The following is a 60,948-nucleotide window of genomic DNA, read 5'->3' on the forward strand; positions in this document are numbered from 1 at the left end:
AATTTCAATAAACAAATAGGTCTAACTGCCTGGTCACCCTTTGGAATGAATATTACTCTTGAGATCTTCCACACTCCCGGAAAAATCGACAAACTAAAACATTTATTATAAAGTAGAACGAAAAATTTCTCAAAATTTTTAAATAAACATTTAAATTGTTGTATACAGTCAATTCATTGTTGTATACAATTGTTGTATACAGTATTCAATTGTTGTATACAGTCAACATAACAGCATGTATACAGTCAATTCCAGGAGCACTTTTATTTCTCAATTTTCCCACAACATAACGAATCTCATCTATAGAAAATAAAACATCATCAGCACCACAGTTTGGAGATGTTAAAAGTTCATCTTCAACAATACCATCCTCAGGATTTCAACAATCAAAGTTTTCCATAAAATAATCCCTAATAACATCAGAAAATTCATCAGTACTCTGCTCATCTTTCCTTATAATCATTTGGGAAGGTCTAGATTTACGTGTTGCCGTTCGAAAGTAGCAATCATAGTAGTCTTTATTATCCAAAAAATGCTTCATCTTATATTCATATTTTGTCTTTTTAATCTTTTTTCGATAGAGAGCCATTTCCTTTTTATATAATATTTTTCTTTCTCTTCGAGTGTCTTCATCAATTTGTCTAACTTGATAATGTTTTCTTAAAGCCCTTATTCTTCGTTTACATCTCTGTAAATCAGCGTTCCACCAATATGTCATCTCTACTTTCCTTTTACGTAAAATTAGATGTTTCTTAACATTCTTTACTATTAAGTTTTCAAATTCCTCAACAAATTCATCAAGGATAACAGGATCATAAATTCCATCCAATCTTTTTCTCATCTGATCTATATTTGGTTTTAGTTTTCTGCAAAATTTATTCAGTCTATAAATATTCTTTGTGAACACAATATTTTTGTAATATATTGGCTGGACATCACAGATTTCAAAAAAGACATACCGGTGATCGCTTAAACTTTCCTTTTTATAAATCTTCAGTTCGGTATTAAATGTCGATAATGAGGAAGAACCTAGGATTAAATCTGTCCAACCCTCCCCAACAGCAGATACAAAAATTGGTAAAAAGTCAATTTGATTAAATAAAATCATATCATTCTGTATTATAAAATCCATAGTTAAAGATCCCCGATTATCAACTATTCTTGCCCCCCAGTTAAAATTTTTGGAATTAAAATCACCAATAATAATAAAATACTTATACATTTCCAAAACCTGTTCCAACCTTGTTAAATGTAAATGTAAATTTTCTGCAGGGGAGAAATAAACGGACACAATTCCTAAAACAAATTGATCCATCCTTAAAGAAATGGCTATGATTTCATTCATTTTACAATCGACAATAAATTCACTTTCATCATTTGTGACAATAATGGCTGATCTGCCTTTCTCATCATATACCGCTCTCCACCCTTTATTTAAATATGGCATCTTATCATTTATAAAATAAGGCTCTTGCACTGTAATCAAATCAAAATTTTTATCTAAAATATTTTCAACCGCGGCCAACTGGCAAGCTGCCACCGCACAGTGATTCAGATTAATATTTAATAGTTTCATATCCAAGGGAATAATAAAAAATAAAACAATTACAAATATAAAATTACATGCGATAAAAACAGATAAAGCAGTTAAATAATGACAAGCACAGAAAAAACAGCCCAATCGCAGTTACAATTAATTAAAATCCAAAACAATACTATTCCAATATACGCGAATGTTCAGAAATAAATTTAATCTCACGCTTATAAAGTTCACAATCCTTTGCCAAAACATGATGATTCACATCAAAACGAGTACCATATTTCAAATTCGAATCCTTACAGTTAGCACATATTTCCTTTTCTTTAATACAATTTCTAACTACATGAGATTCTGAACACTTGATACAAGTAACATCATTTTTACAATGTTTAGTGGTGTGTCCAAATTTGAAGCAACGTAAACATCTCTTTGGCCTAAGATAAAGTTTTGCTACATAGGCCTTACATCCAACACGAACTCTGTTATCCTCTAAAATTGAGGATTGACACTGGGGATCCACACGAAAAACTCTATGAGTAACTTCACTTGATTCTTTACATTTTATCCTAAATAATGGACGCACACAGTCGCCAGAACAACCACACTCACTCCTCATTTTATCAGCAATTTCATCATCTTCTACATAGTTGCACACATTATATACAATAAGTTTTGGTTGTATAAATCTTTTTTTTCTGTGTATACAACTTATCTTTTAAATTTTCTTTAGAATCAATAACATTTTGAACCATATCAACTTGTTTACTCTCTTTAAATCTCATAACTAAATCACCTTTTTTTTAACAAAAGAACTCATAATCTGTGCATCCATATCATCAGGTTTTACATTCACAATTAATTCATCATAGACATCAATTACAGGCATCGCTGGTCTAACAACTAATTCATTTTCTTTCCAATTCTTATTATCCATAAATCTATTCTTTTTATTTTCTTGTTTATGTCGATTTTCCAGAAAAATACTTTTAATCTCATCGATGCCCCGTTTAATGACCAATAAAACATCCGTTTTCGAATGTATAAAATTATCTTCAGTACTTCTTAAATTCTGTGCAACAAGTAATTCAACAACTTTGTCGATTCCCCTTGCCAATCCTTCAGTAATCTCACGTGAGACCCTTCTAACTTTTAATTTATCAACAAATTCATAGAGGGCCCTAACAGCAGAAAGGACGCTTCCCAATTTCTCATCATCATTTAATTTTTCATTATCACAATCCATCTTTTCTTTCGTTATATCAGAACCATCTAATATTTCACTATCAACACCTGTAAATTCTTTCTCAACATCATTTTTCAGTCGACTCGTTATAACAAAACAAATAAATATCAAGATTACAATACTGTGACAGGGCTGTATATAAAATATTCAGAATTAAAACATATTTACAAATCTAAAATACAAAGTAAATATATTTAAAAACAATATAAATCACAAAAATGGTCTGTATCACACAAAATTCAAGTTTGCAATCTTTCAAAATTCACAAAACAGCAGAAAAAACATTAAATTTTAAAATATAAATGTTCTGCGCAAAATAAATAAATCGACCAACGGGCAAAAATAGTCTAGAATAGGTATCAAACTTAAAATAAATTTGTTATGCAAAATAAGGAGAACCCTACAAATTTTATTTTTGAAATTTTAGGAAAATATCTCGGTGTACGAATACTTTTGTGGCGTTAGGTGTTTTGTCTATGTCTTCTTACATTTTCAATTTTACAATCAAAATAAGTTAGCATTAAAAATAAAAAAGTCTCGTTTTATTCAAAATCACACGGAGAGGATATTAAAAACATTGGACTTTATGTTCGAATTCTACTCTGGGTTACAGCGCTATTTCTGTGAATTTTTAAAGTTTGCGAACACTTTTGTGAGACACTGTATGTGTTATTGTAATTCTAGGCAAATTCCATAAGATTTTCCTACCACAGGGTTAATAGGAAATCGGGACTAGTAACACAAAAAGTACTAATACCACATTTGCTCGTTACGATTTACAGATCTTGCAGAATGTGGATAATGCAAAACTCAATCTTCTTAGCCCGTTTTAAAAATCTAAGGGGTTAAGGTAATTAAAACGTAACTTCCTCTCAGCTGCAAAAATTTAAACCCTATCACACTTCAATGACAAGACTGAGATACATTTGATAAATATATTTACTGAAAAATTTACAACTCAAACATTGTTACTTAGTTTTTTTTTACATTTTAAAATGCGCCTCTCATACCCTCTCTTTGCGCCATTTTTCTCGGAAATAAACATAAAAAGAACATAATCACGAGAATTCGAGTAACTTTCGCGCTCCCTGCGAGAATTCATCATATGATGCATTTAAAAAAATTTTTAAAAAAATTTCCACAATAAGCAAAATAATTTTTATCACTTGCGCTCTAAACCTAAATTTTTTCTAGTGAATATATATATTCCTTATTTACTTTTTCATTTAGTTGCATACATACTATTTTGTTCGCACATTAATTTGAGAATGGATGATGCCATTAGAACGTAGGGATTAAACACCTGAAATTTATTTACGCTTCATAGAGAATTTTTCAAATAATGACTTATGGAAAATCATGGAATGTAATTTCTACAGCTACTTAGAATATAACATAAATCACACAAATAAAAATAATGTTAAACAGACTGCAGAGTATTTCCTGAGGGAGCAGAGATAAAATATAATTTTCATGAACGATAGATTAATCAATTCTTTCGGAATTTTTCCCTAGTAACTTTGACAATAAAAATACAATTACAGCAATTATTTATTCATTATTCTTAATTCAGAATAGATTTGAATTGCGACATTAAGATGTTCCCCCTTTTATTACCGAATTTAAGGCTTAAATCAATTACTTCTTTCTTTTCGTCTATTGTTATTTGATAATGTATATACGAGTATTAAATTTTATTGTTCTTTAAATTTTTAAGAATTATTTTCCTTTTTGTTAAACACTTCGGCATCGTACTAAGTTCTTCCAAAATTTTAAATTCTTTTGTTTATAAAAGATGACAGTATTTTGAAGGTAAATATCATAAAAATTTCTTCAAGGTAAGCTTAAAAAAACTCTGTTTATCAACATTTACGATATGCTGAAAAAGGAAATGTTATTTTTAAAATGATAACGAGATCTTGTGCAACCTATTAGTTAGTGTTTAACCTTATAAATGCCTATGCCGAACAATGGATATACACATTTTACTCAAATGGATCTTATAGAAATATTTCTGATTTGCATGCTCTTGCTTGGGGTAATTATTTTTATACTTCTTTTAGCGATTCACATTTGGTTCTCCAAATCCAAAACTTCCAAGAGCTATGCTAATATTCCCGCATATGGAACAGCAAAACCTCTCTTGCTTTTATGGCAATGTTTCCAACAATTAAGAAGAAAACCGATTCCCTTACTCGCATGTAAGTAACATTTTAATATTATTATCTTTAATCCAAGATATTAAGTTATTTATTAATAATAAATTTTTGATAAAAATTATAAATGTATGGTTCAGAATGTGTTAAAGACTTATAGTAATCTTCCGCTTCGGATATTATTAAAAGAAATAGCGTTTAAAATTATTGCATATAATTATATGCATACTTTAAGACGATTATTTATACAGAAAGTAGGAATAATATTTAATTATGGAAGGTAATTTTAAGGAAACGTTCCCATTTTTCACTGAAAAGTTAATGTTACAATGAAACATAATCCATAATTTAAAATACCGCAAAATGGAGATCAAGTATAGGATTGGATTATTTAATTATGACAAAGCACACGAGGGCTATCTGCCTATAGGGACGGATGCCTTCGTGGAGGACTTTCTAAGGGAAACTGGCTCATATACACGTTACACATGGGGAAAACCACGAAAACGCCCTGAAGCCAGCCCGTTCGCGGGATTCGAACCTCGTACCGAACTACCAGTGTTCAGCGTCTTTACCGCTCGGCCGCTGGTGGGCGGAGATCAAGTATACTTGAAGCAAAACATAATCATATACCAGTTAACTGAAAAGCATAAAATAAAATAATTTTAATAACATTGCTTCTGAGCAAAATTATTAATCATCTTAAAAGAGAAGTATAGGTTTCAATTTTCCATTTGTAGAAATGTAGGAAAATGTTATGGAACATAATTCAAATTTTAAACGATTGATTTGACTGATTATTTGATTACGGAAAAGCACTTTATGGCTATCTGTCGAAGGAAAGAGCTGTCTTCGTATAGGACTTTCTAAGACAAATTAGCTCCTATCCACTTTACACATATGAAAAAACACGGAACGCTTGTGTAGCCAGCTCGTTCTTCGGGACAAATTTTACATGGAGAATAAAATGACGTTTTTTGGTCTTCTTTTTATCTTTTAAATTAACACAATTTTAACGATTTTTTCATAATCAATATTATGAGGCTAAGAGATAGCTTTCTAGTTAAGACTTTATTTGTTGAAAGTACAAATAAAAATTAAAATTTTGTTTAATGTTACCACAGTTTGTAGCATAAGAAAAATAGTAGTTCGATATATTATCATAACTAATTTCTAGACATGGAAGGAACATGAATAATTTTTACACATGGAACATAACTAATTTCTAGACATGGAGCATAACTAATTTTTACACATGGAACATAACTAATTTCTAGACATGGAACATAATTAATTTTTACACATGGAACATAACTAATTTCTAGACATGGAACATAACTAATTTTTACACATGGAACATAACTAATTTCTAGACATGGATTATCATTTCTAGACATGGATATTCATTTCTCAATACCATACCATGGGGTTCTAATGAAATATTCACAGATATGTAGTTATCTAACTTCCTGCAATACTCTGAAAAACTTGCATTCCAATAAGCGACTGTAACGAAACAGTTATTGCTTATAACCATCGACTACTATTAATTTAAAAAAACTCCTGTTATAATCACTATTTTCCAGTTTGCAACTATCTTTTAGTTATCCGCGTTGCAAACTTGAAGAAAGAGCAACATTTCTTCACAAGCAGGTAGAAATTTTAATAAACGATATCTCGAATACTTTTAATTTCTTATGGATCTCTATTTGATTAAGTATTTCAGCCGTACAAAATCGTTTAATCTGTCATTCAAATCCTGTCTCAGGCACATTTTATCATATTTTATTCTACAAAAACTTAATGCTGTCTAGAGTAAAGCCGAATTAAAAGGAGCAGGACTATAACGCGTCACTATCTAGCCTTCCTCGGCGGGTGCATACCTTTCCTTAGTCGCCCTTCAAGTGGGAGTTAATCAAGACAAGGATCCATAATTCGAATCCTATCGAGAGCTCAGTTAATTTTGCATGTTTCGTACACCAAAAAATGTGTCAGTTGGTTCATTCTTAACAGTATTAAATTCATTCCTTAATTTGGACAAATCGTTTCGGAGACAACTAGCTATGCATTCTGCTTCAGACTCTACTCTTTTTCATAAACGTATTCTTGAAATCCATCTTCTAGTTCAAATATAAGAAATATGAAAAGTTAATTGAACAGATTTAATTGAATATGGCAAAGTATCTCGAGAACTATGTACGTACGGGTGGGCCAGAAAAATATGGAAAGAAAATATATAAAGGCAAAAGTTTACATTAGAACATTTCTTTTTGAAATTCATAAAATAAAAATTATCCCTCCAAAACTGAGAAAGATTAGGATAGGTTAGTTTATTTAAATGTGACAAAGCCACGAGGTCTATCAGCCTAAGAGGACGGATGCCTGTCTAAGAGAAACTATTCTGTATTCACTTTTCACATGGAGAATACCACGAAAATTAACCCTGCCCCATGCTTGTTCGCTTCGGATAGAAGCCAGTCTGGATCTATCTACCATAGTCATGTATTTTAACCTATTGGATCCTTTACAAACTTCACGCCTAGGTCTCTGGACAATTGCGCCGCAGATTAAGTGAGGCTGGACTTTCTAAGTAAGCAGCCATATCAGTCGGACACTAGTTGGACTCACAACGCATGAAAGCGGAAAATTTAGATTTTTTCATTCTCAGTAAACAATTTTTTAACTCTCTAATTTAATCCATAGTGCTTCATTAAAACTAGAACGATTAAAAAAATAAGATGAATTTCTTTTCTACTTTCTTGTACGAAGTAAAGGAGGTATTGTAATCACGAAAACTTCCGGGTACCATACCATATTTCAACAAAAATATTCACTTTGTCCGTTATCGAATGCAATTTAACGATGTTCTTGCGTCGCATCTGTACGTAAAGACAGAATAAAGGACTGTTTTCCCCCAAACGAATTATAAAACTGATTTAAAATGGGTTTAGAAGAGATTATTTTGTGGCATCTGACGTAGGTACGTACGTACATACATATACACGTACGAGAGATGAGCGAGATACATACATATATACCTACGTACGTCGTAACTCAAAAACGAATAGCCTCAAAACGTTGCAATTTTGTATGTGAGACTGCCATAACATGCAGATGTGCACCTCCCTTTTTGGTTGCAAGTGGCCGCACCAAAAGTATATAAATATATGTATATATACCCACTCTGTTACTCGGCTCAGTGAGCTCATTTTCTCTATTCTCATATGTTTGTAAATTGTGCATTTTTTGCTTTAAAAATGATTGAATTATGTTGTTCTTATCTTCCGGTTAAGGTTTTTACACCTTTCGTTAACCTTCGTGTTATAGTTGTAGAGCTGTCAACAATTTAAAAGTTATTTACGTGCGGCTAAGCCTAATGTTTTTACCATAGCAGCCATATTTGTTTACATTTCAAACTTAGCAGAATAGTGTTTTTGTTGCCAATCTACAGAAACTAAGTTTCGCAAAACAAAGTTACGTCTTTTTTTATTTGTGCGAATTAAATTATGCTTAATCCATCCTGGAACGGAACGCAAATTCTGACTACAATATAAAGCACCGACTAGTTAAAGCTTACTCGACTAGGTTTTTAAAACTCTAGAAAGCAGCCTATCCCGTATTTGTTTTACCATTTTTTCAAAGGGAGGGTGAATAGTCCGTAAACTCAGAAAATTTCAAATCTTTCTAGCAGATATAACTTCAGATATTAGAAGTTTAAAGCTCTTTAAAAGAATATAATATTACGAATAACAGTAAAATAAAGAAAATGAATTTTCAAAATGAAATAATAAGAAAAATATATACAAACATCTGAAATGATGCACAAAAATAAATAAATAAATAAATAAATAAATGATGTGTTAGATTTCTTTGCAAATAATTTTAAGTGCTAGCAAAAGCTACTGTTTTTATATGGAGGAAAGAAGACCTTTCTCTATGCGCACTGCCAAGTAATTAAAAGCGCTGAATACTGGTTATTCGATTTTGGGTTCGAACCCAGGCGAACAGGCTGGATGTATGGCTGTTTCTTTTTTGCCCCATGTGTAACGTGCATACGAGCCGGTTTTCCTCGGAAAGTCATCCGCGAAGTTATCCCTCCTCTACGCAGATAACGCTAGTTTCTTTGTCATATTCAAATAACAAAATCTAATTTAATTCTTCATCCATGGCTAGATTGGTGTGGACAGATAGAAGCACGAAAAATAGTCACGTAACGGCATCGTAACTTGGAAATTAAAGAAGCGGTTGGCTAATCTTTGAAATATGGTAACAGGTAGTTTGGCGACATTTAGGTAAGGCGATTTAAGGTTACTAGATAGGACTTTAGCAATAATCTGAGAAGTACACAGTTCGAATCACAGATTATTTTGTCTCAGAGAAATGGGAGATCATGAGACATGTCATGTGGCATTTTCCGGAAAATTCCGATCGTGATTTTAGCTAATAAGCACTTAGAAACAATTTCGCTGGTAAAGTTCAGAATCGCCCACTTATTTGTTTGGCGCTTTTTACAAGAGTAAGAAGAATTGGATTTTCGTCAATTTTCTTTGACTTTTTAAGTGAAAATAGGTCGATGTGTACATGGATAAAGCCAAGAGTGTGCGCAATGCCATTTTTGTGCAATTCTGGGATGTTCTTTCAAGTGAAAATAGGTCGACGTGTACATGGATACCGCGTATGTGCAATTCTTAAAAACGCGCGAAGCAGTGGGCGATTCTGCACTTTCTCCCAATTTCGCATCTAATCTTCGTCATGATTAAGCACTTTTGTTCTATAAAAGTTCTAGCATAAGCGTAATTCGGCTAGCAGATTGTTGGGAAAAAAAAGCCTTTATTTCGTGAAAACAAAATGGCGTCCAAAAAAAAAAAAAAAAAAAAAAAAAAAAAACTAGCAGTTTGCTGTAGCAGGGTTGGTCGCCAAATTTTCGCGAAAAAGTCGCCAAGTTACCATAATCCGAAGATTCACCAAGCGGTTTTTCTTTACTTTCTGTTTAGTAATGCAGGATACTTAGTTTAAATGTAGAAAATGACCCAATTGATATTTTTTTATTATTGTGAATTTAAAAGAGTGCGAAGTGTTTGTTTTATAGTCGGTAAATATTCTGCAATCGATACATTTTTAGATGTTGAAATTTTTAAAAAAATGTGCAATTTTTTAAAAATTCGTCAAAACATCAGATACTATGTTAAAAATGTGATGACAATTTTATTTAAATTGCATTTTACAGCTCTAACGGCATTAAATTGGCATTTTTTTATTATTTTATAGATTTTATGCAGTTATGCTGTGCTCAAGCTTACATGTTTCAGTCTGAAGGCATATTCAAATTATGGTTGGGTTTGACGCCCTACGTAGTCATTTTTAAAGCTGAACATATCAAGGTAAAAATAATAATCAAATTATTATGTATCTCCTCAATTTTTAGAAGAAAATTTTGTAAATAGTATTATTTCATAAAATTTTGGTCAGTTGAAATTGATTATTTATTTATTTTGTTTCACATTCTTTTATCTGCATGAAATTTGAAAGAAAGATAGTCTTTATTCTCTATACAAACGTGCTTCATAACAAAAAAATTAAAAATTTCTGAAAGCTTTCAGATTTTATATTATGCGCAAAGTGACATTTTTTTTCATTTACGTACACATACACGTTTTGAGAGTATCTGGGCTTATGTCCCTTTGGGATAAAATATTTAAATACAGCACATGTTTAGAATTTCCTATAGACGGTCTCGAGAGCTGGAGATATTTTTCCCCCGTACAGTGTTGTCATTAATCGCTTTAAAATCGTAAAGTTTTTTAATCAATAATTCGTCAAAGTTTTACAAAATATGAAATTAATTAATAAAACAAATTCCAAATTCGGGCCTCCAGGTGCCCGTATTAGGGTGGAGGACTACGTTATTCAAAAGTTGATGGTTCTATTTACCGCTGTTTTTCACAATGCGAGAAACATACCCACATTCATGCAAATTCTTCATTATTTCATTTCTTTAAAAATAATACAGAGCGACAACATTTGGTGCCAACAATTTGAAAAGTGATATAGCTCTTTTAGTGATTAGTTTCAAGAGCTTAATATTGTAGAGACATTAGCATTTTTTTGGAATCATACAAGATGAAAAATTAGCAACCGCCTTCGCCGGGAATTGAACCACGGACCTCTGGAATAGCGGCCCAGCGTGCAGAACCACTACACCACGAAGGACGCTAGGAAAGTGGCAGAAATACCTTATAATATTATGCACCCAGTAACTACCTTTTCAACAATACTTTTTTCTTGCGAAGTAAATGTAACCGAAATAGAGTAATGGGTTAGAAAATATAACTGAATGGTATTGTAGAGTTTATTCAATCAAGAACGGAAGAACTAAGGTAGAAATTTGGCATTTTAAAAATGGCATCTTCCGTTGACATTACATGTGGATGGACAATTGTAAACTTTATCATAAATATTTTAGGTAAAATGTGTAGTGCTGAAACATGGAAAATTAACAAATATTAAGGAGTTAGAAAGTATTCACTGCAACATTCTTAAATGTAAAAGTCATTTTTAATGAAATATGTCATATCTGTGCATTTCTTTCTCCAGCAACTAATTAAACCTATTAAAACTACAAATTTTAACATTACAATTTCAGAATACTTGCTAAAATTTTGAATTTTTTTTTTTTTTTAATCCTGTACAGACGATACTGAACAGTCGTCTAGCAGAAACGAAATCAGACGATTACCTTGCGTTGCACCCTCTTGTTCGAACCGGATTAGCTACGAGGTACACCGAATTTTAGTTATCTGTTTGGTATTTTGTATATGTTACGGTGAAACACCGAAATCTGGAGAATGTCGACTTTCACATAGTCTCTTGGTGTATGTCCGAAATATTTTCCAAATACTCTTATTTCTGACTTACACCGGTCAATGTCGACATTCACCATGTACTAATGGTGAATGTTGAACATATAACATTATATTTTCTTCTCCGTAATTCAGTCGCGAATAAACGCACTTGAAACTTGAAATAAGAACTTAAGAACATGAGAACCTAAAACACACAATACATTCAAAATGAGAAAGTAAAGTAATAGAAGTTAAAAACTTAACTTACTTAATTATACAGTACGTTCTAAATGAGAAAATAAAATAACAGTAATAAAAAACTTACTAAATTATGTGATTCAAATCTTATTTATTGCAACAACTTAAACTAATATGGCACTTTGTGACCTCTCTTTTCGACTTACACCAGAGCATATCTGTGATTGTCGACATACACCGATGAGGGTCCGAATATACAAGAATGTAGTGCAATATTCGATCTTTCACCAACGTATTTGGTGAATGTTAATATTCTCCGGTGAAAGTCGACATTCTCCAATTTCGGTCTTTCACGATAACATATACTTTATAATATATGAATAAAGGCGTTAAGTAACATATATTCCAAATTATGTAAATTAGCTTTTACTGAGTACTGTATTTTTTACTAAATTTTTTGCAGAAATTCAGAAAAGTTAGTCATCAGTAACATTGAGGCTTTTCAGTTTAGAATTCGAACCGCAAAAAAGAGACACATTCTTAATATTCGTCTACTAAAATAGATTGAAAAAGCACTTTATTTAACTTTAAATTTTTGTTCAAAATTATATGGAAAAATGTTGCGTTTTAGTAAAAACACATTTTAGAAAAGTGAGTAAAAGTTTTACCAAATTAGATTGATTTTTTTTCTATCCAAATTTTTCTAACATTTTCATCATTACTTCTGTTATTTCAAATTTATTACTCTACGAACAGCTATGCAAATTATCAAACCTTTCAATTTTACAGTAGCTCTCTTTTCGTGTGATTTGGGGTTGATGTTTTATCTTTCAGATATTATTATCTATTTGCCGATGTCCTGTTAGACTATATGCGAAAACACGAAAAAAAATCGTGTATGCGAAAACACGAAGAATGCATCGCGTTATGGGATCGACTATTCGATTAATATGATCAGAAGGTTACAGAATAAAATTTTAAACTATTTTTGTTTAATTTTAAAATAAAATGCAGAAAAAGGAAAAAAAAATTGTATTAGACCCAAAAGGGTGTTTTTTTTTTTCATTTCCTTACACATACACATTTCGAAAGCCGTTTCGAGAACATTTCGGCTAACGTTCCTTTGGGTTAAAAATATTCAAAAACAGTACATATTTAAAATTTCCGATAGACGGTCTCGTATGTTTTACATAAAGATGTTTTATTCCGTAAAATACTGTTCGTTTTTAAATCTTTGAGCTGTTTAATCAAAAATTCGTTAAAGTTTTACAAAATATGAAATAGATAATAAAACCAATTGGAAATCAAAATCCATTCAAAATCCGGGCTTCCATATGCCCATATTCGGGTGGAGGACTGCGATATTCAAAATTTGATGAATCTCGGCACTGCTGTTTCTTCACAATGCGAGAACTATATATACATTCGTACAGATTCTTCTTTATTTAATTTCTTTAAATATAATGTGGGACGATAATAGTTGGTAGCAGAAATTTGAAAAGTGATTCAGCGCAAAATGCCTTCTCAATACCAACAGCCCGTTTGAACAACCCTTTGAGATAATAAAAGATAATTTCACCAGATAAGGTCATAATAAATTATACCAATTGCACAGCAAAATGCTTGCTGCCGAGTGATGCCTGTGATTAAATTATTTAAATTTACTTAATAGCCAAAGGATGTTTGTGTATATAAATTACTGCATTCCTTTTTACTAAAGGATACGCAAAATGTAAATAAGTTTAACCATTCCGTTATCAATTTTATTTTACACAACTTTGCATGGAAAGATTTAAGAGCATTCATCAATAGAAAATGAACTTATTAAATATCTTACTTATATGTTATTCATTTCACTTTTGCTATTTTTTCTAGCAACGGCGAAAAGAATCGTAGTCGTCGAAGACTGCTGCAACCAACTTTTCACTCAAGAATTTTGGAAGATTATATTTCCATATTTAATGAGCATTCATTAATTCTTGTTAGCAAATTGAAAAAGATGGTTAATGAACCTTCAATTGATATTAGCGATTTAATAGTTACCTGGGCTTTGGACATTATATGTCGTGAGTAATTTACTGTTTTTATTTCAAGTTCACATTTTAAAAGTATAAACAGCATAATGAGTACAAGGGGTAAAATGTGCTAAGTTGTATAAAATTTAACACATTAACTTAGGCACGCGTTACAGGTATTATATAGTAAAATGCTGCTGAGACCCTTAAAGTATCTGAACACGGTGGTAAAAAATGGCAAATTTTCACACTTTCTCAAATGCAAAACTACCTATGCATGGTCCGTCCCCAGATGGACCAGACTTTTTTTTGTAAATATCAGTTGGAAGAATGTGTACAAACAAATCCAAAGGACTGCCAAAGTATTCTTAAGAGTATATATATAAAACTGTGTGAGTAGAAGCTCTTATAAAAGTGCTTATAAAGAAAGACACAAAATGAAAACAAAATTTTAATGATATTTTTTGAGATATTTTTAGATATATATCTACGAGATATTTTAAATTGTATAGTTATGTAATATGATGAATAGTCGAAAGATTTAGTAAACTCGACATGCGAAGCAAATAGGTGAATCAATATATCACTCACTATCCAGAGTAAAACTTGACACAAAAAACAAAAAGGCTGAATATGAACAGCAAAACAGATAAAAAAAGGAAGGTGTAACCTATAGATATGGGGCGTTGAAGTATCTGGGTAAAAGATTTAACAATAAAAATATAGCATTTTAAACTTTAAATGGATTTTTCTCAAAATTTATTTTTTCTAAAAACTTTCTACCTCGGTGTAAGATAAATCAAATTATTATTATTTTATTTTTGTAAAATGTGTATGCTTAATCTACATATATAGATATCTACGGAATGACACACCAGAATATTTATTATTTAATAGTTTTGAAATTATGGCTTGTTATTAAAATAGTAACGTCGTGAATTTATCGAAAATCTTATAAAAAATTTCGAATTTCTGACATTTTTTTTATTTTGTACGATATCTTTAAAATTCTATGTCATTCCCTAGATAAAAGCATGCAATTTATTATTGTATGAATCTTTTAATATTAATATGACTTTAACATTTTTCCATAAAGTACGTTTCAAGTTGTTTTAAAATTTGCTTAAGACTTTTTGATGTCATGTTGTACTAAATAAACACACTTATTCTTTTTTTTAATACTACTTTATGTGTTAAAAATATATTTACTGGAATATTTACACATTAACACAAACATTATTACTTAGTTTTACATTTTGAAACGAAGCCTCTCACAAACTATCTTTCGCCATTTTTCTCAGTAAAAAGGACATAATCACGAGAGCTAAAATAATTTTTGTCCTCGTGCGAAATCTCATAGGGCGACGCAGTGCCCTCTTAAAAAAAAAAAATAAATAAATAATTAAAATTCCACAGCTGCATTTACTATACAGTGAATTTTGTGCAAGCAAGCCTGCACTTTGTATTTACGTATCGTTTTTTTAATCTTCATCGAATGAAGACAACTGGCATATTATATATTGAATTGCAAAATAATTTCTACTTGCAAAAGTATGTTTAATATTACATAAATCAATTTAGAAGATGCAGTTAAAAATAGTTAATTTTCATCTTCAACTGTCAATAAATTATTTATATTAATCATTTCCTGGGGTTATTACATTAGGTTAAAATCCCATAATCGGGATGAGCGCCAAGCTTGGCGAGAGTTTTTTATTTGGCGCGATTTTAATTTGGCTGTGGTTTCTGGCTGTATGTTTTCTTGTGGCAAACCTAGAGCTTTATTTCGGTTAAGAGCGCGAATTTAGTGCAGCCAGATTTTTTTTTTAATTTAATTTTGAAATACTGTGTTTGTTTTTAAAAGTTTTACTGTTTGATATTATTGTTAAATATATATGTTTAATATTATATTTACATAAATATTTACAGAAGGTTAAGCTATTGTTGGTGGGAGAATGTTGGATTTCATATGACATGAAATTTATAATTTATGAATGTTTTCATTTAATTTTATTTAATTATTTTTTTTTTAGTTTTGTTTCTTGCATATGGCAATCGAAAGATGTGGAATATTTAAAGCTTTGAACGAAAGTTGTTTAGTGTGTTGAATTCCACGACGATAGTAACTTGAATATTTTAGTTAGTTTATGATGCTGAATACGCATAATTTGCTATTCTGTTTACGTTTAAAACTGACTTCGCAGTGCTCTGATCTGATAAGTGTATACATTTATTTACTCAATAATTATTTACAAGAATTGTTTATTCTACTATTTTATGATGAATTACATATACTATATAGGACTATGCTTTTACTTGCCAAGCTGTTGGACTTTGTTTTACTCATCTAGTATTTTATCATCTCATTTTACTATTCTTTTTACATAAAATAACGGCGTTTCAAAACTTAAAAGTTACTATTCTTTTTAAGTTTAAAAATCCCATTTTAGTGCTTTCATTTAATGCGCCTAAAAAATTCCCCAAATTTTGAAGGCCAAAATAGTTTGGCGCCTACTTACCCCGCTTATGGAATTTTAGCTTTAAAATACTATAGGTTGTAAGAAACAGCAATTTTGCAAGTTAATAAAGTATTTTGCTTCTTTCTAAAACAGAAATTATTTGTATTTATACATGAGATATTTTCAGGGTAGAATTTTGCTTCTGAATTACTGTAAGGAATAGCAATTTTCTTGGAAAAAGTTAAAATGTGGAAAAGAAGTATATCGGAATGTACAAAGTATACTTTATGAATTAGCGAACATTTTCGACATATATACTTCCTCTAAAATTTCAAAAGAATTATGAATTTTCCTTAGAGCAATTGAAACCAACACGTATTCCTGGCTTATATTAGAAGCATCATAGGCAAAGCCAGGAAAAACAGGTATTAGTACGCTTTACAAAGCTGTAATTTTAATTACTCTAAGAAAGTTTTGTAGTACCTAGTAATGAAGGAAAGCTATTACAGAGTTTTTCTTTACAAAATAATTTTAAGTTCCAAGATTTTGTGGCTGTTTGAAATGCTATTTCCAAACACTCTTGTAGGAAACATATTTCTTGCTATCTTGTCACTCACGTAATACTGTATCAAATGCAGTGTTGTTGTCATTTCGTAAAACTGAGGTAACATTACTTTTGACTACACGAATCTTGAATTTGTATTAAATCGAGACTACCAAATCGTCCAAATTTTGCAACTAAAAGTAACACAAATGCAATAACTTAAATTTTTTGGTACTTACTTATTAACGCATCCACCTTTGCGCAGTTTGTGATTCTATTTTTGCAGATGAAAGTGTAAAAGCTACTGACTGATATTTTACAGATATCGATATTTGTCGTAAGTTGGCAAAAGTTATCGGCATAAGAAAAGTCAACATGTTTTAGCAAATTAAAATACAAATTTGAATTGTTAAATAAAGTTTACGTGATATATTATAAAAATAAAACACTTGAATTAGTTTCCAAATCGTTTTGTATTTTTTTTTTTTTGGGGGGGGGTTCTTCTCCTCAACGTCGACTTCTTTCGCTTAAAAAAGATCAGAGAGTTCCAGAGACTATCGGCATCTCTCTATCAAATGCATCTCCTCGTTGTTTCTCTTTGGAGAGTTTGCGGCAGAATTTCGTATTCCTGCAGAAATTTTACCGAAGTTTCTTCCATTGCTGGCAAATCCCATCAGACCATTATTAAAAAAAAAAGTTGAAAAATATCATCGTTTGTCTGCAAAAACCATTGGAACTTGAACAAAAAAAAAAAAAATAATGCACACAAAATTAACAACATTCTTTGACAGAAGAATTGCCATGAGCGTGGTTGCCTGAAGAATGGTTATGCGCATGGTTGCCAGAATTTGGCACATTTTGAAAATACGGCGACTTCTACAAAGGTTGTTGCGAAAAGAGGAAAGTAAGAAATTTTTTATGTGTTTCAAGGCGCCGATACGTATATTAAATGTTTCGACATTGTAACACAAGAAACAAAACGCTTTGAAGTCCTTAAATAATGTATCCAAATGATTAATAATGCCCACTACAATAATCTCGATAAAAGTAAAAGAAACACTCCACCAGAAAAATTGCCAAAAGTTAAACGGTTTCTTCCTCATTCTAACTATCAGTTTATGTAACAAATAGTAATTATCTTATATAAATTATTTTATACAAAAAACCAAGCTTCTAATATTGCGTGAATATATCGTATTTAGTTATAAATAACAATTTAATTGGTACTGTAGCGTATTAAATGCGAAATTTTATTAAGAGCACTCGTAAAAATGTCGTATAGCTAGCAGAAAAACGTTTAAAAATATATTGACTTTTCATGTCATATTTTCTATGCTGATTCAAAATAAAAACAAGGTATGTAAGAATTGTAAAAGCAAGAAACTTAATGTATATAGACACTCATATTTCAAGATTATTGCAATAATTAGATACTTTTTTTTTTTTTTTTCAAAACACATAAATAATTTGTAAATTATATAAAAATTAGAATTTGGAATATAGGTCAGAGGATACCGAACATTATTATGCCGCGGTAACCTTATCAGGGTCAATGTTCCTTCTAACCTTCTTCGGGAACATGCAAGGACCTGACTCGGAACAGAGAGCTTACTAAAGCTATGTTCACTAATTGTGGGAAGTAGACAGATACACAAGAAGGGTATACAAAACCCTTTATTTTTCTCTATTTACAATAACTTCCGTACTTCGGAATACACCGACCCGCTACTTGGGGTCTAACGTAAAAATATAAAACTAAACTCTAATTTAACTTTAGAATAATAAACGTGGAAGATTGGCCTTATAATAACAGGAAGCGTATGTAGTACAGTGAACTGTGAACACTACAATACGTTTAAATTTATCAAGAGGATTAAAACCTCTGGCCTGGAAGGCAACCAGCAACTGCGTAACTTCTAAGGTAAGCGGCCTGCTTCGACTCACTGCTTCCTCTCTCTCGCTTGGCAAAAAGCCACAACTTAAATACTTGGCGTTCGCCAGACAAACTTTGCATAAAAACCTTAACGCTTATAATTCTGGCCGGAAGTAGAAAATAAGAAGTGATAGTAAAGATTTAAAATAAAATAAACGTTAGTAAAACTTAAGATCCTTACAACCTGTATGTGAATATTATTGCTAAGGCACTCTACTTCACAAATAGATGAAATATTTTTGAAAACGTTTTATCAGCATGTGGAAATAATTGTACAACATCAAAATTGAATATATACATTTGTACAATGAATTTACGTGCTTAGACGTAATGATTTATACATACACAGTGTCGCTTTTTATATCGCCTGCATACATGCATTAAGATACTAAAACGTTTATAAACCATTCATAGGGACCAGTTCAGAATTCCTTGATTTTTTTCCCCTTTGAGAACATACAGACTCCACAACACGGAAGAACAACACGGGCTTACAGAAGTAAGTTAACTAAAACATTAAAGGTTACATGTATAAATAAACATTAAAAAATCATGCATAAATAAAGCGAACAAAAGCAGAGAACAGCAGTCTGGACTTCACGAAAACAGATAAGTTCACTGGCCAAGTCACTCCGAACATTTTCAAATCGTTCTGTAAGCATAATCTAGGGCCATCAAATGTAAGGCACGAGAAAATCAAATGTTCCATATCCTGAGGAACTCTTTTTGAACATTCACATAAATTGTTTGGTCGTAGATTAAAACGAAACAGATAACTTGCAAATTTACCATGACCAGATAAAAAATGAGACACTTTAAAATTTAACGAGAGGAAAAACTCGGAATTCAGTCAATGGTAAATAGAAGGAAGGAACTTTTTGGTGACTTCAGCATTACAAGATGAAATGCATTCCTCATTCCACATAGCTAAAAGCTTTTTATAATGAAAGGACTTCCAATAACTCTTTGGAATGCTAATTTTGATATCAATGGGTAAATTTAAGGCATCTTTAGCTAAGAAATCAGCTCTTTCATTTCCGTAGAAACCATGATGAGCACGCACATAAACAAAGCAGATATCAATACCTCTAATTCTAAGTGAACTAATAGTTACTAGGGTTTCGATAACTAATTTATCGCAGCTGGTAATACTGTTCAAAAGTTGAAGAGAATAAAGAGAATCAGAACAAATAAGGTACTTTGAGGATGTTGTCCCATTATCCTGGATCCATTTGACGACAAGATAAATGCACAGAAGTTCTGCTTGAAAAACTGTGTATTCATTCCGTATACGGTGTCTAAGAAAACAAACCTCGGAATGGCCTTCAAAAAGAACAAATGCAAGGCCAACCTTGTTGTTCATCTTGCTGCTATCTGTAAAGAAAACCATATGAAAACTTATTTCAGCAGTCTCTTTGATTTGAGCTAATTTTGTCATAGCCTGTTTTGTCCTAGGCTAATTTTCTCTGGGCTATTTGTCGTGGCCTATTTCGTGCAGGTACCATTTTTCTTAAACAAACTGCAACGCAAATGCGTCTTTGAACTGCAGAACACACATGTAACAAAATTTTGTTAAAAATTAACCTCAGTGATTTTTCGACAGAATTCTTAATCTTCGTCCTCAATTGTGCACTGCAAATCCTTGCTTAGTTTCATATAAAATTAATGCCGCCAAGATTGCAAATTATTAAAAATAGGTATATGGAGTTTCAGCTGGCCTCTGGAGTTTTATGTCTCTTTTTTAAGCATACCAACTGAGATTAAGATACTTATGCTAAAAAATGTGCTAAACGATTTAGCAGATTGGAAGGTTTGCGAACATTGTAAATAACTTCTAGACCACAATACACTCTTTATTGTATACCCTCGTTCTATGTGGGATAAGCTTTCATAAGTACATGTCATATTACTCAATTCATCATCCTACAGGACACAAATATTTGCTACCTTTTTTTCCTCCTAAGATTAATTTTATACTTCCGAAACTGAACGACAGAAATGCTTCTTTCTCCGTTTCACTAGCTGTCAAGACCTATTCAGAAGATAGCACCTAATCAATTTGAACCGTGTACTTGTCACACTCAAGGATGTTAAATAGAATCACCCTGCCCAGGAGGAAAATATTCTGTACTCCCTAGTCTCTGATTTGAAGATTAATAAGCACGAATCGTAAAGGCACGCTCGATTTCAAACGAGCACTAACTCCCGTTGCAGTCTCTTTAATTGAACTTAGCTTTGCATGATCCTTATACAATTCCGCTCTGGAGAGACCGTGAACCAATTATCTCTTCCTTTTCGCTGACATCTGGGAGTGGAGGTGGAAAACATGAAAGGGCGAGTCTCCCAGAAGGTAACGATCCAGGCGACATTTAACCCCAGCGAGTGTGTCTTGTTGGGCGCCTGATGACATTTTTCAAATCGATGATTATGTTTTGGAGGCAATGCTGAAGTGACTAACAGAGTATAATGTAAGAAAAATAGCAGTAATTACTTTTAGGTTTTTTGAAAATAAGAACCTTTAAAAATATGCTTTATTCTCGCTGGGATTCGATCCACAGAATTACTACTTGCTAGAGTGCTGCTGACCATTTACATCGCAAGTGATGTCAGAATACGATAATTATTTACGTCCTCCTCCACATAAACCGCAAATGCGAAGAGACAAGAAACCAGTCAACAACTACAAGTGATGAGCCTTATCACCCACCAGATTTAACTTTACTTAGAAATTCGACGACCTTTATATTATTAAACCGCTATAAATATTTCCGATATATAGTTAATTAATATTCATTGATAGATTAGATTGATTTTTTTTATAATTTGCAGAAGATAAACAAACTTTAATATCTTCCAAAATAAAAGACAGAACTTCGGTTATATTTTTATTTTATAAATTTTGCTACATTTTTTAATAAGTGTATTCGAATATATTAAATTCAGATTTTATTCGAAAAAGTGCAAGAGTTTGATATTTTCATTTTTAATTATGCATTATTCATTACAGATACTGCTATGGGTATTCGAATAAACGCTCAAGAAGGATCTCAAGAAACTATGGAATACGTGAAAGCTGTGGAAGAGTATAAAAATTTATTTTTTCAATTACCTAAATATCAATCTGAAAGTTCCAATTTTTTATAAAATTTGGAAAACGATACTGCAATGCCTGTCGCTTCAGTTTTAAATAATAGATGAGGACCCTACAGCCCTTATCCCATGTTGATTGGCAAACTGTCATAAAATTATTCCATTATAGTGAGTATTTTTTGAGTTTGAGTACCAGGTGGGACTTTTTGAATTTAAGTCTCCTATTAAAGTTGGATATTCAGGTCTTGTGATTCAGGTTGGATATTCAGTTGGATATAGAAGTCTTCATTCGTAAATACTTGGTTTGGGGGATTATAAACTGAAATAAAAAGGAAATCCTCTTTTGTGCTAGAACGAAGTACGTATTTGGAGAATTTGAGATCTTCTTTTATTAAATTCGCTTTACCTCCTCCTCTATTATGTACCAAATCTGTCCAAATAATTTTATTTCCATGAACTTTTATATGCTCTTAGGTGGTTTTGGTCTTAGATGAGTTTCCTTTAGTAAAAAGACATCGATTTTGTGTCTTTGAACGAAGTTTCTTAGTTCCGTTTTCTGCTTCCTAACACCATTGGCATTAAAGAAGAAAACTTTAATGTAACACATTTGACTGCGCCAATGCAGCATACCCATGCTTGATTAGAGTATAAATTCATGTTCAAAGGTTCTTATGATTTCAGACTTCAATGCCTAGTTGAACGTTTTCAATGTAATTTTGAGTGTGCTTGTATTTGTTTAAAATTTTTTTTCGCATTTTTGAGCCAATAAAAGAATGTTGAATCAATTTTTGAGTCTTGTTTATCTTGCATTTTGCTGTTTTGCTTGTTTTAAAGTTCTTGACATCCTGGGTCTAACGTAGTGGTATTGGTTTATTTTAACTTGAGGAATTATTTCTCAGATGTTTGAAAGTTAGTAGATTTCTTTATTTTGGCTGTGCGTTTACTTTGTGGCTTAGGACGGGCCGGATAACCCCTATATGAGGAAATATGATCGGATCCTCACAAAGAGCATTTCCCTGGACTATCTTCGTCCGTGTATGATCCCTTCCATGGTTCATGAAATTCAGCACATTCCATACATCTTGGCATATGCTTTTGCTGTGGCCGTAGCGCGCTGGTGGTTTTGGCATTGCAGACTTCGACAATGTGTACTAACTTTGATCACATTTATAGCCCGAAAGTCTTTATTTTACTCCTGAGCAGCGATGGGCAAAAGTTAACAGCAATGTAGATACTGCAGGGAAACAGTGACGTAACATGCTACGGTGACAAAAATGGTGAAAATCTTATCTTTAAAGCGGGGATGTGTTTAATAAAAATTTCCGAATCCGAAGGTCTATTGCCAAAGGATTCCAATTAAGCTTAAATAGTTTCGTTTCATATTTTATATTTTAGGTATATATATACCCACTCTTTTTACCCAGCTTAAAATTCCTTTTACTTAGACTTTATTTTCACCAAACTTAATCGCAGTAATATACTTACAATTACATAACTGTTTCAAATGACAAACATATTCATGTTTTGGTAATGTCAAGTTTTTTATAAAAAATTAAATTTCGTCAAATAAGGAAATTTAACTTTTAGTGCGATCTTCCGGTTCCTGTACTTATATTTCGGGAAAATTTTATACTCGTTATGGAAAACTAAAAACATAAAAAGTTTGTCTCTCATACGACAAAAATTGAACAAGATATAAGTTTAAGTGAAATAAACTAAGTTTTAAATGAAACAAGAAATGAGTTCAAATGAAGTGCCGCAAAAAAACTGTATGATTTAATAGTTGGTACAAAGAAGTGACAAAGAAGTTTCTATGTCATAACTGTACAAAGATGTTTCTTTGTTATAACTCGTACAAAGAAGCTTCTTCTTTGTTTTTTCTTCTTCTTTGTATAAGTTTCTTCTTTGTACAAAGAAGTTTCTTCTTTGTTTTTCTTCTTCTGAGTTTCTTCTTTGTACAAAGAAGTTTCTTTGTTTTCTTCTTCTTTGTATGAGTTTCTTCTTTGTACAAAGAAGTTTCTTCTTTGTTATAACTCGTACAAAGAAGTTTCTTCTTTGTTTTTTCTTCTTCTTTGTATGAGTTTCTTCTTTGTACAAAGAAGTTTCCTCTTTGTTTTTCTTCTTCTTTGTATGAATTTTTTCTTTGTTTCCTTCTTCTTTGTATGAATTTCTTCTTTGTTTTCTTTTTCTTTGTATGAGTTTCTTCTTTGTACAAAGAAGTTTCTTCTTTGTTATAACTCATACAAAGAAGTTTCTTCTTTGTTTTTTCTTCTTCTTTGTACAAAGAAGTCTCTTCTTTATTATAAGTCGTACAAAGACGTTTCTTCGTTATAAGTGTGGTGTCCACATCATATTTTTTGTAAGTTTTGAAAAATAAAAGTTCGATGTTCGATCAAAATAGTGACATTTCTTTAAACACTTCACTACAATATGCTCATAGTACATGGAACTCTAAGCAATTAAAGAGTTACACGATAGATGTCTTTATTTTCGATCAAATTTTAGTGCTCAAGCACTAACGGCATGTTTTCTCGGAACTTAACCATAAAAATACTTCTCTTAGAAAATTAACATTTTCTGTAATAGAAAGTATCCTTTACTTAATTTAGCTTAATTTGCAATACAAAATCGTCGGAACATCGGAACATTAGCCAGGTACGATGAATCGAGTTATCTGAAGTTAACTAACTACTTATATTGATTTTTATTTTCAGGTTCTTAGATCTAGTTATGTACCGACTGCTGAGGCCATGGCTTAAATCTGATTTCATATTTTACCGGACTTCTGCAGGCCAAAGATACCTAAAAGTTATAAATACCTACCATAATTTCACCAGAAAAGTAATGAATTTTAATAAAAGTTTTAATTTTTGTTAAAAGTCGTTTGAAATGCAGAGGGTGTTCAGACATTTTTGTAACGATTTTGCAAAGATTTATATATAAACAAACCTTAGAATTTTATTTTCTGATATGTGCCGTCTGATAGTCCTTTTACTGAACTAGTTACTACATCTTGATTTCCAAGATATGCTCATAGTACATGAAACTCTAAGCAATTAAAGAGTCCTTTTCAAACAAGTCATTTTCTTAAAACATCAACGTTGATTTTGTTCCACTCATCATTCACAGTCTTCCAGAGTCCATCCAATCTTTTGGGATGCCGCTTATAAAGAGGATGTTTAAAAAATCCAGATGCACAGTAATCCATAATGGGATGCACAGCAATGGATGAGTTTGGGTGTGATGCACTTAAAGGGAATAGCTTCAATTCCATTTTCATTTCTCAATTTATCAAAAAATGGAGCAGCAGATTTAGAGGTATGACCTGGAGCCTTATCCTGATGGACATAGTCAAGATTGTTTAGACAAAGGGATGGAATTTCTTCTTTAAAAATAGGTGCTAAAGCGTATGTCAGATAGCAATCCGAATTAATTTTGACATTTTTTTCAACTTTCCTTATTTTAAGTTCTCCGATAAGAGAATCCAGTAATAACTATAAAACCGTTAGAAAAACTGTCCTTGTTTTCTCTGAACCAACATATTAAGTCTTTTTCTTCTCTTTTCCGGTAGTAAATCTATGTTTCTGTATTGCAATAATATATGTCTATCCAAGCCTCATCAACTGTAATATTTCCATTTTTCATCTGCTAAATAATTTTCATACAGCAATCTTCACATAGTCTTACGCTGAGAAACATGTTTCAGCTTTCGGCGACGAACATCATGCTTTTTTGTTTGATTAGCTTTATCGATAAACTCTCGGTGCGCCCTTATGGCGCCACAGGGAGTTGTTGCGTCTGGATAGGGAAGGGCGTGGGATATATGCCTTTTTACCTCTGTTAGACGCCAAGCGTCCCCGTCCTCCGTCACCTGTCACCTGTTTGATTAGCTTTAAATGAGATTTTATAATTTTGTTCACTGTTCCTACAGAGGTATTTAAAGATTTGCAATACCTCTTTGGGGGGGGGCTGTATTTTCCTTTAAAACATGGGATCCGAATTTAGATTTAATAAGAGCTGTAGCTACCTTTGTTGGGTATGCAGGTTTTGCCTTTTTTTAGTCAGATGTAAACTTTGATGTTTCTTTCCTTTCATACTAATTATGTCACTTATTTTACGTGTAAAATTTTAACATATTAATGTTACATGTTTAACATGTTTAATATTAAAACACTATAATAACATGTTTAATATTAAAACACTCTTTTCACATCTTTTTTTTAATAATTGAAGGAGAGTATTTCTCTTTAGACAGCGCAAAAATATAACCTTAGATCCATTGTTTATTTTTTAGAATATTTTTAATGCTTCAGAGAATAATTAGACCTTACTCCAATTGGATGTTAGTTTACGTTTGTATTTTAAATTGAATATTTAAATTCATGAAGAAATTCAATGTCGATTCAAAAATGTGTGAACACCGTCTGTGCAAATGTTTTTTGAATTCAACTTATTTCTTTGAAATAAGTCTAATGTTTCTTTAACATAAGTAGAGATTGCACATTCCAATCCTCATATCCGCAAAGCATCAAAAAACCCTAGTTTTTTTACCGGAATCAAAGAGTCCAGCTGTATAGTAATAATTCTAGTCTTTTGAATGCTAACCTTAAATCCCGTTAAATGTTTCAAATTAAAACTTTTAAGAGATTAGTTTTATTGACTACTTCAAACTGAAACTTTCGTTCGAATAAGAATGTCGGTTTCTGAAAAGAGGTTACCTTTACTCAAACGTTTTTAATGTGTGTTGAGAAATTAAACTTAAAGCTTTCAAAATTTTAAGTATACACTTCATTTACTAAATTCCATTCGTATTATAAAAATATAGGTGTGTGATAAAAAAAACTTCTTCTTACACTTGTTTTCTATCAAACGTATATTTCAAATTTTGCTTTGATTTAAAACTTGGGGTATTATTTCAGAGTTTGTTTCCTTTTAATTATTCTTACAGGAAATATTTGAGAAATTCTCTGATCTCTATTCGAATAAAGATTTGTAGTCGAGAAAATTTAAGATTCGTTCCACTTCCAGTGATAAGTACCATTTTCTTTCCATTTCTTTTTCTACTGGATGATATATTAAAAAATGTAAAATTATCATTTGTTCTACACACATCAGCCACTGGAATGTTATGACTATAATTTTGTTTTATTTTCCAATTATGAGATTTTGTTGCCTCTCATTTTAATTTACTTTCTGATGTTTTCAGGGAATTTACGAAATTTGCCACCTGTAAATATTTGCTGGTATTAGCTTAAATGTCAGCAACTATCACAGCATAAAAACCACCGTTTTATACTCTGCATTATTACATTCAGATTCTTGGCTTTCTTGTCATATCAGGTTCAATGTTTCTTCTAACCTTCTTCGGAAACATACAATGACCTGACTAGAACAGAGAGCTTACTAAAGCTATGTTCACTAATTGTAGTAAGTAGACAGGATACAGACGAAGGGTATACAAAACCCTTTATTTTTTTCTTTATATACAATGACTTCCGTACTTCTAAATACAATGACCCTCCACTCGGGGTCTAACTTAAAAGATATCAAAATAAAACTAAACTCTAATTTAACTTTAGAATAAGATTGGCCTTATAATAACAGAAAGCGTATGTAGCACAGAGACTGTGAACACTACAATACGTTTAATTTATCAAGAGGATTAAAACCTCTGGCCTGGAAGGCAAAGTAGCAACTGCGTAACTTCTAAGGTAAGCGGCCTGCTTCGAACTCACGGCTTCCTCTCTTCTGCTTGGCAAAAAGGCCACACTTAAATACTTGGCGTTCGCCAGACAACTTTGCATAAACTCCTTCACGCTTATAATTCTGGCCGGAAGTAGAAAATAAGAAGTGATAGTAAAGATTTAAAATAAAATAAACGTTAGTAAAACTTAAGATCCTTACATACTTCCCGCCAGAGTTAATTAGTTTGAAACTGAGGTCTAAAACGACCTTGTTGAAAACTTTTAGCTCTAGAAACTAACGCGAGGCCAACCTTTTACAGTCATAACTTAGCTAGAAACTAGAAAATTTTAAAAGAAAGAAATTTGTTACAATAGCAGCTCCCGGAATATACAACAATCTTTTTTCTTTTTCATCTGTACTGCATCAAAACAGGAGCTTTATTCAATTCTGGTTCCTTCCAGAGATCTGGAAGGAAAACTAGTTTAATGAAATGTTACAGAATGACATTGTAAATAACATATAGAATATACTTTTCTTAACATTCTTATTTCATTCATGACTATTTTAATTATCTCTCCCCGTGCTCTCTGACATGTGTTGTAAAAACACCAAACACGAATGTGTTTCTGTCTATGTGTTCAACACTTCCTCCTACAATCAAAACACTAACGTGTTAAAATTCAACATACGAGACCTCTTAACACACCCTAATTTCAACTCTAGACCCTGAGGTACTATTCTGAAAGTGGCTAACTCTAAAGTGTAGCGTCAGAGAGCCTAACTACATCATTCAACCTTTAACACATATTCACCATGATTTAATCTTTACAGTCACACAAATAACAAATTTTTTTAACATTACTTTCACTTTTACCATATCACGGTATTTCTAAACATTCAAAATAACAGTTCACATGTATACAAGAACATATCAAGATGCCGTTAATTTTACACATTTGAAAACATACATTAGTAGTACATTGTTAACTTCTATTCTTTTCAAAGCAAGTGCCAATTCTTTCTACATTGAAATAATACCACATTTCAAAAAGTCTTTCAGACTAAAACTTCTTCCTTGTTAGAATGTTTTAAATAAAATTTATACAATAACTTTTTACAATATTTAAGTCTTTATACAACGCTATTATACATCAACTTTAGTTTTACGCGCGAGTAATTGGAAAACATAATAAGAAAATCGGTCACAACTCATTTCTCGCCCTTTTGGCGATAAAGGTAGACCTCGCATGAGGTAAAACTTCTTGAAATCTGCCACTTGCAGTAAGAATGAAAGATTAACTTAAGTTTGTAAAGTAACATAAAATTTTACTTATCTTTGTAATATTCAGACATCCTTTTCTGGGCCCAGTCTTTAAAGGTGCTGCAGACCGTAGCTTGGTTGATCCTCCTTCTTGTACGGGCTCGCCCTTCAGTGCTTTCCTCTGGAAGCTTCCGTTTTTCACCACTACGGCCACCCTTGAACATCTTCCTTCTGTCCTCTGCTTGTGGTCTTGGCCGTTTGAAGGCAGCTGGTCTTGGTGGAACCGGGAAACTTCTGTCATGATCCTGCTTGGACCTCGTTGTTGGCCGTTCAAATTTTTCTTGTACTTTTTCCTCCGCCGCTGATGGCCCTTCCGCAGTTCGGCGACTTTTGCTGCGGAGAGTTCTGTCGGATGAGTCAATCTTCCGTTTCACAGCCGGGTTATAGTTGCCGTCGTTTCTCCCGGTCTTTTCCACATACGTCGTCCTTCTCCCTTCTTCATTCTGGGGGTGTTCGTGAACTCTGTTTTTTGGACGGTGGAACGGCTTCTTTTTCTTTGTACCTTCAATTTTTCCGCGGGGCAATTTTCTTTTCACTTGCTTCTGTCTCTCAATGGCTTGCCCTTGTACTTGTCGTTTTCCCACCTCTGGAACTTGTACCTGCGGTGTCTGCCGTACCGGATCCTGCAAAAGATCTGAAAAGATTTGCATTTTATTACGGTCATAGAATGGTTTTATCTGGTCAATGTTTGCGGAACAGGTTTCACCATTTCTTGCCTTTAACACTACAACAGCGTGAGTTATTTTTTCTATAACATATGGTCCTTCAAAGCGTGGAAAAAATTTGGCAGTTTTATCTTCTGGTGCTGAAGAAAGTGAATGCTTAATTTTTAGTACTTCATCCCCTACTTTATAAGTTACTCCCCGTCGTTTCAAGTCATAATACAATTTTTGTTTTCTTTGTGCTACTTCCGTATTCTTTTTTGCTTCTTTTATTAGTTTTTCTATATCACCCATTTTAAATTCTGGGGCTCTTTGTTGCACATAAAATAGTTTATCTAACGGTGTTATAACCTTTCTGCCTAGAAATAACTCAGCAGGAGTTTTGCCCGTTGTATCATGTTTTGCGGTCCTAAGGGCGAAAGCAAATTCATTGACATAGTTATCCCAGCTTTTATGAAAATTTTTAACATAACTACGGATAATTTTCACTATATTTCTGTTGACCCGTTCCGCTATATTTGATTGCGGCCGATACGGGACCATTTTTAAATGACGTATGCCCAGTTTTTGGCACATGTCTTCAAATATATTACTTACAAATTGAGGACCATTATCCGATATAACTTTTAGGGGCGCCCCGTATTTTAAAATATATTTATTTAAAATAGAATCGGTAACTAATTTCGCGGAGGCTCGTTTTAAGGGAACAATTTCGGTCCATTTACTAAAATGATCAACTATAACAAGGAGATAGCGACTTTTGTTTAACTGACTTTTTGGGAAAGGGCCCAATAAATCGATGCCGATTATTTCATTTGGAAATTCGGATTTAATACTATTTAGAAACCCGGCCGGGCGGAAATTAATATAATTAACGGCTTGACATGTTGGGCAGGACTGGACATACGCCCTTGTTAACTTTTGCAGTTCAGGAAAGTAGACTGCCTCGCGTACGCGTTGAGTAGTTTTTCGAATACCAGCATGAGAAGCTAAAGGGCTGTCATGGAGCTCTTGCAGGATATTTAATCTAAGACTAGCTGGGATAACAGGTCGAAATTCGTTGTTGGAATTCGTAGTTTTTGTATAAAATAATAGACCATCTATTAGTTCGTATTGGGCCGCCCTATTTCTTATCGCCACAATATCTTGGTGGCTAAAATTTTCAGGATCCTTCAAATACTCATAAATACTTCCAAACTCAGGATCCTTACCCAGTTCGGTTATTACAGTTTCTCGGGAATTTATTGTACACGCTGTCAGCATTGCAACTTTTACGGTATTACCCTGTTCGTCTAATTTAATTCGTGACAGGGCATCTGCTACGATATTTTCCTTTCCGGGGGTATGCTTGATTACCAGATTATATTCTTGCAGCTTGAGTGCCCATCTTATTAACCTTGGGGATAAATTTTTTCCAGAGTACAATCTAGTTACCGCCGCATGATCAGAATATACTGTTATCGGCGCCTTTCCAAAATAGACTCGGAACTTTTGCACTGCTAACAGAACTGCAAGTGCCTCTCTCTCGGTCGCGGAATAGTTTCTTTGTGTTTGATTTAAAGTTCGGCTAAAAAATGCTACTGGCTGCTGATTTTGCGAAAGTACCGCTCCTACCGCATAATCCGAAGCATCCGCTGAAATTTCTAAATTTTCATCCTTTTCAGGAAATTTCAACACAGGGGCTTGCGTTAATGCTTGTTTTAATTTTTCGAAAGCACTATTGGCTTCGGCCGTCCACGAGAATCTTGCCTTTTTCTTTTTTAATTTTAACAATGGCTCAGCGATACCCGCAAAATCTTTTATAAAGGACCTATAATATGAACAAAGTCCTAGAAAAGAAGAGAGCTTCTTTGCCGTGTTTGGAGTCGGATACTTTTGTACAGCGATTATTTTTGATTCATCTGTCTCGATCCCTTTTTGCGATATTTTGTAACCTAAATATTTTAATTCAGGGGCTGCAAATTTGCATTTTTCGACATTAACTTTTAGACCGGCCTCATTTAATAAAGAAAACACCTGTCTTAAATCCTGTACATGTTGGTCTAGATTATCACTAGTAATAATGATATCGTCTAAATAGATAAATGTGGACTTTCCAAGAACAGGTCTTAACACAATGTCCATGCATCGCTGAAATGTTGCTGGGGCCCCTGAAAGGCCAAACGGCATACGCAAAAATGCATAAGTGCCAGACTTGGTTATAAAAGCAGTCTTAGGCACGTCCTCAGGCCTGATCCCTATTTGAAAATAACCATTCGTTAAGTCTAAAGTTGTCATAAATTTGGTTGATTTTATGTTCCTTAAAATTTCTTCTATAATCGGTAACGGATATACCGGATATTTCGTTATGGAATTTAATTTACGGTAATCAATAGCGAATCTCCACCTTTTTGGATGCTCCAAAGGATAATCATTATTTTTCTTACATAAAACCACCGGACTAGCATAACTACTTGAGATAGGCGTTACGATCTTTTTACGTAGCATATCGGTAATATGCCATTCTATAATTTTTTCCTTATTCTTATCATACCGGTATGGTTTTTGACGAACCGGCAATGCATCTCCTGTGTCAATACTATGGTTAGTAACCTGGGTAAATCCTGGAATATCACTAAATAAGGAAGCAAATTCACTTACCACTTGTCGGATTCTATCTTGCTCGTCATTAGGCAGGTGGTCGAGATTTAACCTTGGCGGTTCAACCTTTTCTACACGCACTGGTTTCATCGTCAGCTTAAGAGACGCTTCATTAAAATCCAGTGTAGCTTGTGCGTCTGAAAGAAAGTCTATTCCTAGTATTAAGTGTGCTTGCAAATTCTTTACTATAAAAAACATCACCTTTACTTGTTCGTCCTTGATACGGATGTACAAAGGTACTTTACCTACGCACTTACATTGTTCTCCTTGCGCCGCTAATACTGTTGTATTATCCGCATTATATATGCGGTATTTGCGAAAATACTTTCTAAAAAAGACTTCTGCCACACAGGAACACTGCGCGCCGGTATCCAGGAGTGCGGTGGCCGGGATATTATTTACCAAGACTTCAATCTTCGGAAGAGTTAAATTTTTCACCATTACTGTATTTAACTTGTAGGAAGAGGGGTTTTCGTGGCCTTCGGATTTCCGCACCCTCTCGTCAGCAGAAATCCGTTTTAGTTTAAATTATTTTTCCTTTCGGTGCTTTCCTTCTTTCTCCACTGGCCTTGAGACTTTTTTCCTGGGTTGCTATTGAACTGTCGACGTTCGCCGGCTGTTTTTGAATGCTCGGGTTTCCTTGCCCACTGATTCGCTTTTTCTCCGTAGCCATGTGCTTGAGTTTGCTGTAGTCTTGGCGTACCAAATTGGTTTCGCTGTTGATATTGGCGTCTTCTTTCGACGTCCGCCGTTCTTCTACTTTCAAACTGGATTGCTAGCTCAAATAATTTTTCCAGTGTAGTCGGATTTCTCAATTCAATAAAGTCTTGCACTTGGGGTAGTAACCTCGGCAAAATCACTTGAATTATTTCAGGTTCCGGACGGTTTCCATACAAGAGCTTGAAAACGTGAATTTTTCTTAAAATAAAGCTCGAGATGTTTTCCATTCTTTGTTGATATATACTGAAAAGTTCTGTTTCTAATTTCGCACGATGCCTTACAACAGGGAAGGCTTTTAGTAGGGCAGTCTTGAAATTTTCGTAGGTATAGGTGGGACTTCCTGCTTGACCCAAGAGACTTCTGTCGATACATTTGAACCAGTTAAGCGCTTGGCCCCTCAAAGCGCTGGTAGCTAAGGTAACTTTTTGAAACTCGTGCACGGGGTAGAGCATGAAGTGGTCATCCAATTTTTCCAAAAAACTGGTTACCTGTGAGTTTCCATTAAACGTTGCTTCTGGTTTCATCGAAGCGCGCATGGTCTGGACAATATACCCAAATCCTTCCAGGGCGGCAGCTGGCATTTCTGGATTCTGAGCTGTTTCTGCAGGCAGCACAGGTTCTTCTTGAAACTCGGCCATGGTTATTCTTCGTCGGGCGCCACTATCAGGTTCAATGTTTCTTCTAACCTTCTTCGGAAACATACAATGACCTGACTAGAACAGAGAGCTTACTAAAGCTATGTTCACTAATTGTAGTAAGTAGACAGGATACAGACGAAGGGTATACAAAACCCTTTATTTTTTTCTTTATATACAATGACTTCCGTACTTCGGAATACAATGACCCTCCACTCGGGGTCTAACTTAAAAGATATCAAAATAAAACTAAACTCTAATTTAACTTTAGAATAAGATTGGCCTTATAATAACAGAAAGCGTATGTAGCACAGAGACTGTGAACACTACAATACGTTTAATTTATCAAGAGGATTAAAACCTCTGGCCTGGAAGGCAAAGTAGCAACTGCGTAACTTCTAAGGTAAGCGGCCTGCTTCGAACTCACGGCTTCCTCTCTTCTGCTTGGCAAAAAGGCCACACTTAAATACTTGGCGTTCGCCAGACAACTTTGCATAAACTCCTTCACGCTTTTAACTCTGGCCGGAAGTAGAAAATAAGAAGTGATAGTAAAGATTTAAAATAAAATAAACGTTAGTAAAACTTAAGATCCTTACAGTCAAAACTAAGATCGTGTAGAAACCATCTCTTTATTTTAGATTGTGCATTACTTTATAAAAATCTGGAGATGTCATTTGTAATGAACCCAGTTATTTTACATATGTTTTCACAAAACTTTTAATACTGAGAACTAAGGCAAATAAAATTTCAATTGTAAGAAATAAATAACTTCCGAAACTTTTTTATTCAAAGCATTATTAAGCTTGTAAGGTTACTATTATTTTGCGTAATCAGTTAGTTTAAGATTTAAATCTTTGCTGTCACTTCTCCTTTCCGTTTCCCTACCAGAATGCAAAGTTAGCTTTAGATTATTTAAGTCAAGGATTTTGAATTGTAAAACAGAGTGCGTTCCTACCTCTCTCGAGGCTATATTATTAGGTTCCGCTAGATTTGATAAGATTTTAATTCTTCGTCTTTGTTAATACTGGCGACTGTTAATTTGCTACGTCGGTTAGACGTTTTTGAGTCAACTTCGCGTTGAATCAGTTGAATAGTCTTTGACAACAAGTCTTAGTAAAGTGACCTAGTTTAGTTGAGTTTGACTAGTCTTAGTTGCGTTTGTCAACTAGTCTTAGTTGAGTTTGAATAGTCTTAGTTGCGTTTGTCAACTAATCTTAGTTGAGTTTGAATAGTCTTAGTTGCGTTTGTCAACTAATCTTAGTTGAGTTTAAATAGTCTTAGTTGCGTTTGTCAACTAGTCTTAGTTGAGTTTTACTGCCATTTTAAGTTACATCGTCACAGGTGATATATATTAGCAACAGACGTGCGTTTATGGTCAAGTTCTGACTTCAATAAAAATGTTGTTTTAAACCTTTTCAAGGCTCTGCTGTTAACGCAACCTGCCATGATTTGCCTTACGTCTGTTAGGAGTTTGACAATAGCTTATAATACCCCAAAAAAGCCAACCTTATATTAAGTTATTGAATTTAAAATTTTTGAATGCCAATATAAAGAATATGTAACGTCATTTGTAAGCTCCCACGGCGTTGAAAAGGTTAAAATACTTCAAAAATTGTCGAAAAGTTCCGTTTTCAATGACACTAGTGCAACCGAACAATAGCTGCAATCAAATTCATTTCTTTTTACAGTGATAGAAACTTGAATCAGTGATGTAAATCTTCGACTGAGTAGTACAACCGGGGTTCACATACTGGCAAAAGGATAGATTGCATCAGAGCTTTCTCTCGTGTGTAACTTGGACATTATGCACTTTACTTTAAAACGGCCTCAAGAAAAGCATTATTTCCTTTGACGCAAACTCTTTTGTGTGTCACTAAAATCAGAGAAAAGGAAACCCTATTCAATTCGCAAAAATCTATATCTGGTCCCGTAAGATTAAGAACACTTTCTTTACATATATCTGTTACTGCACAGACCTATTGAGAAAAAACGGAAGATGGAAGTTAGAGATATTATTGGCTTAAGTTCCAACTGATAATCGATCAGAAAATGAAGATATTTCTGATGAAGTGGTTAAAAAGACCTATGTTTTAACTATTGGATATATTATCTCTCTCACCGTGATTTATAATACTTTACGTAAAGTGTAAAATATAAAAGGGTTGAGGATCACAAGAACCAACGTTTCCAGACCGGTTGATATGGCATGCCTGAATTACCTGTTAGCAATAAAAGCTGGTGTTTACAGGATTCCTAGGATTTTTTTGCAAACGGGAGACTTGAAAAATGAGCAATGCTCTCACCGGGTCTTGAACAACGGACTTCTCGAATACGCGTCGAGCGTGCTGACCACTACACCACGAAAGCACCCTAAGAAGGCGGGAGAAATACCTTATACTTTGACAAATTTTAAGAACAAGTAGAATTTAAGGACTAGCAGTCTCGATCTGGCTAGATGCTTAAGACGTTAGATTCCTTAAATCTACTCTGCTTGACTAACCGACTGACTAATTTATTACCGGACTACCCCACAGTGTGCACTTTTTCCGGCTCAATCAAATTTGTCACATGTTCGCATCACATGGTACTATCTCCCCGTGGTATTCTAGAGGGAGCGGAGGATGTGGAAAAAGAGGGGACCAAGGCATCGCGTGATCATGGACAGCATGTGAAACGTCCTAAGTTAATTGAAATAAAAGCACAATGTCTAAAGTAACAATACAATACAAATACAGACAGATTAAAAATATAAAGGAAAAATATATACAATTATGTACACTATATACAAGATATTACACTATATTGCAGCTACTCTGCTTCTGGAGGTTGGTTGCTAATGAGATTTTTCCTTTATTTGTAGTACTGGTGGACATAAAAAAAGCTTAAAAGCTTACACACTGCAAGACAGAGAAGCTCATAGGTAGATATAAAAGAACAAATAATATTAATAATATATTTTGATTTACTCAATTTACATGTACAGTATTAAAGAATGTGGAATGTCCTGCCGTATATTAAAGAATTCTTTATTCTGTTCGAAACATTTTCAAACTCTTTATTCTATTAGAAACCGATGACAAAGGACTGAAACAGAATGAAGGGATTTTACGAAGACTAAACATAATATGAAAACTGTCAAGAGCAACAAACTAGAAAAGTTTACTACAGACAAAAATGGAGCAAAATATATTGTAAACGCAGATTACTTTCCTGGGGACAGACAGTACTGACGACTAGGTTTATTTTAAAGTTTCTATCAGCTACATTCGAAAGAGATTGATACTTACTGGGTATTTTGGTAAAAACGCCATTATGGTGTAAGGAACATGCTGCATATTCTTAATGTTTTCCTCCCCATCCGCCATTATTTATTTGTGTATATATAATTATAGTTTAAATAACGCTTTTTTATTTCAGGTCATTCAAGAGAAGAAAGAATTCATAAAACTGGATAAAATCAACAACGAAAAGAGTGAATACTCTGAGAAAGGAAGCAAAGCCTTCTTGGAATTTTTATTGGAACAACATGCTAAACACCCTGACTTTACGCTCGATGATGTTCGAGAAGAAGTAGACACTTTCATGTTTGCTGTAAGTTTGCTGTTAATGGATTTACAATTTCAATCAAAGAAACGTTGGCGTTATTCTCAGTTTTATTTAGATACACTTAAGATCTGTACGTTTGATGAAAGAATGCTATTCTTGTTTTTGCAAAATGTCAGTGTTATTTTAAGACAGGAACGAAGACAGACGAGACTATAATATTATATGCTAAATTTTCTCTGAATATGTTGCACTTAATTTAGAAATCAAACAACAAAAATCAGCGTTATATTTGCAAATTTTCACGGATTTCTGTGAAAATTAGCAAATATAATGCTGAATTTTGTTGTTTGACTTCTAAATTAATAATTGTTTGGCGTGTTATTTTATCTTAATTATGTTGCACATATTTCAGTCATCAGGTAGATTTGGAAACATGTAATTGTGCAATACAGGATCGATATCATTAAGACTGAATCACTTAATCAAGGACAATTTCTTTGGTAGCTTGTTTAAATAAAAATTATCCACAGTGAATCAATGATTTCGGCTGGGTATTTTGACAAAAATGCCTTTACATTGTAAGGAAATCAAAGCCGAAGAAAGAACTTTGTTTCACCAAACAGTACTCAGTAGACTAATCTGGTTTGTGACTAAAAACTGTAAATTTCTTTCCTGTGGAGAGTAGGGTATCGTTGATGCTAAAAATGTTGATTTCCCTCTTGGCAAAAGCTTTGATGACTAAGTTTTCAGCGACATTCGATATAGATTGATATCGACTGAATTTTATTTCAAGGTGTAATTCATGTCATTAGATATACTTTATCATTAAATAATGCTCTTATACACATAAAATACAACGTAACATTATAAAGTTTCCATGTGTGGTCCTTTTGTTACACGAAACACCTGCAATCAGTGCTCCAACTCTACTCGCACACGTCATAAACTTCTTCGCTGATAATTATCAGAGCAGCTACAAGGCAAACCTAGAGCTCTTGTCATATTGTTGGCAATGGAGACGCTTTCTAACATGCATCCAAAGGAAAACAAAATCATGTGACGAGAGTTCGGGAGACGATGGTTGCTATGTGAACATCGCTGAATCATTTCTATATGTTGGCCACTCTCACGACGTGGAAGTTTAACATTTATCTAGAGATGTACCTCAATGTGCTAATCTGATGGAGCTGCATTTGCTGAAATATTAATGCTTCTAAACCATTTTGTTTTGCCAAAATAACTTCAAGTGCAATATATTAAATATCCGTCAAAAGAAGTCTCGAAAGTAAAAAGGACTATATTTCTTTGATTCTATTTTTTACTGACGCAGAAAATGTTTAGTTTCGATGAATCCCGTTTCTGTTAACTTGAAATTGACAACTTTTCAGTTCTCATATCCGAACAGCGTGACGGTTTTACTCTTCCGCAGCAATGAATCAGACGAGCGGGAAAATTATCTTCTATTAATTCTTGCATACGATTTTAAAATTCATATCATTTAACATATTAATTTGGTTCGAAATGCAGCAATAGCTGCAACTGATGTATTCACTAATAAATGTAGTAATATACGTAACAATGAATGTTGCACGAAATGTAACAACAAATGCAGCAATAATAAACTTAGCAATAGCTGCAACTGGTAATCGCCGTCGTAAAACTTTCCTAATGGTTAGCTTCCGAAAATCAAATTCACAGCTATTCAAAGTTTCGTTATAAAAGCTCGATAGGAGCAAACACTGCGCTCTTTGTCACTAGAATATTCGTGGGTGTTATACACTGCTCGACATTGAAAATGCAACACCAAGAAGGAGTGGTCAAAAAGTCATAAAATTTGGAAAAAAGACAGAGACAGCAAGCAGCAATAAGTAATCTTTATTTCAAAATGATAGTCAGAATACAGAGCGAGAACGATGTCGGCTCAGTAGGATAAGCGATAAGCAACGGAGGACGTGGGCACTGTCCCTTTACCAAAAGGTTAATCGGTATAGCACCACGTCCACCTATATCTAGAGCCTAAAGAGGAATCACAAGACGCCACACACCGGGCTCTCAAACCCAAAGCCAAATTCAACCCGGGGGCAATCCAACAGACCAAATGCCCACGAAAGACAGTCCAAACAACCGCCCAGGCCCCACATTTATTAAATAAAATAACAAAAGCGTGCAGGGCCAAAAAGGGCGAGTTTTGACAATAAGCAAAAATTTTACAAAGGTGTAATACACACAAATATAGAATATACATAAGCTAAAGTACAGTCTGATGTTGAGCAGCCCAATAATATACAATGAGTAAAATATAGACAGTAGAATTAGACTTAATGACAATATAACATAAAAATAGAGAACATAGTGACATAATGAATGTAAATGATTACAGCAATACACAGAGGATATACCAAAAGAAATAAAAATAAAATAATACAATAGCCATCAGTGTGTGACTGGAAGTACTGATACATGGGAAATGCGTAAAGCATTCAGAATTCGACTTAATTCAGAAGACTGGATCGGGATACATTGCATAGCCAAGTACATATATTTGACAAAACAACATATTGAAAGTCAGTGTAATAAACTAGATATTCGCTATGACAAAGTCATGTTACAATACCGCAGGTAGTGATGTGATACAGAAGAAGTAGGTAGCGTACAATATAATTTGATCTCGGTACGCATTCAATCCCTATAGTACAGCAATAGTTAGGAAAAAGGAATATGTTATACAAAATATATTTAGCATGCAACTGTGTTTAAGATATACAAAGGTCGAGACATTGGTTACTACCAATTATGGTACAGGAATCGTACCAAACTTAGTAACTGAATGCAATAGCGGTACAATACAATTGATCACGTGGTATTGTGGGAAAAACATGCAATAAGGCTAATTATACGAAATTAAGGCTAATCAGTGACGTGCGTCTACTCTAAAATTTGCATACATTTCTGACCACTCCTTCTTGGTGCTGCACTTTAAATGTCGAGCAGTGAATGAATATGTCAGTAAAATGAGATACGACGAAAATCGGAAGAAATTACCCCTTAGCTGAAAAATTCCGCGAATACTGTGTTTATAAGTTAGAAGAAAATTATTTGGATTATCTACTACTAAGCTGTAAAATATAACTTAACAAAATCTAGTAGGCTATGTGGATTGGATGCAAGAGTTTGTTTGATGGGTAATAATGTGATGTGTTATTCAATGCGAATAAAACCTGAAATACTACCTATCGGATATATTTTAAACATAAAATACTACCTATCAGATGCATTTTAAGGTTAACCGGTTGATCAAGAAAGTTTAAGCGCATTCCGTCATCTCGTCAAACATGTTCAGGAGAGGATTCGAACTGATGAGTAGGAGAGAGTCACATTAGGTTAAAGGAATGTCAATATTCCGGAACCCAACATAAGTGACTACGTGTGTCCGAATACTGATTTTTGGAAAATACCATTGGAATGCTACCATAAGAACTGTAAAAAACGCACAGAACTGAAGAATGACAAAAACGTTCTGCAACTTCTGTTAGGATGCTACACCCAATATGTCTGGCTGTTGCAAGAACAATCTTTCAACTAGATTGGCCCACTTAAAAGGGAATCAATAAATGCATATATGTGTCTCTTCTGAAAACCGTTTCTCATAATTATGTGACTTCAAAGCCACTATGCTACACTAATCAGTTTGGTTACCATTTTTCTCTTGATATGTGCTTATAGCTTCGCGGATTTAATGTGCTACAGAAAATTACTTTTTGCGTTTTTGCCGTAAAAGTTTACATTACCTTCATATTCAGCTGTGTAGTATTTGCAAACAATCTTATTCAGAACGAATAATGTTGTAAGGCATTATTTTAATTGTTAAAAATGTATATTTCAGTTTCCTCAGATATCCAAATATTTCATTAACATTACATAAATTAAGTTCATGTTGACTTTGAGAGATACAAATTTAAAAAATCCGTGATCGAGGTTGAGAGATGATTCAAAACAACTTTCATCTAGTTTGGTTTGGTTTATTCGATTACGGCGAAGCGCTGTGAAGGCTATCTGCCAAAAAAACGGGGGGAGGACTTTCTGAGTGAAACTGGCTCTTATACAAGTCACACATAGGAAAACCACGAAAACGCTCCTACAGCCAGCCCGTTTGCGGGATTCGAACCTTGGACCGAACTACCAGTGTTCAGCGACTTGATTGCTCAGCAACTGGTGGGCCTCTCAATTTCTTACCGATCTTTTACGTGTGTAATGAGAAGAGAAATATGACAAATAACACTTCTATCTGTGCAAAAGGAGTAGTCTTAGAATAGCATAGATTTGGACTAATATTCTGTGGATTTCAAAGAAGAACAAACATATGTCACGCTTCTTTAAGAGCTAAAGCAATATTTTGCTTTTAAAGAATTGCTTAATATTTTAATAAAGGAAACTTTCCAAGACGAAACTGTGCTTTGAAGAAGAGGGATCTGATATCAAAACCGAAATGTCTAATCGTCCTCGAAATCCGTAGAAAATTAGCTGAATCAGCTGAAATTATTCAAAATCCATGCTAGTTAGTTTGCTGCCTAGTTTTAAATATATATGAGTATTTTGAAATTCATATGTTAGTCTTATGCCCGCTTCTGGAAACCTGGGTTTTAAATACTTTTCTGATTATACTTCTAAACCTATCAGACATCTAATTGTACTTTTTGAAGATTATTTTAAATGCTGAAATTATGCGTTCTTCCAGGGGCATGATACGTCCACAATCGCAATGTCTTGGGCCCTTTACCTGTTAGGCCTTCACCCAGATATCCAACAAAAAGTCTTCCAAGAGTTGTATTTCATATTCGGTGATGACAAGACAAGAGATGTTAGTAAAGAAGATTTGAAAAATATGATATATTTAGAACAAGTTATCAAGGTATTAGAAAACTTTATTGAAATATTTCCTTAATTATATTCTCTTATGAATTGATGAAGATAATATATGTTCAAAAATTACAATTAACAAATATTTTAATCGAAGTTGCCTTCTTAAAATGAATTCAGTATTTCACAAAATACATCAAGATTTTAAGCAATGTTAAGGACTATAGGTTTTATCTTGTTATAATTTTATACAAATATCTGTATGTGTTTTATTATGTATTTGTTCCTAATTATAATTGCATAACAACTGACCGTTTATGTTATTAAGTACTTAAGTCCAAATCTCATCATTCAGAGTTATCTTAAAACTATGATGCGAACTATCATCTGTAGCTTAATTTAACTGAGTAAACCCATTACAAAACCAGTAAAACTTTAACTTTCTTTTATTCTGAGGGTTAAATTTAAATGAAACAAAAACAAAAAAAAAAAATCTGATAGCTTTCAGATTCTATATTACGCCCAAAGGAGCGTTTGAACGTTTTGTGTGTTACCTTTATTTATTAAATATCATGTTTTGGTACTTAAACCACATAAAATTCAATTCAACATCAATATCTCAAAATATTTAAAAACAGCATACATTAGAATTTCCGATACACAGTCTCGCACTGTAGAGATAAAAATGTTTCTTCCCGTACAGTGCTGCCTTGTTCGCTTTGAAATCGTTGAGTTTGTAATCAAAAATTGGTTAAAGGTTTATAAAATATTATGTAGATAATAAAACAAATTCGGAATTCAATATTCGAGCTTTCAGGTGCCCATGGTGGAGAATTACGTTATTCGAAATTTGATGGCTCTAGTTACCGTCGTTTTTTCAAAACAATAGAAATACACATATATTCATGCAGATTATTGGTTATTTAAATTTTAAATATAACACAGGTTGATAATATTTGATGCCAACAATTTTAAAAATGATACGCTGTGTATAGTGAACCGAGGAAAAATGCCGTCTCGAGACAATAGGCCTTCTAGGCTAACTTAGGCTAAATATAAGTCTTCTAGGCAACTTCTAGGCTCCTTTGGGCTAAATATAAGTCTCTTATAAGTCTCCTTGACTTTGCAGAACGTACAATTCTTTTGAATATGCAATAAGCATCTTCTACTAAGGCAACACCAGTCTGGGTCAAATAGCATAAATTCTAAATAAAGATTAACTTAGCAACTGGATTAATATCTAACTCAATGGAGTCCTAAACACTCAATATAGTTTATCTATCAGAAGATTACCTCTTTGAATAGCCGATGTCTTTTAACAGTGTTGCAAGGTTTAGTATTTGTACATTGATGACATCCTGCAGCTGATTGTACTAACTATGCAGCCAAGCTGTCAAGCGTATCTTACCGGAACATAACCTGCATATCAAAATCAATGATTGGTGAGAATGAAGTATGTAATTATTTTTATCGCATTTTTCTTTCTTTTCCTCTTTCTCTCACCAAAACGGTGAACGAGAAATCTTATTATCACTTGATAATGATGTCTAGAATAATATAATTATGATAATGATGTCAAAACTTGATAATGATGTCTTTGATATCAACTACTTCTAAACGTATTTAATAATTATTATAAACTTTAGGAAACTATACGACTCTATCCTGCTGCCTCAATAACGATAAGAGAAAATGAAGAAGCCATTAAAGTTGGTGAGTTTTCCTTAATTGTTTCTCTACAGTAATCACAGTGACGACTTTTTGAAAAATATCTTCAAAGAATAATAATGTTAGGCTCTGTATGCGTCCTTTATTACAAAATGATATGAAAACCAACATCTTGTCCTCAAATTCACCGATTCACTATCAACTATTTATTAAGCTACAGAATACTCGTCGAAGAAACAAGGATTTTAAGAGAGTGTTAACGTAATACAAGCCTAAGCTTGTCTTCTCAGGACAGTCACGACCATAGGCAAGAAAGAACGAGGGCATTTCTCTTTTACTCTGTGCTTTGTTTTGAAAACCACTTTTTTTATTATTCTGTCATTTCTTGGCGCTAAATGTGTTACTATAAATTACAAGTCCCTTATTGTTTCATCTCTGTACCATTTGTTGAGAATTAATCTAAGAGACCTAAATCTAGTACTTCTATACGCACAAAACGGGTGCGAAAAACACTCCGCAAAGGGATAATGTAATGTCTGTTTAATTTTGGTAACATTTTACGTAGAAGTTAAATTATATAGACTATTAGCCTTTTAAAAGGTGATTGCACGAGTCATAAGCGAGCGGACGAGGCATTGAGCGAACGAGAAGGATACATATACCTATTTTATGTCGATTGATTTATAGATAGGAAATTTCTTTCAAGTTTCTCAGGGGAAGGGATTGTGAAGCGGGTAGCTGTAGTGAAGCTGACTGTTCTGGAATGAGGGTTCCATGTGGGTCCGCATATATGGTTTATAGAAACAAAATTAGTCAATAGTCAGTTTCTTCCCTTTATCTCTCAGAAAGAATATATATCACTTTCTCTAAACTTCGTGACCCCACCAGCGGCCGAGTGATTAAGTCCTTTGAATACTGGTAGTTCGATCTGCTTTGGGGTCGATCGCAAGCACATGAGCTCCCTGCATAATTGTTTTTCGTGGTTTTCTCCATCTCTATCATGAATACGAAGCAGTCTCCTCAGTCCTCTAAATTGTCTAAGAGGAGAAATGCACCACAGCATTTCTCCTCTTAGACAATTTCCTCTTAGACAATTTCTCCTCTTAGACAATGCTGTGGTGCATTTCTCCTCTTAGACAAATAGCCCTCATGGCTTCTATATATTCGAATAACGTAACTTAACGTACTTGCAAATTTAGAATACTGCATCTGGTCGTAGAACATGAATCAGCTTTTGTGTACGTGCCCGAATACAGGACTCAAGAGGCTATCTAGTACACACAGTGGAGCACAGCCTCAGACCTGTCTCCTCAGCTCTCTTCAGCCACTGGTACGACAATTCCAAGGCAGACCGTGTACAGACGCTTAGGACAGATTGGTCTATATCCTCGTAGACCTGTCAGATGCGTTCCACTTACTGCAACTCGCTGTCGCCTGCGGTTAGCCTGGAGTAGAGAGCATGCATTGTGGACACCGCAACAGTGGGCTTGCGTGATGTTTCCCGACGAGTCCAGGTTTAGCTTGCAGTCTGATTCTCGCCAGACTTTCATATGGAGAGTCCAGGTACCCGTTACCACCAAGAAAACATCATTGAATGACACCGTTACGGTAGTGCAGGAGTGCTCGTTTGGAGTGGAATTATTCTGGATTCCAGAACTGGCCTGCATTTTGAAATTGGAACCACGACAAGCCAAATCTATCGAGACGTCATTCTGGAACAACATGTACGTTTGTTTCGGGGCGCCATGGGCGCACAATTTGTGTTTATGGATGACAACGCCCGTCCTCAGCGTGAAAACATCGTAAGCGAATGCCTTCAATCGGAGGATATCACCCGTATGGACTGGCCAGCATTCTCACCGGACTTGAATCCAGGAGAGCACGTGCGGGACATGCTTGGCCGACGAATTGAGCCCGTCAACCTCCTCGTGCATGTCTACCGGAACTTCGGAGAGCATTGCTTTTTGAGTGGTGTAATACCCCCCCCCAAGATCAGATCGATAATTTGATACTCAGCATGCCTAGGCGTTGTACGGACTGTATTGCATCGTCTGGGAGACATACAATGTATTAACAATCATACCAACCATGTAATATTGGTTTTTTGTAAATAGGTTTTTTTTTGTAATTTGCTCCAGGGAGAAAAATTCGCTATTTTTTTAATAACACCAAACATATAGCATCTTTTTTGCTCTTTACCTTTTGTTTAATAAATAATCCTTACAAATAAGTCAAATTTTTTTTTTTGCTCCTAACTCTTCCTTTGCCTGATTTTGCATTATCCTTAATTTATGGACATGAGTGTAGTTAAAAATGGGATCTTGAAATGAGCAGCAGTCCATTTCAGAGTATAATATAGTAATACGCACATAAAATAAGAAATTGGTAAAGTACATAAGTGGTTAAAAGGGATTTTTCCCTTTAGAGGCAGCCACAACATGCCATTTCTGAGCGTTTTAATGATAGCATCTAATTAAGAGACAGAGTCTGGCCTGCGAGCACTGTAAGGTCAGAAATGCAAGAAAACATAGTAAAGGGTATTTAGTAATCCCTGCTAACAATACCATTTGCTTGCAGATGTTACGTCCACAGGATTTCTACTTTGGGAGATGCGATAGGGGCTGACATGAACAATGCTACAGCCAAACGCGCAGTCTCACCTATTAGAGGCAGGATAACAACATTTTGGGGATATAGAACTCACTGGCAGGATAATGCATAACGTTTTCCAATGCGTTTCTAACATTCTTAAAATTATAAAAGTACCATTCTTATGCAGTACTTAACTTTTCATGACTCACATGTCAATTACCTTCACCAATTCAATTTCAGAGAGAGAGAGGCCAGTATGAATACGAAGAGGTCTTCCACACGAATCGTTATGTCTCTGACTATTCAGAAACACTGCAGTATAAGTCAAATAAACACTATTTGGCATGCATAAACTCATTAACATCTAAAAGCATACGAATTTAAGCGCGTAAAACAATGTAAAAACTTATACTTGACCGTCATTTAACAAAGATGTTCATACAGTCTTCGATAAATGAAACTCCCATGTACACAAATGTACACCTAAAACTAATTGTATTGCATTCGTGCATATCTCTTCCATTACGTAATATTGTAATTAATATAAATATTGTACTGTATAGTAAACCTCTCGTATTTCTTGCACTCGCATTGTGAGTAGCGTGGTTTTATACGCTGGCATCACCATGAATGCATTTAATAGTTTATAGATCATTTGTGGTTTCGTATGTATTGTTTTATTAATTCAGTTTTTTTTAATATTTAACTGCGTGATAATCGAAATTGTAAATTGTGAATTTAACGATGAAGAGAAATGGAATGATTTGCAATTACTGCTTTTGAGAATAGTTGCAGTACTGTACAGCATAACTTTATAATTCTAATTTTATAGATACTGTAATATTCTGTATGCTTTTTTTTGTTGCACCTAGTATCATATATACATGCTAATGTTTTGCTGCGGAAGATATTTCCTTTGTTTATTTATGCATTAAAAGAATTTTACTGGCCTACAAGTAGTATTACGTATTCAGAACTACCAAAGTAACCGCAAAATGTTGCCTGACGTCTATCTGTCCTATCTGACTTCTTCACTGGATTCATCACAACTAGTTTAAAATCCGAAATAAAACTGTTTATTTGCACGTCGAACTGACAGTTACACAAACTGAAAAATTTAAGAGGAAAAACCCCGCTAGTTAACAGACAGACACATATTTTTTTTAATGCAAGTGAAATTAAATTGAATGCAAGATGTAATATTATCAAAGCTCAGCCTAAACCGTGGCTATCGCTACATAATTGCTGGCTAGGAAAATGGTTGCAGGCGAAAGCTTATTTCTTCCAAGCTAATTTGAAACAGCAAAATATTTGAAGTAGAGTTATAATATCCAGCTTATGTTACTAAATGCTCATTCGCAAATTTTAAAACTGGATGTTTATTTATACTTGAACCTAATTTACATTCCCATGCTGACAAAAGTCGGAGATAATGAACGTGCGAAATAATAACTGATGTAAATCCTTTAAAAATGCCCCGCTAATTGACAGGTTAAGCTTAAATGAACGGCCGGTGGAACGGGCAATAGTGAAAAGAAATGAATTTGTGTGCCACTGAAAACACTGTCACGTATCCCAAACAGAATATATTGTTATGAAATACCCAGCTGCGGTGAGCTGCTTCCCACAAAGCGGGTTAAGGTTACCAGAAAATGGCAAAGAAAGGCAGGGTTGCCTAATTTGACACGAAATAGCCCACTTGGTGACATGCCATAGACGGAGCGAGAGCATTCTAGAACGAATTCTTACGGGTTTTCCTCGGAATATTCTCGAAGACAGGACAAAAGTCTATATAAACCCTGCTTGTACAAGAAGTAGCAGTTTATCGTGAATAGTGCTTTGAGTTCAAAGATTAGCTCGAGAGCTGTCGACCGAGTCGGAAGCTGCACTTTAGAGCTTTGCCGTGAAGCTGTCTTCACCGTTAGAGCCCGATAGCCTGAAGGCTGTGTTGCTGATTGTTTTAGCGTGTTTAACACAGTCTTTTCGACGACTGTAAACGTATTTTTGGAACTGCCCTGAGTAATACTGCTAAACAAATTGCACTTTGATTCTCCATCAAGTGTTGTCGTCAATCCCTCCAAATCCATAAACCCGTAGAACACAATAATATGAAAATTCACCTCGTTCTAGCCAAAATCTAACTACACATTTTCCAGCTGCTAGCTATATTTTTAAACCCTTGCGTCATAAAGGCATGCACGGGAAAATGCTATAAATCGTAACATATTTCTTACATATTTTTCAATTAAATTTTAGCATATATTTAGGATGTATAAAACTAAGTTATCATATATCGCATAAACATAGCGTTCGTATTAATCACAGTTTCAGACCACATTATACCCGCATCAGGCCGTTGAACCCTGATAATTCTACCAGAGTTTAAATCCCAGTGAACGGGCAGGCTGCCTGTTTTTCCCAAGTTAACGTGAATATGAATGAGGTTTCATTCAAATACCCTCCGTGAACGTATTCTTCTTCTCAACCAAACAACCTTCGCATGTTTTACCATATTCTAAACAATCAAATTACCACGATTATACGTAGCCGCTGTTAGGGTTTATAATGCATAATCAGCGGTTGTATGAATATTACTTTTTTTTTTCATTCAGCCGTTTTAGGAAATGCAGCAAAGAATGGAAATTGTGTTATACCCTATTCCTAGAAAAGTGTCAAAATAGACTATACAATTTCTTTGCCTTCATCGTATGACAGAGCAAGAATGTTTGATTTGAAATTTTATTTATTTCCAAAGTTTCATTGGGAGCCCTGAAACAATGCGCATTGCTTATCCTTTTTATGTCAACCCCTAGTTTCGTGCTACAGTGCTGAGTCGATATGAATATTGACCTTGAATTTTCTGGTAACCTTGAATATTGACCTTGAGCTTTCTGTGGTATATGCGTAATCTTATGATATCAGTAACAAGAATCAAGTCCGTTAGAAATTATCTGTTTACTCAGTATCAGTCTCAGAAAACACTGTGGAAACACGGCTTTCGTCGTATTATAATATAAAATTAGATTGAACATACTATGCTTTGTGGGCTATTACTGCTGGAAACGACTGAGATTTTTCTTAAACTTGTGTGATGAAAATTGCACGGACATCCTAAACAGTTATGTACTTCTGCTATATGGCAGTGCTTCGGAATAGATCTTTCCTTCTTTCAACATGATTTCATACTCCTTACTGTAAGATAAATTGAATCCATCAATCGACGGATGGATCTATCATATCTATGGACGAACTCTAACTAGAGGCGTTTTATCTTGAAAAGGTAAAAAGTCGACAAATATCTTTGAGTAATTGTCAAAGACTTAGTTGAAATACAAAACACGATGGACTCAAAATACCTATCTCAGCTCGACCGAACACGTATACAATTAATTGCAAACCTTAAACGATCTTAATTCTGGATGTGTCTGACCATTAACTAAGAGTTCTTTCATAAAAATTTAAATTTAAAGCGTAGAAAATTCTCAACTGCCAAATATTAGAAACTGGCTGAGAGCAATCTCAGAAAAACATAGTTAATCATGCTCGTCAAAGATGGTCCAAGAAAGTATTGATTTTGGGAATAAGTTCGCTTTACATCAACACTCGTGGCCATTTGCTACAAAGAATATGGGTATGAATTTTTGTATAAAGTGCATAGAGTGAATGTGAACTAAAAGCATTTTATTTCAGGTTCGTACACAATTCCGGCCAGAAGTCATATTGCTACTCTTGTCTACATGCTTCACAGGGATCCGGAGATGTTTCCAAATCCGGAAAAATTTGATCCAGACAGATTTTCTTCGGAAAACATCCGAAAGAGAGACACATATTCTTACATTCCATTTTCGGTGGGAACCAGGTCTTGTATAGGTAAATGTATTATTCCTAACTCAAAGTTTCTTCAATAAATGAGATAAGATTGTTATTTCACATCGCATAATATTTTGCATACATATTTTTTGACAGCTCAGTAGTATTATTGATAAGAAACCTGTTGAGAAAGGAAATAATGTAAACGTGTCCATACATTATGTTTCTAAATCAGCGGTCTTCATATTTTGTCTACCCACCGAACCCATAGAGCTATAGGTTTTTTCTCCGAAAACCCCATCCCACTCTTAGAAATAAATATAGCAAAATAATTTTTAAACTAGATTAGTATGTTCTAGGTACAATGCGTAAAGGTAGTTAATGAAAAGTATCATTGCCAGAATCATTTCCAAAACCAGAGGTACTCTAAAAATTGTTAAGTCTACAAAACGAAACATTGTTGGCACCAGTAGCATGTATAAATATCACCTACTAAAGCACTGAGTAGAATTGTGCAGTCTTAAAATATCTATAATATGCAAACGACGATGATCGTTTTCCGTATCTAAAAATCTTACAGGAATTGAAAGCTCTGCAATATTAACAGACACATTTCAGGTAACTACAGCTATATACCTAATAATATCAAAATATCTTCCTGAAACGATCGTGGAATAGAAAATGCCATGGCACTTTAAGATAACACAGAAAAGATGGGGAACTTTTGAAAAAGAAAAGGAAACGCAATAAAAGAAAGGTCGCAGAGTCAAAGGGATTCGTAGATATGCTGTAGGTCATGAACAAATAGACCATATTAGCTCTATGAGTCATATTTAGAGAGAATTTCTCTTTTCAATATTGATTATTGCTTGCTAGCTTACGGATTTTCACTTTCTTCATTTCTAACGAACCTCCATCCAATTCTTCATTGAATCCTGCTGATTGGTTCTCTAGTCCTTAGGACATCTGTCTAGTTCATGTATGTTGTCTCTACGAGCTTCTGTTCCAGCTCAGACGTTAACAGATGTCTCATCATTATATCGCTATATTATCACAGCTTGACCATTCTTTTGAAGTACGACCATCTTATGTGCCTTCTTTCTCTTCAAAGAGTCACTCTGCGATTGAAGACTACCGTGAACTGATATGTGTACCCAAACAAGCATATTGAAATTTATTAGAAAGCATTACTGAAATTTAACCTTGGGGGAGTGAGTGTATGCAGATCCAGTTTCTTGATGTCTTCCACTATTTTAACAAAAGAAATACTTACGAGGTTATATAGAAACAATCTTTCCAGGAACATACATAAAAATACAGCAGCTACATAACTGTATTTTTTTACAAATGGCGGGCACTTGCCTATAATGGCATTGGCCACTCCTAAGGCCAGAAGCGGTGACTATTTTATTATGTAAGGCACCTAATAGGCGGCCACCGTTACCTCCTATGAAGAGACAGACAGTCTTACATCCATGCCTTCTCCGGAATTCGAACCCGGGACCTTTGGTATCGCAGTCAGGCTCCCCTAACCACTATATCGTCTGGGTGGCTCATTACTGTATGTATAGGCGGGTCGAAAGGAACTTATCATATTAGAATATCTTTTTGATTTGCAAGCATAAGCACTGCATATGTTTTACGTGATGTTTGGTCATTTCTAATCTCTGATATAGCTGATGTATATTATGCACTTTTCTTCCTATCTACGCTGTGCCGGTGAAATTTCATTATGTATAATGACTTTAGAATGCTAACACACAGAATCCAGTAGCTGCTACGATTCTGAAGTTACAGTGGCACTTAAGGAACTACGGATAATAAATTACTTACTGCTGGGTTTACGGACATGCAAGGGTATAAGGTAATGACAGGCAGACATTAGAGTAATGTCTGGTATTGAACTGTACAGTGGACTTGTTCTTTCCAGAGGTATCAACACTGTCAACAAGCGAAAAGCGCTAATGAAGTTGCAGTGACTCTGGTACGTTCCGCTGCATAACAAGCTGAAAATATAAAACTTAAAGTAGAGTACTGGGAGGTTGACAGAAACCAGAGAAAGAAAATTCTTTTAACTTTAGAATGCGCCACGCTCGAGTCACACATAATAGCCTTCTAAAAGCTGATAGTAAGCCTATTCTTTTCAATTCTGTTCTTTCCGTGCCTCACTTTAAGCAGAATGTCCTCGTTCATTTGCGGTTTTGCAGCTGAGGATGGTGGTTCGGTAAAACCATCGAAACTAGTCCTGTGAAAATTTGAAAATATAACACTGATTTTTGTTGTTTGACTTCTGAATCAGGATGTCCTTATTTTAACGGAATGAGTGTGAAATGATTTACGAAGTCACAAATAGCACTTTATCGTTTTGTAGAGACATTAGGTTATTTTGGAAGCAGGAATGAGGAAAAATAAGCGATGCTCTCGCCGGGACTCGAACGACGGACCTCTCGAATACGCGTCGAGCGTGCTGACAACAACACCACGAAGGCCTGCTGAGAAGGCGGGAGAAATATCTTATACTTTAATCGGACAAAATATTAATTTTAATATTTTTCGGTAATTATGAAATATTGTTTTTTATTATACATTGGAAAATAATTTTAAATAATTTTATGTATTTAAAAAGTTATCATATTTCATAGCTTACCTGTTTTATATATATAGTCAGCTTATAAATTTCATGCATCTCTTGCTGATGGTATTTGCCACTTTAATCAGTCTTACCTGGCTTTATAATTTTTCTTCTGATGTAACGAACGCTAGCAAACAGCCCCATGTACTGCAGCGTCACCTTATCGGACACTATTCAAAAACACCTACGCCCGAACTAGTTAATTCGAGTTTCGGCAGAGGACTATTAACATGTACTTTTTTTTTCTTTTGAGTAATATTTCGTTGTGTTACTTCTTGTTAGTTTTGTCGTATAACTTTCTTTATGTAGTGTTTGTGTTTAATTAAATTCCTTTTGTTAAATGTTAAAGTTTGTCTGGTTAAATTTTACCAGTTTTGTTTAACAACTTTACAGCTAGCCGTGGTCACAAAGCTAAACTGTTTCATTTTTTGTATGTCATATAATTAGTAATGTTCATTATTGCATTAACTCATTTTAAGTTTTAATTTATTAAATAAGATGATGTAATCTGACCATATATTTGTCTCATGGTAACATTTGAACTTATGCGTCATAAAATCTACCAGTTAACCAACCAAACCTTTTTTTTCCCTTTAGGTCAGAAATTTGCAATGATGGAAATGAAAGTTGCTTTGAGTCATGTCATCCGAAATTTCCGGGTCACCGCTATAGACCCTAGGGATAAGATGAATGTTTTCGTAATGGTGACGCTCAAGTGCCTTAGCCCAATACGCCTTCGCTTCTTCCAGCGTCAATGAGTCCCGTTTTCATAATCAAGATATAACGTTGCGTGCCTCTAACTTGCACGCAACCAAGGGTGACTGTGAAAGCTTGTATAAACCACAGAGTCTTGTAAAGGGTTTAAGTCCCTTTTTATTCAACGTACTAAATTACAACTGCGTCCTCTTGACGCTTACAAACTGTGCCAACTAGGCAGTCAAACAAAAATAATAACCTGAAAAAGAAAGTAAAGACAAGATTCTAACTACGAGGTTCTCTAAAATAACTAACTCACCGCGTTTTACAATATCTCTGCTAATTCAGCAGACTTGAAGCTCACTGGAACAATTGCAACTACTTCCCGCCAAGCACATTGCCACATTGCACATAGGCCGCAACGCGGGGTTCTTCAAATCTCTATAACTACCTCCGCGCTCGCTAAGTAAGAATAACTCACACACCGAACTCGTTTCCTTCTATTTAAATCATACTACTTCCGCTGATAATTTGAATGCTTGCGCGTTCTACTCAAATTTACATATTCTGGCATTGGCAGTTCCAGGGGAAAGTAAGGATTGACAGGAAAGATAGTTTAAACTTAAAATAAATGTTAGTTAAAATAATTATAAACCCTACAAAGAAAATAAATTCAAAGTATAGTTTTCTAAGCGGACGTTTAAGGCATTTACTTTTCCAACGCTTATTTATAATCATGCCATTCAACAACAAACATTTACGGCCTTCATATATTTCGTTTATCAATAAAAATGCAATAGCATTACAGTGAAAACATCAGTAAGCAATACAAGGGTAGATCCAGAAAAAAAAAAGGCTACAAGGGTAATAAAAAATATTTATTAAACAATAGACAGAAAATACAAAAGAGAATTCAGAGACGTACTTACCTATCATTTTCCCACGGAATAATCAAATCCATTTAGGCATTTATCTGAACACAAGATCCAACTTGTTTCACCTGGATTTGTAGAAATCACGTCCCTGCTCATTGAGCCATTTCTCGGTGGCTATTTTCACTTCACTGTCTGAAGAGAATCTCATTTCAGGTAAATTTTCCTTCAATTTCGCGAAAGAAAAAAGTCACTGGTGCTAAATATGGACTGTAGTGGGGATGACGCTAGACTTCCCACTTTCACAAATTCTTCAGTTTGGCGAGCAGAGGATGAAACCATCACTCAACATTCAGGGGCTCTTGTGTCGGATGGCTTCACGTAACCTTGTCTATTGTGGCACAATCCAGATCGCACTCTCCAGATGATCGATCAGGACGACGAATCACGGCCCGCACCTCAAGTATTCCCTTCAGAATAATTACTTTTTTAATTCTGATGCTTGAAACCTTTTTCGGGGGATCTCCCTGCGTATCTGGCCATAAATTGCATTTTGTTAAAAGTCGTGTAATAATGTATTATTATAATAAAATTTAGTGAAAATGGGTATTATATGAAATAAAGGTACTATTTCTTCATTTTATAAGCCTGAAATTTATGTTATGCAATTAGTTGTTATCCTTTTTTAAGTATTATGTGTGTTGACTTTATTTATACACTTGCGTATGTCTGGCCGTAGATTTATTTACCTTTCCTTAATTCCCTCCTTATTTATTAAATTTTCTGTTTACAATATCTCAAAATATTAACGCTACGTTTATAGTTCAGCGAACACTATAACTTCAAATCACTTAACTTCGAAATCTTTCCAGAATTACAGTCGACACTTTAATTAATATTACATTTAATTTAAATCATTTGCTATTTCGTACTCTAAACCACACTTGTCTTTATCAGTCTTAATTTTTGAATAATATTTCTATTAATAGAACAAGAAAATTAAGTTATGTCTTTGTTCGATGCTTTCGTGCGTCTGGAATCCCTCATTCATTGTTCATACTGTTACGAAATGTACAAGCGCTGTAAGATGGCTTCCCCGCAAAGCAATTTTAGGGTTGCCATAAAATGGAAAGGAAAGACAGGGTGGCCACATTTGGCGATTCTTCGCGACAAAATTGGCGATATGCCATGGACGGATGGAGAACCTTCTGGAACGAATTCTTACCGGTTTAGCCCAGAATGTTCTCGAACACAAGCCGAGAGCTATATAAACCCTGCTGGTACGCAGACAGAGAGTGTGCCTCGTCGAGAGGGCGAGTGTTTGTGCCTCGCCTAGCGAGCTGATAGAGTGTACCTCGTCTAGAGTGCGAGTGCGAGTTAGTTAGTATCGAGTTGGTGTCTCGTCTAGCGATTCAATCCTTGCGGAGTCGATCGAGTTGACAGACGGGCAGCAAGTGCCGAGTCGGTCGTCGTGTTCACCGAAGGAGTCTCTTAGTATATCGCGGTTAGTGCATCGTAGAGATAGCGTGTTGAGCTCCGGGAACGACTGAACCGAAGAATCGGGAGTCGTGCTCTGTGTGCCGTCGAGTGCATCGCGAGTTGAAGCGTGGAGAGTCTCGAGACCACGTGCAGTTCCGAGAACGACCGAGCAGAGTCAGGAGCTGTACTCTGGTGCTTTGCAGTAAAGCTGCCTCCACCGTGATAGCCTGATAACCTGAAGGCTGTGTCGCTGATTGTGTCAGCGTGTTTATAGTAGTTCATCGACGACTGTAAGAACGTGTTTTGGAGCTGTCCTGACAATACTGGCCAATAAAGTGTGTTTCGATACTTCATCAAGTGTCGTCGTTATTCACTCCAAATCCACACGAACCCCGTACGAACGCGAAGGAAGAAAATAACGTAACAACTGGTGTCAGAAGAAAAACGTAACAATACTAGTCCCAGAAATCGCTTGCTACTAGACTTCGGCTATCCTTGAACTCGTTGTGCCGTCGATTCTTTTGTGCCGGCTGTGGAAGTGGTAATCGTTTTGCAATTAGCTTACCTTGCTGTAGCGACTGCTGAACTCCTATTCGCATCGAGACCATAACGGTTCGGTTTTGATTACATAGATATGACAATGCTTCTTTTGTCAATTCGTTCCTTACTGCTGCAAAGTCATTTAGTAATAATTCTGGGTACTTTTCCGTTTCGCCGACGCAAATCTAGCCAAGCAGACTTTATTGGCGACAACACACGTAAAATATGTTAACAAACGTTAGTTCTCAGGATTTTTTATTTTGAAGGCATAAACATTTTAATGTCGTTTAAAATTTTGTAAAAAGGCAATAAATAAAGACAATAAATTTGTAAAACGAAATTAATTTAAGAATTTACTATGCTTTCATGGTACAGCATCCTTATTTGCCGGTTCATATCACGTGACTACAAGTGATCTCATCTCACGTAAACTAAGCTACAAAAATCTAATTCTCTCATTAATTTCAAGTTATTAAATTTCAAGTTATCCAGTTCATTTTATATTAATTTCAAGTTAAATCTTAATGCGGAATAGAATTTTAAATGCAAGAAACATTTATATTAGATCTTGGAGAATTTGACTTCTTAGATTGAAGAGCTTTAAATTCAGGTGGGAAGAAATCCATCTGAGCTTCAAGAAAAATATTTCAGCGTCTTGAATTTCAGAAGCACTTATAATGTTCCACTATTAACGGGCAGTTTTCTTGCCTTAGCAACGAAACGTTTAATCCATGCCCCAATTCTGAGAAATTTCAGCACATTACTGAATTTTTTTATATTCAATAATTGATCATCTCTTTCCACAACAATGTCATAAACAGATATCTTGCTACGGCGTTCTAGTTGTTCATCGTTCCCCATGTCAAACTTCGGTTGAACTGATGAGTTTATATGTTGGTTTTGTAACCATTTTGTTCCAAACCACCAAAGTGAACAAGTCTTCAGAGAATTTACACTCAAACCCCTGGTTAATAAATCAGCAGGATTTTTCTTACCACTACAATGTTTCCAGTTATTGGGATTCGTCAAGGCTTGAATTTCTGCAGCTATATTAGAGACAAAAGGTTTCCGGTTGCTAAAAGATCCTTTGATCCAGTGTAATACGATTGCGAATCTGTCCATAAATATATCTATTGACAAATATTATTAAATAATTTGGTTAGATATTTTGCAAGTCTGGCTGCCGTCACTGCTTCCATCAATTCTAATCAGGACAATGTTAAGCTTTTAAGAGGAGCTACTCTGGTCCTTGATAAAATGAAACTCGTTTTGATTTCACCAAACTTATTTGTAATGCTACACATTCATAGGCGTTATTACTTGCATCGCAGAATATGTGTAATGAAATGTCATTATTTTGCTTATCAACATTTCGAAAGTATTTTCTATCTATCGATATTTCTTGTAAATGAATTATTTTTGCAAGCCACTTCTTAAATTCAATTTCAATATTATCTGGAAGCTGTTCGTCCCAATCAAGACCGTTTACCCATATTTTCTATAGTAGGATTTTAATTCTAATCACGAATGGTCATATAAGTCCAGTTGGATCATAAATTTTAACAGTGACTTGTAACACTGTCCTCTAGTTAAAGATGATTCGTGATTTTAAATATAGCTTAATAGTATCATTTTCTGTATCCCAATCAAGACCTAAAAATTTTACCTTGTGCAAAAGGATCATTCATTGATAAACCGTTTTATAACCACATGTCTGTTAACTCCTTAGAATTAGAATTAAATTTACGCAGATTCATATTCGCATGCTTTAAAATCGTAACTGCATCAAATAACAACTGGTATGCCTTTTCTACTGTACTCGTTCCATAATACAAATCATGGACGTATAAAGACGAAATTCAGCATTTCATAACTTTCAGGATTTTCAGTGATGTATTTTTAATATGGTGCTTTATTGTAGCTGCTAGAATGAATGAACTGGTACTAATACCAAATGGTAAGGGTGTTATGTTCATAATTTTGAACGATTCATTGTTGTCATTCTGAAACCAAAGAAATTTTAAATATTTGCGATCTTCCTCGGGGATACTTATAATTAGAAATGCCTTTTCTATATCAGCGAAAAAAGCGATATTGTGTTCTCGAAATTTAAGAATAACATCTAATATGTTGTATCTAATCTATCATTCGTGGGATTTTTAAACAACTTGCTAAAATGCGAGTAAACACCTGTTGTGATTATGACCCACATGAAAATTTCTGAGTATGTTAAAAGTCAAATGAGGATACCGCAGCCATTTTCACAGCTCGTATTTCTGGAGAATTTCTCAAAATTTTGTCCTTGGATCACGATAACCATAAAAAAATTACTATATGGCGTAAGACTAATTGCGTTCAGTATTTTCTTGTTCACATTCAGTGAAACCTATCTAGGAAGTCGTGCAAGGTTTTCCTTCAGACTGCCCTGTGGATGGGAATAAAAGAGTAATTAGCGGATGAAGGATTTAATGTAATTAGAGAATGTCCTATACATAAGCATCTGTGTCTCTACTTCATACATAAATTGTTAGTGAAATTTCTAAATTATAGTTGAACCATTTAAATTCAAGGACGGTGTGGCACAACGACACAACTTTATTACCGTTCTTCAGGCGAATGCAAGCTTCTGCTCAGGTGTGTGACATGTGGTCTTAGTCACAAAAACTTTGAATGTTAAGCTATCTGGATTTAAAATTTACATTGTTGTAATTGTAATCAAAAATATGCTCCAATTTTAAATTATATTTTAAAAACACCAAAAATACTAAAAAAAATAAAACTGATAAATCTAGGGTGTCTATGTCTACGGAACAGGCTAGTAATGTTCCAAAAAACACCATAAATTTGTATGTTAAATCTTCACTGATCTCAGCACACAAAAAAACGTAAAAATCAGAAAACTCCTAATTCTCAAAGACCAGATGTTTCTGCTGAAATAACGAAGAGAAATGTTCCTTACCAGCCACGTGTTAGCCTGAACGTAACTAAAAAAACATTGAAATTAACGGAAACAGCTCCAAAATTTCAATTACCTTTACTGATTCTCTCAGGAATTTTAGAGAAATAATATTTTCGCAGAGTTTTCCATCCTTGATAATATTAAGACTTCCAACCATTAAATTCGCACTGCTCTCACCCCTCAATGACCAATTTTTGTTGTGCACTGTATTTTCTAGGACATTTAATAGCCCCCACCTTATGTGGATGTCGAAATTAGAAGCGTATTTCTTACCGGGTGACTAATTAATCTACCAGTTATCGTACAGTATGTAATTTTTCTATTTGAGTGTGTACTAGATGTTCCTTTTTTCCTGCAATGTTAGGTGTTGTTTTTATTCTTACATGCAATTGTGTCTGATTATTTTCGTATTTTTTTACCTGCATTTTTGCTATTGTGTTCACTAGCTAGTTTAGCAGTATCGTCATGTGCTGGGCATGTCAAAAATAATGCTATGAATCTGGCTATCGTACATTTTTCATCAGGACTTAACATTTTAGGAAAAGACTTTTTCTTGTGCAGCACCTCATCTTACTTCAAAGTGCTTGTTTAGAAAAAATATTTTTTGCTGGATGTAATCTATACCAGTTAGGTAGGACGGTGTTGCACTGCGTCTCACAGGTAGATTCTGGTGCTTAATTACTTTCATCTGCTGACAGCAAAGTTGAGGACCTACTTACTTTTCTTCGGCTTTTCTCTTTCGGCTGGGTTATGCTTTTGCTTTACTCTCGGCAGCTGAGTTTCTTCTTCTTCTTGTAGAAAGTAGTGACCGCCATGATGTTCTTTTACCATCTTCTTGCTTCCTTCTGCTAACCTATAGCGTTTCTTTATTCCATGCGGTTTCATCATTTCATCTATGGCTTTTCCTTTCTGCGTCTGGAGGAGTTTTGTATCCGCATCTCAATGAATTAAGTATGTGGTCATGTCTACAGTTTAGTAATTATTATATATTGGCATGTGTATGTTATTTACTTAGTTTCAGGAAAGCAGGAACATTATAGCATTTTTAAAGAGAGAAAGCATATTGGGAATTTTGAAATGAAATGCATTTGTCTTTATTGAAAATATGTTTTAACTTAATAACAAGCCACCAGTGAAGAAATTATTTCACTCCAATTTCAATGATATTGATTTGGAGAGTTTTAGTTTCAAATGAATTTAATTTTCCTTACAAAGCTGACGTATTTCTATATTTAGTTTAACCGCAATCACCAGTTTCTTGATAACAGATTCTAAGTCAGTTTTATCTTAATATATTTGTTCGGCATCAGCTGTTCTGATAATCAACAGAAGAATTCTAATTGTCATATTCAAATTTATTTCATTTTTATTCTACGTAATAATATTTTTCTAGCTCCTCCGATTTTACTAAAACCTCACTCCAGTTTTACTGGAAGATCGATGAGTACAAATTTCTCTTAAGTTATAGTTGCAATCTATTACTGTTTCGTCGGGAATATTCAGCTGACCATAACTTGTCCATTACTAGAGATGTTTTTCATGGTAATATCCCATAACTATGAAAATAATCTGCTATTTGCTATTTTGAAGGTAGATTGAACAAAATTTAATAAT

The 60,948-nt window shown here is 34.2% G+C and overlaps 2 protein-coding genes across 2 annotated transcripts; both read left to right on the forward strand.

Moving 5' to 3' along the window:
* Positions 1-13,978: 13,978 nt before the first annotated feature.
* On the forward strand, positions 13,979-49,011 carry LOC146997987 (cytochrome P450 4C1-like). Its single transcript, XM_085812424.1, has 7 exons — positions 13,979-14,045; positions 21,938-22,013; positions 24,735-24,861; positions 37,101-37,274; positions 41,965-42,138; positions 43,733-43,799; positions 48,959-49,011. The coding sequence occupies exons 1-7, from the start codon at positions 13,979-13,981 to the stop codon at positions 49,009-49,011; spliced, it is 738 nt and encodes a 245-aa protein (XP_085668550.1).
* On the forward strand, positions 42,688-54,994 carry LOC146997988 (cytochrome P450 4C1-like). The gene is made up of 3 exons (XM_085812900.1): positions 42,688-43,799; positions 50,037-50,216; positions 53,386-54,994. Exons 2-3 carry the CDS (start codon positions 50,084-50,086, stop codon positions 53,544-53,546), a joined length of 294 nt encoding a protein of 97 aa, XP_085669026.1. The 5' UTR covers positions 42,688-43,799; positions 50,037-50,083; the 3' UTR covers positions 53,547-54,994.
* Positions 54,995-60,948: the final 5,954 nt, after the last annotated feature.

This window comes from Stegodyphus dumicola, chromosome 3 (assembly GCF_044657685.1).
Source record: "Stegodyphus dumicola isolate Sdum_Otavi_A_Nest chromosome 3, ASM4465768v1".
NCBI lineage: Eukaryota > Metazoa > Arthropoda > Arachnida > Araneae > Eresidae > Stegodyphus > Stegodyphus dumicola.

Coding starts and splice junctions, on each gene's coding strand:
- LOC146997988 (XM_085812900.1), top strand. CDS start 50,084: ATGCTTCACAGGGATCCGGAGATGTTTCCAAATCCGGAAAAATTTGAT. Junction 50,217..53,385: donor GGGAACCAGGTCTTGTATAG/GTAAATGTATTA, acceptor TTTTCCCTTTAG/GTCAGAAATTTGCAATGATG.
- LOC146997987 (XM_085812424.1), top strand. CDS start 13,979: ATGGTTAATGAACCTTCAATTGATATTAGCGATTTAATAGTTACCTGG. Junction 14,046..21,937: donor GGCTTTGGACATTATATGTC/GTGAGTAATTTA, acceptor TATTCATTACAG/ATACTGCTATGGGTATTCGA. Junction 24,862..37,100: donor ACCATAATTTCACCAGAAAA/GTAATGAATTTT, acceptor TTTTTATTTCAG/GTCATTCAAGAGAAGAAAGA.